This window comes from Macaca mulatta, chromosome 1 (genome assembly GCF_049350105.2).
Source record: "Macaca mulatta isolate MMU2019108-1 chromosome 1, T2T-MMU8v2.0, whole genome shotgun sequence".
NCBI classification, from domain to species: domain Eukaryota; kingdom Metazoa; phylum Chordata; class Mammalia; order Primates; family Cercopithecidae; genus Macaca; species Macaca mulatta.
Window position 1 is genome coordinate 1,581,928 of NC_133406.1, and position 71,663 is coordinate 1,653,590.

Below are 71,663 nucleotides of genomic sequence, written 5' to 3' on the forward strand. Positions count from 1 at the left end.
AAATAAGGAGAAAGGGGCTCTTTCTCTTTTTGTGATGGAAGAGTCCCTGTTACTATCAGTTCAGGAAAACATTGCTATCATTACGCCTCGTCCCCAAGACTCTCTTGAGTGTAATCCCAATGATGGCCTCTGCAGCTGAACAGGGCCTGGACCAGGCTATCCCAGTTGTGGGATGGAAGGCTGCATTCTGGGTTGAAGAAAGACACCCTTTGGACTAATAAGCAATAAAATCTATGATCCATAAAAAATTCTGTTTGCCCATCTCATAAGCTGCTTTCTAGGAATTCCACACACTGCTGTGAATTTGATTTTAGATCTTGTGTGGTGGAATAGGTAACAATGCGTTCCGTCAAGCGTCAGCAGAGATCTCAGCAGCAAAAGTCAGGGATAAGAGATAGATAATATAGATCTATTAATCATAAGGATTATATATCCTCTAGGGAACGATATATATCTAAGGGTGTATCACAGCTCGCGGGTTCACAGACTAGCCTGCCAGCAGCCGTGGCCTAAGTGCTGCTGTTAAAATACAATGTGGTGGCTGCCAACGCAGAGGGACATGACGGTTCTCAGAAGAAACTACAGGAATTCAGTGAGAACACGATACAATCAGCAGGTAACTCCTTGAGCGATGGGTTCTTATATTTTTGGTAATTAAAACACCTAAAGGTATCCTTGCTCTTAAGGCCTGAGTTTCAGAAAGATGACTTCGTGTGAGGGTGAGTGAGGGGTTGAAGCTGCCTGCAGAGAGGAGGCAGGTAGCAAGTTCCAAGAGGGGTCCTGGTGAGCGCTTCTGCCCAGGATGGCAGTGGTGAGGATTCAGACGGTGCGTGCCTGCAACAATGCAACATTGTATGGGTGGGATCACAGCACTGTAAGGGTGTTGAATTATTTAACTTTGGTGTTGAACTAGAGTGAATGAGGAGTAGAACATGATTAAAAGAACCTCAGTACTTGGCGTCACCGTGACTGAAGGGAAGTCAGCCAGAATTAAGGTGAAGGAGCTGCTTTGAGTCTGGGAGGATGGCTGCCAGGTGAAATTTGGGATGCCTCAGTTCACAATGTCAAAAAGGGGGTTAGAGGTCAGTGAGGAACTGGCAGATGTAGAAACAGCCTGGAGGGATTCCGTTTGAATGCGATGGCGACATTTGTGGGAATGATTGTGTCCATCCAGGGAAGCAAGGCTGTGCCATGGGGGGCACCTGTACTTGGAAGATGAAAGAAGGTCAAGGAGCGCAGAGGCCAGACACCTACGAAAGCTCCATGTGGAAAGGCCTGAATAGAAGGGCATCAGATCCAGGGCATGAGGGGCAGGGCTGGGGAGTATCCAGCTTTGCCGTTGAGAAACTGTGTGTGTGTGTGTGCGCGTGTGCACGCGCATGCAGGTGTGTGCACGTGTGTACGTAGGTGTGCACATGTACAGTGGACTATAATTACAAGAAAACCTCTCCTCTGTAATCCCAGCCGCTTTCTCTCCTGTGACCTTCCTCTCTCTCATCTCCCCTTCCCAGCATCTTCTTTTGTCTCAGTCGTTTAGGCGACTGCCCTTGCTGCTCCCATGTCACCAGCTGCTCTTTTTTTAAAGCAAAGTTCTGGAGAGAATAGTAGTTAAGAGCAGGAATTTGGCTTTCAGTCCTGGCTTTACCATTTGCTGCTGTGTAACTAAGGTAGACCAGCTATCCTCCCAAGTCACTCAGTGAATTAGGGGTGAAAACATGGACCTTGCTGAGATATTAAAGCAACATCAAGTTATTATTACAGTACCTGGCTCGTCGTGAGTGGCAAATAACTTGTCTTTCTTATAAATTGCCGCCTACATTTACCCCTCTATCTTTCTTGCTTCCTTCATTCTCTCATTTCTTTCTTCACTATCCCTACAACTTCTCCCTTTTCTCCCAGGTTAGGCTCTGAAAAGAAACTCTGGAATCAGAAATCTCAGAAGGAGAAATGTCCTAATTCCTTTACTTCTTAATAATTAGGCTTGAACATGTGCCAGCTTGACTTTGCTCAGCCACAGCTCACTGTTTTGGCTGGCATGTTGAGCTCATTGGAGATAAGATCACATTCTGTGAAGTTTATGTCGTAAGTATTGTTGATAGAATCTGGGAGGAAGTACAATAATTGAGTGTTTCCAAGAATATTGGGAACTTTCTAACAAACCGTGTGTAGTTTTGAAACTAGAGAAGCAGGAGGGAAATTTTGAACTTATTCCTCCACTGAAACCCTGGAGTTTGAGTTGTTTTCCAGTAACAGTAGAGTTCTTCAGAATATCAACTGGGGCAGCGGGGAACACCTGTTGCAACATCTAAGCTGAGCAGATCTCTGTTAGTTTTACAGTCTATGCATAAGTTACCACATCAAGAATAAAAATCCTTCATAAATTATCTGCTTGCAGGATTTATTAATAAATTATTAATTATTGTTTATTAATAATATTTTTCAATCCTATCATGGAGCATATCATCCCCATCAGGAACTGGAAGGTGTGCAATGCTGGAGCGAGTGTAGGAGGTGAGAAGCCAAGGGTGCAGTCGAAAGGAGCCACTAATCAGCAGCTGGCAACCCAGTTGCTTCCTAACAGCAATGGTTTCAGAAATCAAATTGGCTGTTTTCTATCACTGAGTGGTGACAGCTGCTTGGCAAAGAAATTGTGCAGGAAATTGGAATGTCACTCAAGCCATCAGATAAAACCTAGCCGTAGAGGGCAGTCTGATCTTTCCGTAGACAGTTCCAGGGACTACCTTTCTCATGCCAATCAAGAGCTTTCTCCCTGTGCTCAAAATTCCATGCTCTGGGGTCTCATTAACTACCATGACTTATTCAGGGGCTGAAGTAACATATGACTTGGCTCTTCCACTCCAGAGACTCACAGGACCTAGAACTGTGCTGCTTTTACCACCAGTGTGAGTGACAGGGCTGCCTGTGCGTGAGCGGTCTTGAAAGCAGAGATCAGCATGAATCGGGGAGCCGGATGCAAGCGTGAGCAGGTGATGGGGGGTGGTTCTATCAATACAGCCCCCAGATGCTCACAAAGCCCTTCTGCTTGCTTTATATCACCACCCACCTGCCTCCTACCACTACCTCCCAAAATGGGAAAGCCTAAGAAGGTGGACAATTCCCTGTCGATGTGGATGTAGACAGAAATCGAACATTCTGACGGTGATGGGAGCTGTGGCAGGCTTCACTCTACCTGGAACACAACTGTCATTCATGAGGTATTCTTCTCACATACTTAATGTCTCTATCGTCCCCAAGTCTTGGCAATTGAAGCGGGTATTTCTCCCCATTTCACAGATGCAGAAGTTCAGGGAGATTAAATGGCTTTAGTTGAGGCCACTGAGTAGGAAGGAGAGCAAAGACACACAGGCTGCTGCTGGGGCGCTTTGTTCTGATCCCTCCACATCCCAGCGTCTCCACAGAGGTAAGGAGAATCAAACAGGCTGTCACCTGGGGAAGGAAGAGTGGATGCAAGACGGAGGAAAGCGATCAGTTCCTCTTCTCAGGTATTATTCATTCTGATTTTCTCAATTTGTCACAGGTGCCAGAAAATACCGCAACATGAAAAGTGACAACCAGAGCTTCTCAGGGGACCCCCCTAAAGCCTTCATCCTTCTGGGTGTGTCTGACAGGCCATGGCTGGAACTCCCTCTCTTTGTGGTCCTCCTGCTGTCCTACATGCTGGCCATGTTGGGGAACGTCGCCATCATCCTGGCATCCCAGCTGGATCCTCAACTCCACAGTCCCATGTACACCTTCCTCAGCCACCTGTCCTTCCTGGACCTCTGCTACACCACCACTACGGTCCCTCAGATGCTGGTCAACATGGGCAGTTCCCAGAAGACCATCAGCTACGGAGGCTGCACTGTGCAGTATGCAGTCTTCCACTGGCTGGGATGCACGGAGTGCATCCTCCTGGCCGCCATGGCCCTGGACCGCTACGTGGCCATCTGCGAGCCCCTGCACTATGCCGTTCTCATGCACCGTGCTCTCTGTCAGCAGCTCGTGGCTCTGGCCTGGCTCAGTGGCTTCGGCAACTCCTTCGTGCAGGTGGTCCTGACTGTGCAATTGCCGTTCTGTGGGCGGCAGGTGCTAAACAACTTTTTCTGCGAGGTGCCGGCCATGATCAAGCTGTCGTGTGCTGACACAGCTGTGAATGATGCTACGCTGGCTGTGCTGGTGGCCTTCTTCGTGTTGGTGCCCCTGGCTCTCATCCTTCTCTCCTATGGCTTTATTGCCCGCGCAGTGCTCAGGATCCAATCCTCCAAGGGACGACACAAGGCCTTTGGGACGTGTTCCTCCCACCTGATGGTCGTCTCCCTCTTCTACCTACCTGCCATTTACATGTATCTTCAGCCCCCTTCCAGCTACTCCCAAGAGCAGGGCAAATTTATTTCTCTCTTCTATTCCATAATCACCCCCACTCTCAATCCCTTCATCTACACCCTGAGAAATAAAGATGTGAAGGGGGCTCTGAGGAGACTCCTGGCCAGGATCTGGAGGCTCTGTGGACGATGAGGACGTGAGATGTAGCATCTCCATCAATTAAAGAGCACTGCACAAGTCTATTGTGCACTCAGAGCATCTTTCACTTAAGGAGTTAATACCCAGAGAGCTCAAAAACTCTGTCTTCAAACATCTCACTTCCTGTCATAATACCCCAAATCCCATAGCGACAAAGTTCATTTTAAAAGTGTAATTCTAAGAGGCCATATGTTTTTAAGCATTGTTTAAATAGACTTCAATAAGTATGTGTGGAATTATTTAACTTCCAATTTCCTGATTCTTTTCTCTTTTCCTCTTCCTGTATTTCTTTTTTTCTCTCCCCATTTGTGTCTTTTCTATTACTTCTAAGTATACACAAGATGAAGCTGAAATACAATCTTATTTTACTTATAATGAATATGTGTTTTTCTCCATATACTTAAATCTCCACAAATTTTACATGACTTTTTCAAACAATTCCAGGAATTAAGTAGATTGCTATCTCTTTCCTGTGATTTTGGATTTTTTTTTTTCTCTGTAGTTTACATTTTCTTCTATAGAAAGTTTTTCCATGTAAACTAGTACAAAAACTAGTAGAACCACTATGGAAAACAGTGTGAAGATTCCTTAAAGAACTAAAAGTAGATCTACCATTTGATCCAGCAATGCCACTGCTGGGCATCTACCCAGAGGAAAATAAGTCATTATACGACAAAGTTACTTGCTCATGCATGTTTATAGCAGCACAATTTGCAATTGGAAAAATACGGAACCAGCCCAAATGCCCATCAGTCAACTAGTGAATAAAGAAAATGTGAGATAGGCTGGGCGCAGTGGCTCATGCCTATAATCCCAGCACTTTGGGAGGCCAAGGCGGGTGAATCATGAGGTCAGAAGTTCAAGACCAGCCTGGCCAAGATGGTGAAACCCCGTCTCTACTAAAAATACAAAAATTAGCTGGGCATGGTGGCACACGCCTGTAATCCCAGCTACTCAGAAGACTGAGGCAGAGAATTGCTTGAATCCGGAAGGCGGAGGTTGCAGTGAGCTGAGGTCGCGCCACTGCACTCCAGACTGGGCGACAGAGTGAGACTCCATCTCAAAAAACAAAAACAAGAAAAAGAAAATGTGAGATATATACCATGGAAAAACACTATTCAGTCATAAAAAGGAATGAAATAATGGCATTCTCAGCAACCTGGCCAGTTTTAAAGTCCTAATGCCCAAAAGTTACCTTTCATCTCTTTCAAGCTCAGCTATGTGTTTCTGATTACATTATTTATACAGGGTATCAAAGTGTTTGTAGCAGGAAGGCAGTTGGTAATAGTTCACCAACATGCAGAAACCCAATCTCCAGTTGGTGCTGCTCAGAAGTGCTAACAAGACAGTTTGCAATAGAATGTAAATCTCATACTGTTTCCCTTATAGAAACAGTCTTAAGGGTTTTTTTTTAAATGTCAGCTCATCTGAAAGGCATGTTTAATAATGTGATTGTTTTACATTCTTATACGAACTCCTATATTGACAGTTCATAGACCACACTTTGAGTAGCAAAGTGTGGCTACTTTGATGGCTAATTGTATAGAGGAAGTAGTATTTCCATCCTGAGCAATTCCATGCGGTTTAAGAGTTGTCCATGTGTTGAGAAGCAATTAGTAAATATTTCCTTAAAACTTGATGCTCTGTGAAGTATGATAGATGAACTGTTCCTCGGATGGGATAAATCCAAAATAAGCTGTTATCAACTGAAAGCAAGATGCATCTTCTACATAATACTTCTAGTTAGGAGTGCAGGCTCTGATACTCTCAAACCTTTCACTCCACGATTTTCATTCTATCCTAGCAAAGATGAAATTCCACTCATTACAGTTAGAGTGAGGTAATTTTTTAAAAATTATCTACAATAGAACCATTTGCCAAAGTGACTTTTAAAATGCACCAAGCAATTTAATTTACCCTTAGAGCTTTAGAGAAATAATTTTAAAAATTTCCAGGTACTCTTTTTTAAAATTAAGAAAAGGAAACAATTTAATTAAATAAATACAAAAAAAAGTTTTACATATTCCTGAATTTTCAACTAGCTACACAAACATGGATTATTCTTATTAGAAAACAACAGTATTACAAAAATTTTAAATAAATAAATAGCTGCCATAAAATTTCAACATAATATATAGTCAACTAGTTCTGTGTTATGGTCAGTTAATAGAAAGATAGCAGGAATGATGATATGAGCAAAAGTAAACAGAACAAAGAAGAAAAAAAGATAGGAAAAAGAAAGTTAGACAGTGAGAAGAGAAAAATAAAGACAAAGGAAGTGCTTTATTGAACGAGCTAATTACATGAGGTCACCAAGAGGAACATCCTCTAACTGAGGCGCTGGGATGAGAACAACATCCGCTGCTGTCAGTGCCCTGGTGTCTCCCTCACCCGGGCGCAAAGGAGACGCCCCAGCTCTCCACACGAAGGCCCGGCGGGCGCGCTCTCCTCTCCGACACTCCCCCGGAAGGATCACAGAGCTGTGCTCTTGGCCTGCATGGCTCGCAGCTCGCTCCACCTGAGGACCCCCGGCTGGAGGGCCCGGAGACCGCCGCGTCTGGCAGCGTTGCTTCCACCCCTACCACGAAGGCTCAAAGACGATGGTCAGCTCCGGCTTTTCTTCTTGAAGTGTTTCTAACGCGCTTTTTGTCTCATAATTGAAATACATTTCAGACAACCTGTAAAAGCAAATAGAAAGCCTGGGTTGCACACTTCAGATAACTCTCTCAGAGTCGTTAACCTTAAAAGTGTCTTCTCTCCATTTCCCTAAACTCCACACACTTCTAAAATGTTAAACAAAAAAAAAAGGGACCACAACTCCCAGCGTGCTCCGCGTCCTCGCCGCTGTCGCCGCCGCCGAGACCAAGATGGCCGCGAGACTCCGCGGCTTCCTCAAGAATGCCTGGGCCGAGGAGCCAGCGCGCGTCGTGTATTTCGTCATCCGGAGCCTCGCTGTAATTCTGCCCCCGTTCAGCCCCTACACCAAGTACTCCATCACCATCAACAAGGCCACGCCCCACAACTACCCAGTGCCCGTCCGCGATGACGGGACCAGCCGGACGTGCCCAGCCACCCCCAGACCCCCAGGGCCCCAGCCTGGAGTGGCTGAAGAAACTGTGAGCGCCCCCAATGACAGAGGAGGCCCCTCCCACAGCTCCCAGTAAAAATGTGGGGAAAAAAAAAAGCTCTAAGTGTCCGATGTGGTCCTGTTATATTTTTAACTATCTAGTTGGGAACTTTTTAAGCATACATAAAAGTATAGAAAATAGTAGAATGAACCCCATCTCCATTACCCAAGTTCGACTATTAAACAGGTCATGTCAACTTGTTTCTTCTATTGCCCACCCACTCCTCCCACCCATGGATTATTTTAAATATTGCATTTAATGCATCTGTCAATAATTCACTTTCTGACACTAAAATATAATTACAATATCACTATCACACCAAAACTGTTTAACAATAATTTCTTAGTATCACTGTATGTCCAGTCAGCATTTACACTTCCTTAACTGTCTTGTAAATTTTTTTACCTTATGTTCATTTAGTCATGAACCCAACCAATTCTACACATTGCATTTGCCCAGGATGCCTCTCACATTTTCTTCGATGTAATTCTTCCTCCTCTTTAATAAAGTTTCCCTTGCAACTTAACTAATAAATCCGCCCATTTGTCCTGCACCATTTCTAACCATCTCAGTTTGGTGGTGGTATATACTGAATGCCTGTCTTCCTTAAAATTTCCCATGATGATGCCCGAACCCCTAATGTGATGGTACTTAAAGGTGAGGCCCTTGGGAGGTAGGTAGAGTTAGATGAAGTTGTGAGGGTGAGTGTCCTTACAGGAGAGATACCAGAGAGTTTGTTCTTTCTCCCCTGTCTTCTCTCCCTTGCCTCCCCTCACTCCATGCAATCACATAGCAAGAAGGTAGCCATCTGCAAGTCAGGAAGAGGACTCTCACCAGCAACCAAATTCATCAGAGACTTGATTTTGGACTTTCCAGCCTCCAGTATTGTGAGAAAATAAATCTCCGTGTTTGAGTCACACAGTCTAGAACAGCTTGTTATCGCAGCCTGAGAAAACAGGTTGATTGCATTCATGGATTCTTCAATCTATTTTGAGCCTGTCCCTCAGCCTGGGTCCTGAATGTCGCTCAGGGCTAGGTCAGTGACACTACATGTAGCAGTGTTCCCAGCTTTGACCTGACCAATTCTTCTTTTCTTCCCCCATCTCTCTTAGCTCTGGGAATGTTGGCTTGTCCTGCAGCAAACGTGCTCCATTACATCGGCACAAGGATGCAAGGCTGATTCAAACTTGTATTTATTCAAACCTGCATTCCAACAGGTTCTCAGCCTTGAGATCATTAATATGGACAGAACTCCCTGGACTAAAGGAATTTATATTTTGGGAGCAGAAATAGATAATAAATAAACAAGAAAACGACATAGTACATAAGATGTGCTTCACTGCAGAGGAGAATGAGAAGAAAAAAGTGCTTGCTTCTATTTTCAGTAGAATAGTCAAAGACAGACTCGCAGAGAGGAAGACCTTTAAGAGAGAATTTAGGAAGGTACAGAGAATAATGCATGTGGATACTGAAGGGGAGAGAGTTCTAGGCAGGAAGAAAAGCAAGTGCAAAAATCCAGAGATGACAGTGTTCTTGCAAAACAGCAAGGAGACCGCTGTACTGGGGTAGAATAAGCAAGGGTTGGGAGAAGCGGAATCTTCGGAAGCAGGAGAGGCTGGATTATGTGGGGCATGGAATACACCATGAGTTTGTTGCTCTGATTATGAAAGTGATAAGAAGTCACCAGACGATGTTGGCAAGAGTGATATGATCTGACTTACATTTTAGCTGAATCCCTTGTCTGCTAAAATCAGAATAACAGATGCAGGGTGGCCTGTCAGAATGCCACCATAACAATCCAGACACCAGATGATGGTGGCTTGACCCAGGGAAGAAGCCATGAAGCTGGCCAGAAGTGGTCAGGGAGTGGCCAAGCTGGGAAGGCAGAGCTCACAGGATGTGCTGACACATTGGACGTGGTTATAAGAAAAAAGAGACAGTGGGCCGGGCGCGGTGGCTCAAGCCTGTAATCCCAGCACTTTGGGAGGCCGAGACGGGCGGATCACGAGGTCAGGAGATCGAGACCATCCTGGCTAACACAGTGAAACCCCGTCTCTACTAAAAATACAAAAAAAAACTTAGCCGGGTGAGGTGGCAGGCGCCTGTAGTCCCAGCTACTCGGGCGGCTGAGGCAGGAGAATGGCGTGAACCCGGGAGGCGGAGCTTGCAGTGAGCTGAGATCCGGCCACTGCACTCCAGCCTGGGTGACAGAGCGAGACTCCGTCTCAAAAAAAAAAAAAAAAAAAAGAAAAAAAAGAAAAAAGAGACAGTGACGACAGAACCAGAAATGTTTTGGCCTGAGCAACTTAGAGGAAGTGACCATTGACAGAGATGGGGAAGAATCAGGTTTCAGGTAGAAGAGAATAACATGGGTGTGGATCTGGATGTGACGTTTGAGAGGTTTATTAAACCTCCAAGAAGAAAGATCAGACAAGCACGCAGACACAGAATTTATGGACATGTAATCTGGAGGCCATAGCACATATATCATGAATCCAGAAGACCAGGTAATTTAAATGAGGGAGAAAGTATAGGGAAGAAAAATTAGCCCAGCGACTGAGCTCTGAGGATTCAACACATAAGGGTCAGGATGATGAAGAAAAGGCCAGAAAGGAGACTGAGTAGAAAGAGCTGATGAAATAGGAGAAAACCCAGGAGAACATGTTGGCCTTAAAGCCAAGCAGTGAAAATGTCTTCAGGGAAAAGTGCGATCATCACAGCTGACAGAACCGTGGGACTCGCCAGGAAGCTCCTACTAGAGAGGAGACGACTACCTCAGTGGTATCACAGAGGTGGGTCGGCAATGTCCTGACACACTGTTGAATTTCATGTAATTTCCAATCTTGCTGTTCCTGGAACACTCTTTTCCCAATTAGGAATCCTCAGAAACAAAACAACAAGATCTCCACTATGTAAAGACCCTTCCAAATCGGATGAACCATAGACGAGTTTTACAAAGTACGGTTCCTTGTGTAGAACAGAATCCTCCTTGGCCATGATCGCATTAGGACTTGTGTTTCTTTAGAGAATATGGATGAAATCCAGCTTAACTTTGGTTGTTCTAATAGTCTTAATGAAGTGGAATGTGTAGTTTTAAGCCCCATATTCTCTATTTTTAAAAATCCACACAACTGACCCAGGCCCAACCTAATCCTGAGTGGCTGCAAATGAAGCCAGAGCCATCCTGGATTTGGTAACAGTCAACATTTCCTGAGGACTCAGAGTCCCGCCACGGGCATCTCTGCAGCGCGCACTCACCCCAGGTTCTGCAGGAGGCAGCTCTGCTGTTTCAGCACTTCACAGAACATCATGACCCCCAGGTCGCCCAGGTCATTGTTGCCTAGGCTCAGCTTTCGCAGGCTCTGGCTGGAGGTCAGAAGTGTGGAAAGATCCCAGCAGCAGTGTGACGTGAGGTTGCAGTTGTCTAATCTGCAAAAAGGGGGTGATTTAAAGAAAACGTCCCCTTAACCATCCCCCCGGCTCCCCAAGATCTTAGCATCTTAGTCTGTCTTCTTTCAGGTACAAAAAAAAAAGAGCACAGGACTAACTAGCTTGAAGCAGCCTTGTATGCCAGTAATGATTCTTCTCTCTCCTTTTCAGATAGGAGCATCTCTTTCAAATCCACTGCATTGCACAGATCAAATCAGTAACAGTGGTTTGTTCACCGATTTACCGAATTCTGTGCCCTTCCCTACATTTCCATTAAATATAAGTGTCATACTGCCCCCTTATTTTGTGGTACAGAAAACTGATGGAAAGGACTCAAGTTCCTACCTTTATATCATCTGGAAGGACTCCTCCCAGTCCCATGATCCTGTAACAAGGCAAACTCTAAGAAGACACCTCACTTCTAAGATACAGATTATCTTGTGGCCACTCTGCCTAAACTTCCCTCCACCCTTGGCCACCATGTGTTCTCATTGCTGTAATAAGCGGAAGGACTTACTCCAACACCTGAAGCTTGCAGTCGGGGTGCAAGAGTCCCTCACAGAGTAGCTTGATCCCCTTGTCTCCGAGAGTGTTGCCTCGCAGGTAAAGGTGCGTGAGATTCTGATTAGTGCTGAGTACCGAGGACAAAGCTGAACAACAGGCTGATGTAAGGCCAGAATTCACCAACCTGTAGAAGGACGGGGAGAAGAGTCCTCAGTGCCCAGCTCTTCCCCAACACTGTGCAGCTGCTTCGACTCAGTGCCCTGTCCTCTCTCAGCATCTGCAGCCTTTAGCTCAGAGAGCAGAAGCCAGCATCTCGGATATGATCTGGGGAGAGCATGGCCTGCTGTCTGTGGCTGCCACAGGAGACACAAATGATGCCTCAGCAGACGTTTTGCTGGATCACTCCGACAGAAAGAGAGCCAAGGCAAACTGAGCCAGTTACCCCATACTCCTGCTTCTCACACAGCTTTCCTCCAGCCAGGAGTGCTCCTCAGTACCACTCCTTCCAGAAAGACATCCCAGTGGTTATCCTTGACTAATAATGCCCATAACACTGCAGACACCTGTTTTTTTGTTTGTTTTGTTTTTTGTTTTGTTTTGAAGAGAGACAGGAAAAAAAAAATCCTCCTCATGGGAAGTCAGTGCGGATTTAAACATCAAAGACAACAGGTGAACGTCCATTGTGACCTTCTAAGCTGTAGCTAGGGCTGTGACAGGAACACTATGGGGCCCTTAGCAATTGCAACCTCCCGCCTTCCTGCTCCCCCAAATGCCCCTTTCACTTCTTTCTCGCTGCAGCCCTCAACCACACTGGAGAAGTGGAAGGATCATTTGAGTCCATGAAGTCGAGGCTGCAGTGAGCCATGATTGTGCTGCCCCACTCTAGCCTGGGCGACAGAGTGAGACCCGTCCTAAATAAATAAATAAGGCCAGGTGCAGTGGCTTATGCCTGTAATCCCAGCACTTTGGGAGGCCCAGCACTTTGGGAGGGTGGATCACGAGGTCAGGAGTTCAAGACCAGCCTGGCCAACATGGTGAAACCCCGTCTCTACTAAAAATACAAAAATTAGTCAGGGTGGTGGTGGGCACCTGTAATCCCAGCTACTCGGGGAGGCTGAGGCAGGAGAATTGCTTGAACCCGGGAGGCAGAGGTTACAGGGAGGCAGAGGTTGCAGTGAGCCAAGACTGCCACTACACTTCAGCCTGGGTGACAGAGTGAGACTCTGTCTCAAAAACAAATAAAAGAAAAAGGCTCTTGCTCTGTCACCCAGGCCGAGTGCACAGCTCACTGCAGTCTTAAACTCCTGGGCTCAGACAATCCACCCACCTTGGCCTCCCAAAGTGCTGGGATTACAGGCGTGAACCACTGTGTCTGACCCAGAGACCAGTCTTATTTGATTATTATATCAACCTGGCAAGGAAGGAGTGCAGCTAAAACTATTACATACATTTTACAGATTAGAAATCAAAGGCTTATAAAGATTACATGTTTCTCTCAAGGCCACAGAGCAGGTGTGTGGTGAGGAGGGATCCAGACCTGGACTTTCCACATTTTAGTCTCATCGTCTCCCCCCTGCCCTTTCTGTCCACCTCTCTCTTCCTTCTGCACAGCAAAGGGCCTCTTAGAGCATAAAACCCCAGGAATGCATTAATCTCAATGGAATTAAGAGTTTTGATGTACTATTCTTGAGTCAAATTAAGCCCATTCTATCACCCAGGAAGAGCATAAGAGCTCTAAAATCACTAGTGGTGTAATTCCTAGGAGCATAGATGCTCAGAGGGTACAGTACGCAGAAAGCCTCATACTCCAGCCCTTCCACAAAGCCAGGAGTAGCCTCCTTCCTGCCAGAGTCCTTGGTAATGGCATGTTTTTAAGCTCTTTGGTGTCTAAGAGGCAGAAAAAATAGAAATACAGAAAAAGTTTATTCAGACAGTAAAGTGTGAGCGGATGACCAGCAGGAAAAAGCGATTATCCACCCACTGGTTTCTATCTTCCCAATTAAGGAAGAATCAAATTGAAAAGACACAGTAAGCAAGACTAATAGAGAAATGAAACCCAAGAGAGACAGACAAAAACAAAGCAAGTTTTGAGTGGCTTCTACTAAGTTCTCACCCCCAGGTAAGAATTCTATTAGAGGGTTGTTGTTAATGAACATGCAGAAGGGATTTGTAGGATTCCTGGCAAAGGCCAGGAACATTCCAGTAGAATGGGGGTGGTCTTCAAAGAGGAAAAGAGAAAATATTTTTAAAGTTACGTAGTTAAAGTTATGCAGGCTTTACCACTATTTCCAAAAAGGAGTAGAATGGATTATTCAACAGATGTTTGGGGGGCACTACACAGTAGTAGTAGTAATAGAAGTGGCAACAGACAGTGTAGTTTTGTTAAGAACATGTCATACCCAGATTGTGAAAATGCTGGTAACTATTAAGCAATGGTTACACTAAACACATAATAAAGTGTTTAAAGAGTCAAACAACCATGTCCCACCAACCAATCCTTGGATTAGAGGAATGTGATCGACATAACACCTTGATTTGAACCAATCCACCTAACTGAACTCTACATTTACCAAGCTAGATATCTTGCCATGTACTGTATTAAGTTAATTTGTTGGGGATTTTTATTTATTAACTACCTGCTTATGTCACAAAAATGTCTCATAATGAAAACTGAATCCCAGTGCTTAGGGAGGTCAAGGTGGGAAGACCACTTGAGGCCAGGAGTTTGAGATAAGCCTGGGCAATATAGCAAGATCTTGTCTCTACAAAACAATTTTTAAACATTTTAAACATTACCCAGGCATGGTGGCACATCTGTAGTCTTAGCTACTCAGAAGGCTGAGGCAGGAAGATTGCCTGAGCCCAGGAGTTCAAGGCTACAGTGAGCTATGATCCTACCACTGCACTCCAGCCTGAGCCACAGAGAAAATACCCTGTCTTAAAAAAAGGAAGGAAAGAAAGAAAGAGAAAGAGAAAGAGAAAGGAAAGGAAAGGAAAGGAAAGGAAAGGAAAGGAAAGGAAAGGAAAGGAAAGGAAAGGAAAGGAAAGGAAAGGAAAGGAAACTGAGGAAGAAGATTGAGCATGTGCGACCTTGAGCAATATTGAGACAGGCAGCACACACAGTATTTATTGTGTGCTTGACATGGATGATGACTTTAAATAGGGTTATCTCATTGAATGATCACAACCTCAAGATGGGAATGTTATTTTTATCCCTACTTTTAAATGGACAAGATGAGGATCACAGCAATTAAAAAATAAGTAGGAGCTTCTTAGATGGATGGTAGAAAGTGGGAAAGTGGGGGTAACCCTCCAGGCAAAATGAAAAGAGTATGCAAGGATAAGGAAGATTAAAAGAACCACCAAGGTGTTTCAAAACTAATTCATAGCTAGGCACAGTGATGTCCACCTATAGTCCCAGCTACTTGGGTGGCTAAGATGGGAGGATTGTTTGAACCCAGGAGTTCAGATGAGATTGGGCACCCTGGGTGGTATGGCAGTAGGCGAACCCAGGAGTTCAAATTCAGCCTGAGCAACATAGCAAGTCCGCATCTCTAAAACAGCAAAACAAAACTTATTCAACATGACTCAGAATGGAGTGCAAGGTGTGGTAGGAGAGAGGGCAGTATCAGGGACAGCCTTGTGTGCCAAGCTAAGATGTCACACTGACGACAGAGAAGAACTTTTGAAGGTTTTTGAACAAAGGGTCAATATTTTCAAATTTGCATTTTAAAAAGTTCCCTCTGGTGTAACGATGAGTGGTAGAGGGAACTGAAAGCAGAGCTTTAGGACTGTCCTCCATTTACTCACTTGGCAGCCTCCTGGAAAGCCCCACCATTCAATGAGGCGGGAGGAAGAGGGCAGGAGCAGGTCAGAGAACGGGGGTGGAAGGTGGGGTATGATAATTAAACCAATGTTGCAAACGCTCAGCATGTGTGACATGAGCAATATTGAGACAGGCAGCACACAATATGCAGCCAGACATGAGGACCTAAAGTTCAAGAAAAAAAAAAAAATGTGGCTATACCTAACACATAGGCTATACCTAACACACAGCCAGCCACATGTATGGCTACACCGAACACATAAAATGCATAAAAGTTTTGACTGATTAATGCTACTTATAGATATCTATCTCAAAAGCAAATACACATGCATAAAACTACATATAAAAATGTGATTTTTGCAGAGTTGTTTGTAATAGTGGAAAAGAACAGTTATCCCAAAATGCCTTATTTGATGAAATAAATCATGGTAAAGGACACTATGGGATATTATGCCCCAATCAATAGATCTACACAAATCAGCATGGAAATTTATCCATGATAAATGAAAAAAAGGATATCACAGAACAATATTTATATCATGGTTCTAGTTTCAATAGATAGGGTGTTATGGATTGAATTGTGTCCTCCAAGACTTTACATGTGGAAGTCCTAGGCCCCAGTACTTCAGATTGTGACGTTATTTGGATATTGGTTACTGAAAATGTAATTAGTTAAGATGAGGTCGTTACTAATCTAACATGACTTGTGTTCTTTCACAGGGAAACGTGGGACATGGAGAAAGACGCACACAGACACAGGGAAGACGCCACGTAGACATAAAGGCAATGGTGTGGGAGAGGCATCTACAGGTCAAGGAATGTCAAAATGTGTCAGCAAGATGACATTCCACCAGACACTGAAGAGAAGCATGAACAGATTCCCCACAGCCCTCGGAAAGACCCAGCCTGCTGGTATCTTAACCTCACACTTCTGGCCTCCAGAACTGAGGGACAATAAATTTCTGTTGTTTAAGCTTCTCTGTTTGTGATACTTTATTACAGCAGCTCTAACAGACTAGGCATTTAAAATACTATGTAACAATGTATTACAAATGCAACATGAAAATCGCATAGGTCTTCATTCACATTACTGATATAAATACCACCCAGATCAGCATATACAGGAAATCCATTTGTCCATAATTAGCAACCAATATGTGTTCACAAAGCTCTGATACTCCCTTGGATGGACGGACGGACGGATGGATGGATGGATGGATGGATGGATGGATGGACAGACGGATGGACGGACGGACGGACGGACAGACGGATGGATGGACGGACGGACGGATGGACAGATGGATGGATTATATAACAATCTATTGTATTTTTAAAAGTCTGGATGGTTGCTCATCAGACTATTGTAAATGGCTCTCTCAGAAGAGGGCTGAGAAGGAGCTTTCACTTTCCACTTTGTACTATGATATGTTTACACCAAGCATGTGTTACTTTTCTAATAAAGAGTTTGTGAATGACATCTGGGTTTAAGACCTATCGTTGTTGAAATTGAGAGGTATATGAAAATTCTCAGGGAGTGTAGAAACATTTAGTAACAAACAAACAAACAAAAAGGTAAACCAGGCAGGGTGTGTGGCTCACGCCTGTAATCCCAGCACTTTGGGATGCCAAGGCAGGCAGATCACCTGAGGTCAGGAGTTCGAGACCAGCCTAGCAAACATAGTGAAATCCCTATCTACTAAAAATACAAAAATTAGCCGGGCATGGCAGTGCACACCTATAGTCCCAGCTACTCAGGAGGCTGAGGCAGGAGAATTGTTGGAACCTAGGAGGCGGAGGTCGCAGTGAGCCAAGATTGCGCCACTGCATTTCAGCCCTGGTGACAGAGTAAGACTCCATTTCAAAAAAAAATAAAACAACAAAACTAAACCAGTGGCAAAATCCCCAGACCACAGGAAGAGAAGCCAATGCAGGATGCAGGAAGGGGGAAGCTGTAACATTAGCAGGAAAGACTGAGCAGTGACCTAAACATAAGAGGAAGAAGGCTTCCAAAGAGGAGGAGAGAAGTGAATTAAAGGCAGCAGACATCAACTAAAATAAGGACCGGGAAGGACCTGTACGACCTACAGGGACCCAGCCTGCTGATGCCTCAGTTTCAGACTCTGGCCTTCAGAACTGAGTGGCAATAAACTCTTGTTGTTCAGGCTGCTCTGTTTGTGATACTTTATTACAGCAGCTCTACCAGGTTGGGTATTGACTACAGAGAGTGTATTACAGATGCAACAGGCACATTTGTAATTGGTTTGTTTGTCATTTGGAATTTGGAACCAGGATCACTGAGAGTCACCTGAGCGCCTATGGCTGGGCCCCTTCCTTCGGTTCCATCTGCTTTGCCTGGAGGGCTCTTCCGGCTCCTTCACAGCCCATCCCATACTTCACTTAGCACCTGCTCCAATGTCACCCGCTCAGAGAGGCACCCGCCAAGCCTGAGCAGAGAAGCACCCCTCGCCGTCACTCTAGTTTTTCTTATAGCTCTTATACACACTGTATATTTTTTAGCTTGTCTATTATCTGTTATCGTTTCCCTAAAATAATGGTTGTGAAAACAGGGTTGTGGTCTGTTTTACTCACGGCTACTGTCAGTGCCCACCACAGAGCCCCCAGAGGGCCTGCAAAATAAAGGGACCCAGTCATGTCTGTTGAACAAACCTAGAGAAGCAGAAGTCAAACTGCTAAGGAAGGGTAACGCCCTAAGGCAGTTTGCTAAGGAAGGGTAACGCCCTAAGGCGAGGAAATGAAGGCCCTGCACGAAGACTTCACAGAAAGAGACATGGTCACATCTGAGGATGGGCTGATGGGACAGGCCCAAGGAAGGATCAGAGCTTTGTGAACAGATATTGGTTGTTAATTACGGATTAGTGGATTACTCCTTTGGGAAGACCTTTCCTGCTCTATTTTGTCTTGAATGCTGATCTGGCTGGTATATATATTAATAATATGAATGAATGAAGACGTATACAATTTGCTTGTTGTATTTGTAGATATTATTGACAGAATCAAGATTTGAAACTGCTTAGTCAATGGGTCAAAAGACAGGTAAGATGAGGTTTAGCAAAGCTAAATTGAAGGTCCCACCCTTAGGCTGAGAGCCAGAGGAAGAAGCCCCGTAGAGAGCCCATTAGCAACATCTCCTAAGGCGATGCACTGGGAATTAAGGCAGTGGCTGGGGGGGTCACAGACGTTTGTCTACACTGAGTTCCACTACCTTCTCTCTGAGTGTCCTTGGACAAAGTTACGAGGCTCCCTGAGTTGTATTTTCTCCTCTTTAAACTGGAGACACAGATACCCACCTTACAGCATCTTTCTGACGCCAACTGAGAAAATCCATGTAAGAACAGGAAAGAGCAGGTGATACGGGAAAGTGGTATAGGGAAAGTGGTACAGGGAAAGTGCATGATTATTAGTGGGTATTCTCTACTACTGTTTACTGCAGAATTCCAACATGAACCAAAAGGTTTATGTAACTGCCAAAAACCATAAGGAAATCAGAGGCTCCACCAGTGAAACCATAGTTCTCTGCAACAGGAGCTAAAACATCCACCACACGTCATCAGGTCTGGGCACCAAATTGCAAAGAGAGACACTAACAAACCAGCCTGTGTACCTGGGAGAGCATGGCTACACAGGTGAAGGTGCTGAGCCCTGACACTGTTGAGGATAAAGAGGCTGCAGGGTAAAAGCTCTCTCCTAGTGCAGAGGCTGCAGGGTAAAATCCCTCTCCTACTGTAGAGGCTGCAGGGTAAGAGCTCTTTCCTGGTGTAGAGGCTGCACGCACTGGACGATAACTTGCATGCATGCACACATAAAATGGGTGACTATTCATGTGAGTGCCTTGGAAACAATTTTTTTCCTCAATGGGCAATTGGGCTGCACAATCTCTAAGGTTTTTTCCAACACTAAGAAACTCTAATGCTATAATCATAAATTAGCATAAATTATCTCATTAGCAGTAGTATACATTATATACATCCAGTCCTTCAAACCATTTCTGATGTTTTTACCTCCTTACTCTACCTTCAACTCTGCCTGACCAGAGTAACCCCCATCCACATTTTCCACATAATTCACCTCTGAAAAGAAGTTACTTTTCTGCTGAGACACCCATGAAGACTTACCCCAGTTTCTGCAGGTTACATTGTGGATTCTTGGCTTTTTCACATAAAATTGCGACTCCTGCGTCTCCCAGGGCATTCTCCCCCACGTAGAGTCTGGTCAGGGAACGGCTGGTGCTCAATACTGACGCAAGATCCTGACAACACGCTGATGTGAGGCAGCAGCTGACCAGCCTTCCACAAAGACGGCAGAATGTCAGTCATGTCTCTCACCCACGCTCCACCATGAACAAGGAGGCACCCGTACCTGCCACTGCCTCTACTCCAGTTTACACATGGAAAGGGAGTGGACACAAGCTCTACGTACACTTCTGATTTCCTCTTCCATCTGGCGGAATAACAAGCTCGCACCAATACTACATCTTCCCAGCTCCCTACATTCAGCTTTATTGTGGTGAAATACGTGTAAAATGAAATTTACCATCTTAACCATTTTTAAGTGCACGATTAACGGCCTTAAGCACATTCACATTGTTGTGCAACCATCTTCACCACCGTCTCCAGAACTCCTTTCATCTTGCCGAACTGAAACTCCATAACCATTAAACAATGTCTTCCCGTTCCCCACTCTCCCATTGCCTGCAACCACCTTTCTTTCTGTCTCTATGAATCTGACTATTCTAGGCACCTCTTATCAGGACAATCACAGAGTATTTGCCCTTTCAAGCCTAGCTTATCTTACTTAGCATAATGTCCCTGAGGCTCATCCATGTTGTAGTGTGTACTAGAATTCCTTTTAAAGCTGAATGTACATATATAGCACTTTTCAACACCCTTTATCCGTTGAAGGACGTTTGGGTTATTTCTACCTTTTGGCTAGTGCTAATAGTGTTGCTATGGACATGGGTGTACAAATAACATGTTTGAGTTCCTGCCTTCTTTTTTTTTTTAACTCTTCCTCGGTTACCCAGGTGGGAATGCAGTGGCATGATCTTGACTCACTGCAACCTCCGCCTCCCAGGTTCAAACGATTCTCTTGCCTCCACCCGGAGTAGCTGGGATTACAAGCACGTGCCACCACGCCTGGCTAATTTTTGTATTTTTAGTAGAGACAAGGTTTTACTATGATGGCCAGGCTAGTCTCAAACTCCTGACCTCAAGTGATCCACCTGCCTCGGCCTCCCAAAATGCTGGGATTACAGGTGTGAGCCACTGTGCCTGGCTGAGTTACTGCTTTGAACTCTTTTGCAGATATACCCAGGAGTGGAAATGCTGGCTTCAATAGTAATTCTATATTGTTTTAGGAATTGCAGTGCTGTTTTCCACACTGGCTGCATCATTTACTTTCCCACCAGCAATACACAATGGCTTCCATTTCTCCGTATCCATGCCAATACTTGTTTTCTAGTTTTCTTGCTTTTGTTTAATAATAGCCATCCTAATGGGTGAGAATTGGCCCTTCCATTTTTAAGTGTTTTTTTCTCTCCTTCAAAATGCAAGTCTCCCAGAAGCATTCAGGGAAGGGCTGCATACAACATCGAGTGTCTGCACTGCTTTAGCACCATTTTTCTTATACAACATGAGGACCCAGGGCTTGTCATGAAATTCTAAAACTCCTCTAAAGCAATGCATTACACTGGTTTTCTTCTTTTTCTCAGCTAAGGCAGTGGGCACCCTACAGGCAGTCATCTTCTTTTTTTATTACTTATGCCCCTTGTCAGGGTTGAGTGTGTGACATTCCCCACAGCAAACACTAACTAACCGAAATGCCACAGACACCCAGAGACAAGCACACACAGCCACCTGAGCCGCCGAGGCCACTGTCACTCAAACTCCAGCCCCCCAGGCCTCACTGAAGCCAGAGTGCGAAACATGCCTTGTTGGCAGGGCTTCCTTTGGGGAACGGGCTCAACTCACCAGAGCTTCTTCAGATTGCACAACAGGTGCTTCAGTCCCACACACAGAAGTCTGATCCCGAAGTCCCCAAGGGCGTTGTCGCTCAGGTCCAGCTCCACCAGCTTCTGGTTGCTGCTGAGGACCAAGGAGATGTCGAAGCAGCACTCATGCGAGAGGCCGCAGCGCCCCAACCTTCATGCCAAGAACAGAGGCAGAAAGCGTCAGAACACATCTGACCAGAGAACTCCGGAATACAGCACAAGGTCAGCCCTCAGGCTCCCCAGTCACAGCAGAGGGAGCACCCGTCAGTGAATTCCCGGCCATAAACAGTGCCGGGTGCATTGCAGTCACCCCCCAGACAAGTGAATGGTGAGCTCCTGGCTTGTAAGTGAAACGGGTGGTGTGGGCCTGTGCACTCCACCTCCTTCCCTTGTGTTCCTAACTGTTGATGTGCCCGCAGTCGGCTCTGCCCTCGCCAGCGCTGCACTCAGCTATTTCTTGTCTTTACCAACATTGTCACCCCATTGTGCTTGATGATTTCATCCCAGCCATCCATCTATATTGAAAGGAAAAGCAGCTCTGATTCTTTTTCTCTTTCTTTTTCTTTTCTTTTTTTTTAGAGACAGGGTCTCACTTTGTTGCACAGGCTGGAGTGCAATGGTGAGATCATAGCTCACTGCCACCTAGAACTCCTGTGCTCAAGGAGATCCACCTGCCTCAGCCTCCCAAGTGGCTGCAAATACCAGCATGTGCTACCATGCTTAGCTATTTTATTTATTTATTTATTTATTTATTTATTATTTTGTAAAGACAAGGTCTGACCAGCTTGCTCAGGCTGGTTTTGAACTCCTGGGCTTATGATCTGCCCACCTCAGCCTCTCAAAGTGCTGGGGTTCCGCACCCCGCTGCAGCTCTGATTCTTTATTGGTTTCACCGTTACACACATGCACACACACACACGCACATCACTACCACCGTCACCACCACCACCAGCAACAAAAATGTATCCCTGTCGTGGGGGCGAGAACGACATTCTAGTTTCTTTCCAGGGCAATAGTTCATAGGTCCTGGAGCCTGTTAGACCACCTTCCTTTCTGTCCCTATCCTTACACCAACTTCAAGCAAATGGACAAATGGATCTCTACTTATCTGCAGAACATCTCATTGTCACCTACCCTTTCCTGTTTGTGTCTCCCTCTCCAGAATCACACAGGGGCAATGGCAGTGGGGAGAGAACTTGGGGATGAAGTTGGAGAAATAAGGTTAAGTGTCCCAAAGAGCCAGTCTCCATGGTACGACAATTTGAAATTTATCAAAAGAGCAAAGATCAAGAGAGTGTGATCTATATACACAATGGAATACTGCTCAGCCATAGAAAAGAAGGAAGTCACATCTTTGAAGCCACATGGATGAAACTGGAGGCCATTATCTTAAGTGAAATACCTCAGAAACAGAGTCAAATACCACATGTTCTCACTTACAAGTTTGAGCTAAACAAAGGGTAACATCCACAGAGCATAGAATGATAGACACTGGAGCCTCAGAAGGGTGGGAGGGTGGGACCCAGGTGAGGGCTGGAAAATTACTTATTGGGTACAATGTTCACTATTTGGGTAAGAGTTACACAAAGGCCGGGTGCGGTGTCTCATGCCTGTAATCCCAGCACTTTGGGAGGCCAAGGCGGGCAGATCACGAGGTCAGGAGTTTGAGACCAGCCTAGCCAATATAGTGAAATCTTGTCTCTACCAAAAATATAAAAATTAGCTGGGTGTGGTGGCCCACGCCTGCAATCCCAACTACTCGGGAGGCTGAGGCAGAAGAATCGCTTAAACCCGGGAGGTGGATGTTGCAGTGAGCCAAGATTGTGCCATTGCACTCCAGCCCGTGCGACAAGGCAAGACTCTGTCTCAAAAAAAAAAAAAGGGGGGGTTACAGTAAAAGCCCAGATACTACCACTGTGCAATAATATATCCATGGAACAAAGCTGCGCTTGCGCCTCCTACATCGACAAAAATAAATAAATAAAGTAAAATATAAGGAGCAGAGCAGAGAGAAAGCATTTAAGTCACGGAACAGCACAATCAAATCAGAATTTTCTTTCTTTTTTTTTTTTTTTTTGAGACAGAGTCTCGCTCTGTTGCCTAGGCTGGAGTGCAGTGGCATGATCTCGGCTCACTGCAAGCTCTGCCTCCCGGGTTTACGCCATTCTCCTGCCTCAGCCTCCCAAGTAGCTGGGACTACAGGCACCGCCACCTCGCCCGGCTAGTTTTTTGTATTTTTTAGTAGAGATGGGGTTTCACCGTGTTAGCCAGGATGGTCTTGATCTCCTGACCTCGTGATCCACCCGTCTTGGCCTCCCAAAGTGCTGGGATTACAGGCTTGAGCCACCGCGCCCGGCTCAAATCAGAATTTTCTAAATGACCATCTTACTTTTGTGTGGAGAATGGTCTGGTGAGGGAGAAAGGCAGACACAGCGAGACCAAAAAGCCAACATCCATTCAGTGTGCGTTTCTGACCACCGGCAGGGACTAAGATGCCTGTCCAGGCGTGGCAAAGAGGACGGCAAGACAAGCAAACGCAAACCCTATCCCCGGGAGCTGATGGTCCAGGAGGTCACCGCATGTCCAGGCAAGTGGTGACGGTTGCTGGACCTGGGCTGGTGGGGTGAGGACGAGGAAAAGTGGAAAACAGCTCGGGTAGGAGGAAAAATTGATAAGACTGGTGACAAGGTGAGTGTGCTGAGCCGGAGAGGGAGGTAGGAAAATGTCCTAGAGTGGCGGGCTTTAACACTGGCTGTGCGGCTCCTCAAAAATGCAGACACCTGCATGGATCCACAGAGCAGGGAACGAAACAGAGCTGGTGAGACAGCCCAGGCACAGCACCTGGGGCGTGTGGATCTGAGTCATGGTGTGGGAGGGAGCAAGCACATCATTACTATTATTATTATTATTATTATTATTTTGAAATGGAATCTCGCTCTGTCACCCAGGCAGGAGTGCAATGGTGCGATCTCCGCTCACTGCCACCTCTGCGTCCTAGGTACACGCGATTCTCCTGCCTCAGCCTCCTGAGTAGCTGGGACAACAGGCGAGAGCAAGCACCCTGCAACATTTCAACCCATACAAAGCATTCTGACCAGGCTGGGCAATGTGATGAGACCACATCTCTACAAAAAAAATACACAAATTAGCCGGCGTGGTGGCGCATGCCTGTAGTCCCAGCTACTCGGGGGAGCCGATGTGGGAGGATTGCTTGAACCTGGGAGGTCGACGCTGCAGTGAGCCGTGATCACACCACCACACTCCAGCCTGGGTCACAGAGGGAGATCCTGTCTCAAAGAAAAAAAAAAAGTATTTTCATAGTTTTTAGCTGAGGTTACCATTGTGGTAAATGGCAAATTCTCCAATTCTCATCTATGAACATGGTCCATGAGGAAATGGAATATATTGAGCATCGTGGTCTTTTCAAGAAATGACATTTTTTTGTTTGTTTGTTTGTTTTTTTTTTAGAAGGAGTCTCACTCTGTCGCCCAGGCTGGAGTGCAGTGGCGCGATCTCGGCTCACTGCAAACTCCGCCTCCGGGGTTCACGGGATTCTCCTGCCTCAGCCTCCCGAGTAGCTGGGACCACAGGCGCCCACCACCTCGCCCAGCTAGTTTTTTGTATTTTTTAGTAGAGACGGGGTTTCACCGTGTTAGCCAGGATGGTCTGGATCTCCTGACCTCGTGATCCACCCGTCTCGGCCTCCCAAAGTGCTGGGATTACAGGCTTGAGCCACCGCGCCCGGCTAAGAAATGACATTTTTTTCAGTTCCTCCTTCATTCTTCCCCACACAAAACTTCCCCAGCTGGCCTCCAATCCATTTTCCCTTCTCACTTGTTCTGGGCTGAACTGTGCCCCCCCGCCCAAAATTTACGTGTTGAAACCCTAATCCTCAAGACCTCATAATGTGGCTGTTTTGGGAAATGGGGTCTTAAAAGGGGTGACTAGGTTAACATTAGGTCATGCGTGTGAGCCCTAATCCATCAAGACTGTCCCTGTAAGAAGAGGAGACTAGGCCACTCTTCCCCCAGAGGAAGACGACGTCAGTACACAGGGAGAAGGGGGCATCTACAAGCCAAGGAGGGTGGCCTCAGAAGAAACCAGCCCTGCTGACACCTTGATCTTAGACTTTCAGCCTCAGAACTGCAAGAAAATAATTTATGTTGCTGAAGCCATTCAGTCTATGGCACTTTGTTACAGCAGAAACCACACCATAGGCCAGGAGCTGTGGCTCACACCTGTAATCCCAACACTTTGGGAGGCCGAGGCAGGTGGATCACCTGAGGTCAGGAGTTTGAGACCAGCATGGACAACATGATGAAACCCCATCTCTACTAAAAATACAAAAGATTAGCTGGGTATGGTGGCGGGTGCTTGTAATCCCAGCTACTCAGGAGGCTGAGGCAGGAGAATCACTTGAACCCAGGAGGCAGAGGTTGCAGTGAGCTGAGATCACACCACTGCACTCCAGCCTAGGCAATAAGAGCAAAACTCCACCTCAAAAAAAAAGAAAAGAAAAGAAAAGGAAGAAACCACACCAGCAATCTGGTCCTGAAGATCTTTCTCCAGTCTGTTTCTCTCTCTCTCTCTCTTTCATATGAACTTGAAGTCACACAGATCACACGCACGGGTACTCACCACAATCTCCGAATGTTACAGTCAGGATGCTGGAGCGTTTCACACAACACTCTCATCCCTGGATCCCCCAGAGAATTGTCGCTGAGGTCCAATTCAGTTAGACTCTGGCTGGTGCTGAGAACTGAAAAGAGGCCCCGGCAAAAACTGGAAGTGAGATGGCTGTTCACCAATCTAGGAATGAGAAGGAAGACAGAGAGAAAAGAAATCAGCCTTGAATAATAACTAACTGGAGCTGGGGGCACCAGTTCAGAGAAATGCCTTCCGGGGATTAAGAAATGGGTCATGAAACCAAAAATTACTCCCAGAGAAATGAAGAGGGCTGCATGAGCCTTGGTAAAACCAGTTCTGCCTCCTCTCGGATGGACAGCATGAGCCTGTGACTGTGGCTGACTGTGGCACCCTGCAGCCTGCTCCCCAGTGTCCTTCTCTCTCGCCCTTACCAGTCCACTGTCCCAACATGGCCCTGAACATTCTCTGCTGGGTGACCAGAGGGCAGTCCTCACTCCAGGCTACACAATAGCATCAGGAGTGCTCACAAAAATCCTCAGGCCAGGTTGGGCATGGTGGCTCACACCTGCAATCCCAGCACTTTGGGAGTCCGAGGTGCGTGGATCGCTTGAGGTCAGGAGTTCAAGACCAGCCTGGCCAACATGGTGAAATCCTCTCTCTACTAAAAATACAAAACTTAATTGGGTGTGGTGGCACGAGCCTGTAATCCCAGCTACTAGGGAGGCTGAGGCAGGATAATCGCTTGAACCTGTGAGGTGGAAGTTGCAGTGAGCCAAGATCGTGCCACTGCACTCCAGCCTGGGCAACAGAGCGAGACTTCATCTCGAAAAAAAAAAAAAAAAAAATCCCAAGCCCAGGCCACATCCATGGAAATAAAATCAGAATCTCTGAGGTGCAACCAGACGAATTTTTTAAACTTTTTTTTTTTAGGTGTAACCCAAGTTGGAATGCAGTGGCATGATCACAGCTCACTGTAGCCTTAAACTCCTGGGCTCAAGCAATCCTCTTGCCTCAGCCTCCCGAGTAGCTGAGGTTACAGGCATGAGTCACTGTGTCCAGCTATATGGATCTTTTTTAAATGTCCAGGTGACTCCAACATGCAGTCACGTTTTTGCTTTTGTTTTTCTGTAAAGAAGTGCTCTCACTTTGCTGCTCGGGAAGGACTTGAATTCCTGGCTTCAAGCAATCCCCCCATCTTGGCCTCCCAAAAACCTAGGATTACAGGCATGAGCCACTGCACCCACACATGCAGTCACCTTTGAATCACCTGTAGCTCTCATTCAAATGCAAAGTCTAGCTCCCTAGGTCTAAGATTGGGTCCACAATCCTGCATTTCTAACAGATGCTCAGGTTCTGGTTCTCAGAAGGGACTGGAACATACAAGCAAGCTCCTGCCCTCAGAAGAAGGCAGCTGCCATCTAGAGAGATGGATGCTGAGCCGCCTACCAGGGCTCCGGTCAGAGTCTGTCCTCAGAGGAAGGCACCTAGAGGGATGGGTGCTAAGCCTCCCACCGGGGCTTCAGTGAGAGTGTGCAAGCCTTCCTCACAGGTGTGTGATCTTCATGAGGTCTCCCTGCCCTCTCCACCTCACTCTTAATAAGTAGCTCTGCCTACTTTTCTCTCTGTCTTCTTCTCCCATTTCTACGGTCTGAACGTTTGTGTGCCCCAAAAACCATACGCTGAAATCCTCACCCTCAACGTGACATATTAGGAGATGGGGCCTTCGAGGTGTGATTAAGTTATGAGGCTGGAGCCCTCAGGAGTGGGACTGCTGTCCTTAGGAAAGGGACCCCAGAGAGCTGCCTTGGCCCTTCACCATGTGAGGACACAGTGAGAAGGCACCACTGACCAGGAAACAGGCCCTCACCAAACACCAGATCTGCCAGAGCCTGGATCATGGACTTCCCAGCCTCCAGAACTGTAAGGTGAACATTCCTTTCACTTACAAGCCAACCAGCCTGTAGTGTTTTGCTATGGCAGCCTGATGGATGAAGACAACTGTCTTTTTTCCAGTCACTCAGAACTGTTTGCTGCTGTTGAAACCGTTCCCTGTTTTCCCATGCCTGCCCTCTCTCTAAACACTGAATACCCCCAGCCTGGCTGCCCCTCGCCTTCTCTCACTCTCTCACTGCCCATCCTCCAGAAGCTGGCTGAGCGGGGATACCCGCGCCCCACTGGTCAACAGGTCCGTCCCCTTGTGCTTTGGATACTCTGCAAGTTTCCTTGTCAGAGTCCGTGACCCCGTCCTCCCGACATCTGCCTTTGTTTCTGGACAGTCCCACAGCCAGACCTCAAGTCCCTGTGACCAGGACCTGGGTCTTCGCCACCACTGGGTCCCATGGGCAGTCAGTCCTTCATGGCCAAACCATGACTAATAAGGTGGTCCTGGTCGTGGTAATGTCAAGGGATCGAGAAAGCTGAAACTCACTGCTGCCCGTGGAAGCGCAGAGCCTCCTGTTTCCCTTAACTGTGCCCCATGTCTAGTATCTTCTATCCAGGTTAAAGTCACACATCACTACAGGGTGGCCACCTTCCTACAACCACTGTGGGTGGTCCTTCTGCAGGAGGCACTGAATGATAAACCCAGAAGGGACTCAGAAGTCAGGTGACTCAACCACTTCATTGCACAGACTTGGCCACTAGCTTCCAACCACCCAGCAAGTGTGTGAACAGCCCCGAAAACGGGCTTTCGGCCACAGCCCAGTGCAGAGCAACATGGGGGCCTAGACGGAGGGTCTCGACGTTTCTGCTCTATTTCCCTTGATTTACCTTCACCGTGTTTTTTCCCAAGGACACTGTGTGTCTCTCCACTGTCACCTGCACACACTTTTTCTCAGACTGCATTCCTGACTTGGCTCACACCAGTCTTCAGTGCCAGAATTCCTTTCATTTCTTCTCTATGCACCCAGGTTCCACCATTCCTTAAAGGCAGGCTTAGATTGCACGTTTCTAAGAAACCTCCCCCCAGCCTCCCGCTCTGAGGCCCTCTATCCCCTGTGCTCCTGGGACACAGGCTCTCTGGCATTGTTCTGCCCCACAGACATTGACTGACTCTTAGGCACTAGCACTCCAAGTAGCTTACAAGCAGTTTCAGTTGACAAACATTTGTAGGCAATCCTACCTTGTGCTAAACTGGCATTTCCCAAACATTTGTTCCTTGTTTTATTGTTTTTTCCTCATCCCATATATCCACCTACCATACGTCAGTCTTTGCTCATCAAGGGGTCTAAAACAGATGGTGGTGGAATTATGTAGCTGTGGCAACTGTATTTGGAAGACAGTTGAAAAGAGATGAGAGGAGGCAAGTGCCAAGAAGAAGCTGGCGAGGAAGCAGGAGGAAGTAGCTGGAAGCCGAGTTTCCTTACCTGTGGGAACAGGCAGCATGAGAGCCTGGGAGGACACACTGTACCATATCAAGGTGTCGGCCTTCCTTTTCCTCCTCCTCTTCCTCCTTGGGCATGTTATGGAGAAACCCCAGGGAAAGTGACTCCACCCGATGACAGTTCTCAATGCAAAAGGAAGAAACCACATGATCCATTCTGGTAGAGAGATTGATCTCAATCTTGGGGAAATAGTCCATGGCCCTTTGCACGAAGTCCTCCTCCTGCATCTCGTACAAACAGTAGAACAATTCCAGCTGGCTGGGCTGGATCTGCAGCTTCTTGGCTTTGGCTTTCACTTCAATCCATTTCAACAGCTCCAGCCTGATTTGCTGAGAGATCTTGCAACTTAATTTCTTCTCCAAGTAGCAGGTCCTCTCCTGGTTTACCAGGCCAAAGAGGAAACGTACAACAAAAATCAAATACCCCTTTTCGAATTTGCCATAGTTTTCCAGAAGGACTGTCACATCTCGGCTGGGAAGCTTCAAACAACTCCCTGGAACGTTGGTCCTTCCTTCCTTTTCCTCTTCCAGCAGGTAGTACATGGCGGCAAAGAACTCCTGGAAAGTCATGTGGATGAAGCTGTAGAACTTCTCACAGTCCACTTCCTTCTGGAACAGGTTCATCCTCAGGAAAGCAGACACATCCGCCTTCTGCAGCCCATGATTCCTGAGGTCAGACTCCTCAAATAGGATTTTCTGGTTCCAGATTCCATCTGCAGCCAAAGAGCAGAGCCCCCAGAGGTGGGCGCAGAGGCGGTGCTCCTGGCTCCCTCCCCGGGGCTGCAGCAAACTGGAAAGGAAGAAGGTATACACCGCAGTGGTAGTCTTGGATGTCTGGGCAAGGCTCTTGCCACTCTCCATCTGCTGTTTCAGTCCAGTGCACACGATCCAGCAGACCAGGGGGATGAAGCACATGGTGAAGAGGACCTCATTCTCCTGAATCAGACTGAAGGCTGCCCTGGCTTGGGCCTCATCAGAGAAGTACTTGAAGAAGTATTCTTTCCTTTTGGCCTCCGAGAAACCCAGGATCTCCACATGCCGAGGATGGTCCAGCAAGTGCTGCAGTTTCTCCAGGGCCACAGGTCTCGTGGTGATGAGCAGAGAGGCCTCGGGAAGGAGCTTCTTTCTGATGAGGCTGCTCAGGAGAATGTCTCCCCGCTCGGCCTTCTGCCAGTCAGTGCAGAGCGGTCCTATGTGCTCATCAAAGGCACCTTGCAGCTCGTCAAAGCCGTCCATGAGGAAGAGGATTCTGGAGGGCTTGCTCACGATCTTGTGGATGGGTGGGTTTGGGTCAGGGCAGCAGCTCATGATCAGGTCCCCCAGGCTCCTCTGCGTCACAAGGCTTACCTCCCGACAGTGGATATAGAACAGATAGTCAAACCTGTCTTGGTAGAGTGTTCCCGACGCCCAGTCCAACATAATCTTCCTGGCCAGGATTGTCTTCCCAATCCCTGCCGCTCCCTGGAACACCACGGTGTGCACAGGCTCAGAGTGCTCATCATCGGGGTCAAACAGCAACTCCATCTTAATGGGACTCACGGGGCTCTCCCACGTCTTGGTCTTGCCGATGGCCAGAAGCTCGTGCTCCCTCTCCTGCTGGCTCCGGTGCTCCTTGATGAGGCGCAGTCGTGTGTAGCGTTTGTTGAGGCTCACACTTTCACCCAGACGGGCATTCCTGTCTTCAATGCACTGGAATCTGCTTCTCACGTACTTTCTGTACTTCTTACAGTAATCTACGGCAAAGACAGGAAGTTGGGGGAAAGGCCACACACATCTACCTGAGATGCACTCTCAACAGGGGCCTGTCGTCGGAAGCGAGTGGTAACCAGAATGGAGAAATGGAAGGTGCAGCTTCTCTCCCCTGGGTGGGAAAGCTGCCAAGAATCTCTGGTGTCAAGTTTTTCAGATATACAGTTGAGCAGAAGGCCTGTCTGTATGTGTAGCCACCAGCCCAAAGATTCTTTGAATCAATCTTATTCCTTTAAATAATCTGCATCCCATGCCTTATCAAACTTGAAATGCCTAATCACCCCTGCTGGCTCTGGGGCTGCAAGAGCCACACAAACATGAATGTGTTTCTTCAACTGACAATGAATTTCCTGAGACAGGCCTTTGCATCCTAAAGAGCAGGAGCCTATAGTGTGGCCAAGTCACCCAGCTGCTCGGCTTCGCAGAGCCTCCTGAACCAGGCCTTAAAGCTCAACGAGAAGCACCACCCCAGGTGCTTACCTTTCTTCTTTTTACAAATAGAGATTCTCGAAAGGTACTCCAGTAAACCCATCCACTCCTCTTCAATGCTGTCTTCCTGGCATATCACGGTGGGATTAGAAACACGTGCATTATCTGAACCTAAAAGGGAAAAAAAGGTGTCAAAACCCAGAACTATTATCACAGAGGATGCAATTGAAACCTGGCCTAATATTTGGCATGAGAGAAGAGACCCCAAACATCCCCCAAATCAAAACATGGCTCTGAGTTGCAGAGGACAGGTGTCCAGTCAAAAGTCTAGTTGGGAGCATTTCTGCACTCCTAGTCTCAAAACAACTTCTGCTGTCCACCTGCCAAGCACGCGTCCCCACTGTCCCCAGTCTCAGAATCTCTTCCTCAGGCCCGGAAATCAATCAGCAAACGTGTGAAGCAGGCTAAGTTTCTTTTACCCTCGTTTGCTTTTGCCTGACCCTGGCAGCCTGATTGTGAGGGCGTCTCCAAGCTCTCCTATATCCCCAGCGTGGCCGTGGACTAAGAAAGGTCATCCTTCCCTGACCCCAGTTCCCTGCAATCCATTTCACACACATCTTCTGCTGTCAAGTCGAGATGTCTGGTTCTTCAAGAGTGAGAATGGCCAGTCTGTTCCATGCCTAATCTGGTGGCTGGGCATCCTGGCTGGTGTTAGAATCACCCAGGAATTTAAATTTAGAAATACAGACTCCAGGACTCCATTCCCAGAGGTTTTTTTTTCAGTCCCTCTGAGGTGAGGCCCAGGAGCCGTTACATACTGAAAGCTCCAGGTGATTTCAACATGCATCTGTGTTGAGAATCACAAACCCAAACAGTCACTAGATAGCACATCCTAAGAAGGCATTCTATAGGAGAAATTCAGGTTAGGTAAAACCAGAGTTAGTCACTAGGGGAAATACATAAGACAGATAACTTCAGGTGGGCAGGAATCTATGAGGAACATAAATGATTTTTTTTTTTTTTTTTTTGAGACAGGGCCTCACTCTATTGCCCAGGCTGGAGTGCAATGACACAATCACGGCTCACTGCAGCCTCAACCTCCTGGGCTCAAGTGATCCTCCCACCTCAGCCTCCGGAACAGCTGGGACTATTGATACGTGCCACTACACTCAATTAATTTTTGCATTTTTTGTAGATACAGGTTCTCACTATGTTGCCCAGGCTGGTCTCAAACTCTTGGGCTCAAGCAATCCTCCCACCTTGGCCTCCTGAAGTGCTGGGATTACAGGCATGAGCTACCGTGCCCAGCCCATAAAAGACGTCTGACAGCTGTCTACTTATTCTGAAAGTAAAGAAAGGTATTGGTAACCATGTCACAAAACAAAATCCAAACAATCTAAGCCAAAACCAAAACCTTATTCTTTTTATCTTTTTTTTTAAGAGACAGAGTCTTGCTTTGTTCACTAGGCTGGAGGGCAGTGGCACAGTCACAGCTCACTCCAGCCTGGAACTCCTGAGCTCAAGTGATCCACCTACTTCAGCACCTGAGTAACTGGGACTCGGGTATGAGCCATCACAGTAGGTTAGCCAAAGTCTATTACCTGAAACCTAACCCCACCCCAGGAAACAAACAAACAAACTTCTGACCCTAGTTATAACTTCTCTGCCTCAAAATCCAGACATGGAAGCTAAGATGGTATAGTGGTTAAGAGCTGGGCTTTGATCAAAGACATGCCCTGCTTTTTACCCCAGCTCTGGGTATGGCTAGAAAGAAGCCATGGGCCAGTCAGAATCTCTTCCAGCTTCACTTCATTCACTTGCAGGAGGGATAAAACCAGAAGCTATTTCATGGGGTTCTTGAATGTGCCACAAAATCCACAAAAACTGCTTAGCAAAGTACTTCTACAGTTGTGATTATGACACTTTCATTTGGGTATGTGAGTATATAAGTACTGACACAATGATAATTGCTTTATTTATTTATTCAGAGATGAGGTCTCACACTATGTTGCTCAGGCCGGGTTTGAACTCCCGGGCTCAAGCGATCCTCCCGCCTTAGCCTCCTGAGTAGCTGGGACTACAGGTGAGAGTCACTGCGGAAGTCGGTTTCTGATCTGCACACGCCTGTCTGTTTCCCCGGTGTCATTACACCCACACTGCTGCCTGCCTTAACGTGTGTCTCCCTATCCACTGACTCATTGTTACTCCTCCTTCTCATCACTACCAGCTCCACATCATCATCCTGCAACACCCTGCCCTTCTCTGAGCGCTGCCTTTGCCTAGGACACAAGACAAAAGAAAGAACCTTATCCTCAGTGTGTACATGGGGATTAAGAGAATTTCTTTCACATTCCAATTCCCAAAGTGATGGTGAAAGGAACAGCTTCTGCCACAAACTCCACGGTTCTTCGAGGAGAGAGGCTGCCCTCTGGGCCACAGAAAGCAGAGGCCCGAGCCTGCTGACCACACAGCAGACACTGGACAAAACATGTGATCTGAGGAGCTGGATGGAGAACTGGAGGTGGGTCCAGGCACTGCCGAGATTCGGATAAAGAGGAACTAATCATGGCAGGTGCCCAGGGGGTAGGTACAATCTGCACTGGCTTTTTAAAGGAGTTAGAAAAAACAAACAGTTTGCCTCCACCTTCTCATAGCACTACCATGAGAGGGGAAAAGAGGAAGAAACCAAGACAATACAAGAAATTTTTATTTTTTGAAACGGAGTCTTGCTCTTTAGCCCAGGCTGGAGTGCAGTGGTGCAATCTCAGCTCACTGCAACCTCCACTCCCCGGGTTCAAGCGATTCTCCTACCTCAGGCCAGCCTCCTGAGTAGCTGGGATTACAGGCTCCCACCACCACGCCTGGCTAATTGTTTTTGTATTTTAGTACAGATGGGGTTTTGCCATGTTGGCCAGGCTGGTGTTGAACTCCTGACCTCAGGTGATCCACCCACCTCAGCCTCACAAAGTGCTGGAATTACAGGCATGAGCCACCATGCCTGGCCAAGAAATTATTTAAAAAAAAAAAAAATATATATATATATATATATATGTATATATATATACACACACATACACACACACACTAACTTCTGTGCATCAAAGGACACAGTTAACAGAATGAAAAGACAACCCACAGAATGGGAGAAAATATTTGTAAATCATATATCCGACATGGGGTTAATACCTAGAATATATGAAGAACTCCTACAAGACAACAACAAAAACCAAACCTGATCTGAAAATGAGAAAAGAACTTGAACAGAACTTTCTCTGAAGAAGCTCTATAAATGGCCAACAAGCATATGAAAAGGTGCTCAGCATCACTGATCATTAGGGGAATGGAAATCAAAACTACAGTGAGATACCACCTCACACTCATTAGAATGGCTACTATAAAAAAGGAAAAATAAATAAAAATAACATGTGTTCTTAGGATATGAAGAAATTGGAACCCTTGTGTGCTATTGGTGGGAAATGGCACAGATGGTATCTAAAACAATAAAGCAGTTCCTCAAAATATCAAACAGAATTACCATATGATTCAGAAATTTCACTTCTCAGTATACACCCCAAAGAATTCAAAGCAGGGTCTTGAAGAGATATTTGTGCACCGACACTCATAACAGCATTAACAATAACAAAAAGGTAGAAGTAATCCAGGTGTCCATCAACAGATAACTAAACAAAATTTGGTATATGCGTACCATGGAGTATTTATACAGTCTTTTTGAAGGAAGGGAATTCTGACACATGATACAACATAGTTGAACCCTGAGGACATTATGCTGAGTGAAATCAACTACTCATAAAGGAAAAAATGCTGTATGTTTCCACTTATATGAGGTACCCAGAGTAGTAAGATTCACAGAGATGGCAAATAGAAAGGTGGTTACCAGGGCTGGGAGAATGAGGCAAGGGGGAGTTACTGTCCAATGGGTGAGGAGTTTTAGTTTTGCAAGATGAAAACAGTTCTGGAGATTGGCTGCACAATGTGAGTGTACCTAACACTACTAAACTGTACATTTAAAAATTATTAAGGCCAGGCGCATTGGCTCACACATATAATCCCAATATTTTGCGAGGCCGAGGCGGGCGGATCACCTGAGGTCGGGAGTTTGAGACCAGCCTGAGCAACATGGAGAAACCCCATCTCTATTAAAAATACAAAATTAGCCGGGCGTGGAGGCGCAACGCCTGTAGTCCCAGCTACATGGGAGGCTGAGGCAGGAGAATCGCTTGAACCCGGGAGGTGGAAGTTGCAGTGAGCCAAGATCACGCCGCCACCACATTCCAGCCTGGGCAACAAGAGCAACTCCATCTCAAAAAAAAAAAAAAATTAAGGTGGAAAATTGTACATGATGTGCACTTTGCCACAATTCTTTTTAAAGTCTTCCTTCCACTCACCCCACTTCGGCTCATCTCTCTTTGCTTTCTCATAAAGGTCTCTCCGGTTGATCGCAGCAAAGATCCACACGGCCATGGCCCACGCCTTCTCCTCCCCATTGAAGTCAATCATTAGCGTGGCTAGATCCACATGGTCTGCCTTCTCCGTCTGACCCCTCGGGAGGGAGATGCAGCCCTTCTGAGGAGGATAGTCCTCTAAGTGCATCTTAAATTTCTTCAAGTCCACATCCTCCAGGTCCTCCAGGTACCTGGCCAGCTTGCAGCGGGTGCTTGCCATCTTCATCTGCAGCTGTTCTCAGGGTCCTTAGGCTTCAGTCCTCACCAAGATACCAGGCAGTGAACACGGCATACGGATGAGTCTTTTTTAAAGTCTCCACTTTGAGAGAGATAAATTATCAAAAACTCAGCAAACAGACAGAAAAAAATGTCACATGACTGTAACAAGTCATAATCTTTAATTTTGAAAAGTTAGCCAAGGCCGGGCACAGTGGCTCACATCTGTAATCCCAGCACTTTGGGAGGCCGAGGTAGGCAGATCACCTGAGCTGAGGAGTTCAAAACCAGCCTGGCCAACATGGCAAAACTGCGTCTCTACTAAAAATACAAAAATTAGCTGTGTGTGGTGGTGGGTGCCTGTAATCCCAGCTACTCAGGAAGTTGAGGTAGGACAACTGATTGAACCCAGGAAGTGGAGGTTACAGTGAGCCAAGATCACACCACTGCACTCCAGCCTGGGTGACACAGGGAGACTCCACCTCAAAAAAAAAAAAATCAGCCAAATGCTTACCAGAAAGTTCTCCTGTTGGCTCGATCCAGGAGTGTGTTCTGAGCCATGGAAGAAAGGCTTCCCTATGGAGGGAAAAATATGTAAACAGGTCCATAAACAGGATTGTATTACAGTTTACGGTGAACAACCAGTTCATGATGCCATCTTGACACATTAGCAAGAAAACTTTTGTCCCGTTGATTACGGGGCTACAACATTGAACAAACTCTTCACTATTCCTCCACTTCAGTTTCCTCATCTATAAAATGAGAAAGCAGAAGAGAATGTTCTCAGTTCCTCCAAACTGAAGGCTCTAGCTCTTTGCTTCTGTTTTCATGAGGGAAGAGGGATGAGAGACAATAGAAGGAGAAGGCCAGGAGGTGAGTAACTGTGTTGATAGCAGAGCAGGACATGGCTAGGGAGAGAGGAGAGAGAACATAAAACTTGCAGAGGAGGGGACGGTCTTTGACTGCACTTCTATCAACCAGTGGATTGAAGTAAGATGAAGCTGGGAGTGCATAACGGAGAATAATAAAAACATGCATCCCTGTAATCCCAGCACTTTGGGAGGCCAAGGTGGGCGGATCACCTGAGGTCAGGAGTTGGAGATCAGCCTGACCAACATGGAGAAACACTGTCTCTACTAAAAATACAAAAATTAGCTGGGCATGGTACCAGGCACCTATAATCCCAGCTACTCGGGAGGCTGAGGCAGGAGAATCGCTTCAATCCGGGAGGCTGAAGTTGCGATAAGCTAAGATCACGCCACTGCACTCCAGCCTGGGCAATAAGAGCAAAACTCCATCTCAAAAAATAAAATAAAATGGCCGGGCGCGGTGGCTCAAGCCTGTAATCCCAGCACTTTGGGAGGCCGAGACGGGCGGATCACGAGGTCAGGAGATCGAGACCATCCTGGCTAACACAATGAAACCCCGTCTCTACTAAAAATACAAAAAAATTAGCCGGGCGAGGTGGCGGGCGCCTGTAGTCCCAGCTACTTGGGAGGCTGAGGCAGGAGAATGGCGTAAACCCGGGAGGCGGAGCTTGCAGTGAGCCGAGATAGCGCCACTGCACTCCAGCCTGGGCGACAGAGCGAGACTCCGTCTCAAAAAAATAAATAAATAAATAAAATAAAATAAAATAAAATAAAATAAAATAAATAAAAACATACATCTATTTAATGTCTCCTTGCAAAATCTGCAATTATCGTTATAATTCACATTAATTTAGAGCTTTCCACAGGCGAGGCGCTCACTGGTTTTCCCCATCTAACCTGCACAGAGCTCTGTGAGGTGCATCTATCCCTAGCCCCATTTTATAGATGCATAAACTGAGTCTTAGGGGGACTAAGAAGCCTGCCGAGGGGCTTGGAGCCAGGAAGGAACAGAGCCAGGATTTTGACCAGAGATGTGAGACCATGTCTTCTATCCCTTGTTTCAGTCAGACAAAGACAAAGACAACAAAACAGATGACTAAAAGACACACTTTCCCAGCATTTTTCACAGGTATTTCACTGTAGCGCTCACCAACACAGTCTTCCCAACTAGACCTTGAGTTCCACAAAAACTAGCAATCACCTGCTGTGTCTTTAGATCTTCCATATCTCCTAGAGCCTGGCTGGACACACAAGCTGGCTTTGTTTGGAATTGTTCCCGCCTTGATCCCTTGATTACACTGTATTTGGCAAAGCACCTCAACCTAAAGCCATAAATAACACTCAAGGGAGGGAGAGAACCTGGAAAACAGTGGAGCTCTCCAAATTGGAACTTCTGTGACTGCAGTTCAAGGTCAAGACGCCCCAGACTCACTCATCTTTCCCGTCCCATCGCCATTCCTGCCTATCTACCCCTCGCCTCCTGAGCCCGGCAAACCCAGCCCTGTGCATCCTGAGGTGACTGCTCTCCAGACAGCCCTATGAGCTCTGCATACCCTCCCAGCTCCTGCCCCATCAGTCCTTCAATCCGCATCAGGATTCTGCCTTTCTTCTGTGCTCCTTCCACCCTAACACCAGCACAATAGCTGCTGCCCTTTGGTTTTTAAGGAGGTTTGTTTCCTTCTATGTATCCCATCCATCTTCTCCCCTGGGAAGGATACTGGGCAAATCTGCTGAGGTCATGGGTGTAAACTATGCTTGCTGCCCCGTCCTCTCCCCTTTCCCCCACCACATACACACACATGCACTTGCACACGTAGAGCCCAAATGATGATAAAAGAACATTCCAGAAATGTTGTTGAAGCACAAACTTGGAGGCTAGCAGAAGAAATTGCTAGTGCATTAACCAAGACAAGTTCTGCCCTCTCAACACAACCTCCCCCACTGCTTTCCTGGTCCTGTCACCTACCCTGCCCCACGGAGTTGGACTTACCCAGATGCCAGCCTCAGGAACAGCTAGAGAGGAAATGCAATGAATTTATAGCAGTCACAGCCCCAGAAGGGGCAGGAAGGATGTGGTCCCCACTTACATCATAGCAGAGGCAGAGAAACTAACGGTTACTCACATAGCTGGATTTTCCAAACGGGATCAACAGTGTTGTCAAAGCCGTGTCTCGGTTGCATAGTTGGGTTCACCTTACTCTCCTCTGAGGCACCCCACAGAAGCAGGGTGGGAGGCCAGTATAAGATGGGGATGGGGTCGAATTGGCAGCGCTAAATGGATGTTGCCTCTGACACTGCCCGCTGCAACAGCTCCACTGACAGCGAGGGAAGTGAAACTAAGGACATGCCATGTGAGCAAGTAAAGAATCCAGAGCATGACCTGACCCAGCCTTCAAACTCCAGAGCCCATGGCCTGTCCTCTCACAGCAAGGTGGCTGGAAGGCAGTACAAGTTCTCTCCATCATGTTCTACTTTTAAAGCACAAATTTTACTCCCTGACTTATTGACTCACCTGTTCCACTAACACTTATGGAATGGCTGGTATGTGCCAGGCATGCACACAAAGCCTCACCTTCAGTAGCCTGAGAAGAGACACACACAGACCTACTCTGCAGCTCCATGAGACAGCCACAGGATCACAGCCCGGCAAAGGCACAAGTTCAACAGAGCTTGGTGGGTGAGAGGCACTCGCTCAGCCTCTGGGTGAGTGACAAGGATGAGCGCCCAGTTCAGTGGAGGGATGTCAGCAAATAACTGGGTCTCTCTGTGCCTATATCTGTAAAATGGTGACAATAATCGCCTGCTACTTCTTTAGATCTTCCAAATCTCCTAGACTCAGGATGGGTGAACAAGTGGCTTTGCTTGGAATTGTTCCCTCCTTGATCCCTTCATTATGCTGCATTTGACCAAGCACTACACCAGCCCAAATAATGGCACCTATCCTAGAAGGCTGTCAGAAAACACTGAGTGAATGGCTAAACGTGAGGCCTTTAAAACAGAGCCTGGCACAGAGAAGCTAGAACAAGCAGTTGGTTCCGATGACCACCACCTTTCTACAGAATTGCAGAGAGAATGCCCTACAGGATGAGAGAGGCATCTAGTCCTGCTCAGGGGCATGAGAGCAGACCTGAGTCTCCGTGAACCAGATGAAGGTGTCATTCAGGGCCGGGGCCGGGGCAGGAGCAGCAAAAACTTCAGGTGCTGAAGCTAGAGAAAAAGCAGACCAAATATGCTCCAAAAGAAAGGAGCTCAGGCTGGGCGCAGTGGCTCACGCCCATAATCCCAGCACTTTGGGAGGCCAAGGCAGGCAGATCACAAGGTCAGGAGTTCGAGACCAGCCTGGCCAACATGGCGAAACCCCATCTCTAATAAAAATACAAAATATATATATATATATATATAGAGAGAGAGAGAGAGAGAGAGAGAAATATATATATTTCTATATATATATAGAAAATATATACATATATATATATATATATATATATATATATATATATATATATCTGGGCATGGTGGCCGGCACCTGTAATCCCAGCTACTCAGGAAGCTGAGGTAGGAGAATCACTTGAACCTGAGAGGTGGAGGCTGCAGTGAGCTGAGATCGTGCCACTGCACTCCAGCCTGGGTGACAAGAGCAAGAGTCCATTTCAAAAAAAAAAAAAGAGCTCATTGGCTGAACCCAGGATCTTTTTGTTTTTGTTTGTTTAGTCAAGTTAATTTAGGTATAATTCATATGCAATAAAAATCCATGCCTTTATAAAAACAGACCCATAGACCAATGGAACAGAAATAAACTCAAGTATATGCAGTCAACTAATTCTTTGACAAGGTCACCAAGAAGACATAATGGGGAAAGGACAATCTCTTCAATAAAGATGTTGGCTATACAAGTGTGGAAAAAAAAAAAAAAAAACAGGAAAAAAAATCAAGAAAAATATAAGATTTTAAAAGATAAAGGTTTTGGTAAAACTGGATTTCCATGTGCAAAAGAATAAAAGCTGACACATACAAATACCAACCCAAAATGGATTAAAGATCTAAACATAAGATCTAAAACTGTAAAACTCCTAGAAGTTTTACAGAGAAGAAGCCAGGTAGGGTGGCTCATGCCTGTAATCCCAGCACTCTGGGAGGCTGAAGCAGGAGGATCACAGTAGGCCAGAAGTTCACGATCAGCCTGGGCAACATAGTGAGACTTTGTCTCTACAAAATAAAAACAAATTTATCCAGGCATGGTGGTGTGCACCTGTAGCCCAGCTACTCAGGACGCCAAGACAAGAAGATCACTTGAGCCCAGGAATTTGAGGTAACAGTGAGCTGTAATGACTCTACTGCATTCCAGCCTGGGTGACAGAATGAGACCTAATCTCTAAACAAATTAAAAACTAAAAATAAAAAATAGAAAACAGAGGAGAAAAACTTGTTGATATTAGCCTTGGCATGGATATTTTTAATGTCTCACCAAAAGCAAAGGAACAAAAGTAAAGATAAATAAGTGGGAATACATCAAACTAAAAAGCTCCTGTACAGCAAAAGAAACAATCAACAGAGTGAAAAGGCAGCCAACAAATTGGAAGAAAATATTTTTAAGCCATATATCAGATAAGTAGTTAATATCCAAAATATGTAAGCAATTCACACAACTCAATAGCATAAAACAAATAATCTGATTTTTAAAACGAAGAAATGACCTGAATAGACATTTCTCCAAAGAAGAAACAAAAATGGCCAACATGTATACAAAAAAGTGCTCAACATCACTAATCATCAGGGATATGCAAACCAAACCCACAATGAGGTACCACCTCAAACCTATTAGGATGGCTATTATCAAAACAACAAGAGACAAACGTTGACTAGGGCATGAAGAACAGGGAATCCTTGCACACTGCTGCTGAGAATGCAGATTGGTGCAGCCATTGCGGAAAACAATAAGGAGGTTCCTAAAGAAATTAAAAATAGAACTGCCATATGACCCAGTAATCCTTCTTCTGAGTGTATATCCAAAGGAAATAAAATCACCACCTCACAAAGACATCTGTGCACCTATGTTCATAGCAGCATTATTCACCATGGTCCAGATAGGCACACAACCCAGGTGTCTGTTGACAGATTAATAAATAAAGAGTTTAGGGCATATATACACAATACAATATTAGTTAGTATTAAAAATTGAGACTCTGCCATTTGCCACAACATGAATGAACCCGGTGGACATTACACAAAGCATAACAAGCCAGGCACAGAAAGACAAACACTATATTATCTCACTTATATGTGGAATCTTAAAAAAAAAAAAGTTAGGCCAGGAGTGGTGCCTCACACCTGTAATCCCAGCACTTTGGGAGGCTGAGGTGGGTGAATCAGTTGAGCCCAAGAGCTAGAGACCAGCCTGGGCAACATAGTGAGGCTTCATCAGAAAGGAGGGGAGGGGAGGGGAGGGGAGGGGAGGGGAGGGGAGGGGAGGGGAGGGAAGGGGAGGGAAGGGGAGGGAAGGGGAGGGAAGGGGAGGGAAGGGAAGGGAAGGGAAGGGAAGGGAAGGGAAGGGAAGGGAAGGGAGGGAAGGGAGGGAAGGGAGGGAGGGAAGGAAGGAAGGAAGGAAGGAAGGAAGGAAGGAAGGAAGGAAGGAAGGAAGGAAGGAAGGAAGGAAGGAAAAGAAAGGAAGGAAGGAAGGAAAGAAGGAAAGAGAAAGAAAGAAAAAGAAAGAGAGAGAGAGAGAAAGAAAGGAAGGAAGGAAGAAAGGAAGGAGAGAAAGAAAGAAGGAAGAAAAGAAAGAAAGAGAAAGAGAGAGAGAGAAAGGAAAGAAAGAAAGAAAGAAAGAAAAAGAAAGAAACAAAAGAAAGAGAGAAAGAGAGAAAGAAAGAGAGAAAGAAAGAAAGAAAGAAAGAAAGAAAGAAAGAAAGAAAGAAAGAAAGAAAGAAAGAAAGAAAGAAAGAAAGAAAGAAAGAGAAGGAAAGAAAGAAAGAGGAAGGGAGGGAGGGAGGGAGGGAGGGAAGGAAGCCGGGTGCAGTGGTGTGCACCTGTCACCCCAGGTACTTGGGAGGCTGGGAGGCTGAGGTGGGAGGATTGCTTGAGTCTGGGAGGTTGAGGCTGCAGTGAGCCAAGATCACAGTACTGCACTCCAGCCTGAGCGACAGACCGAGACCCTGTCTCAAAAAAAAATAAAGTTGAATATATAGAAACAGAGAGTTACCAGGGGTAAAGGAAATAAAATGACAGTCAAAGGTACAAAATTTCGGTTATGTAGGATAAATAAGCCGAGAGATCTAACAAACAGTGTGGGAACAACAGTTAAAAATATTATAAACCTGAAATCTGTTAAGAGAGATTTAAGATGTTTTCACCACACACAATAAATATTATTATGTGAGATGGTGGCTATGTTAACTCATGTTAGTTTGCTTGACTGCAGCAATCATTTCACTATGTATATCAAACCGCCATGTTATACACCTTAAATATGCACAACAAAATAAATATTCACACCTTTTTCATGCACAGGCCTGTGAGCACTTACAAGCATATAGCTACCTACCCACCACCACAACCAAGACACAGAGCACCTGCATCAGCTGCACACGTTCCCTGTGCAGCCTCTGTCCCCACCCACTGTGCTGTCGCATAGTCAGCCTCTGTCCCCACCCGCAGCCCCACTTTCTCCACCTGCTAAAGCACTGTCTTTTCCACAGTGTCACATAAACAGTGTGCAGCCTTTGGTGAGCGAGTCCGCTCACTTCATACGATGCATGTGAGATTCAGATCAGTAGCTCATTCCTTTTTACTGCAGTAAAGTATTTCATGGGATGGATAGGCCACAATTTGGTTTTCCATTCCCTAGGCAAAGGACATTTGGGCTGTTTCCAGGTTTTGGCAATTGTCAATTAAGCCACTGTCAATCATGCAGCTGGTGAACTGGCTGCAGTTATGTAAGGACATCAGTCACTCCGGGCAGTGAGAAGTTCATGAGAAGTGGATGAGGTTTCCAGCCTTTGCTGCTTTACTCTCCATTTAATGCTGCAACCACTCCAGTGGTCCGACTCCTTGCCTGTGACCCTCACCTCAGCTTTCCTGTGAGGTTCAAATAAAACAATACCTGATCTACAATACATTATTGTAGAGAGGAAAAAAAAAAATACCTGACAGCAAAATGTAAAGCGTACAGTAGTATTCAAATTGTAGGCCAGTTTCAGTGGCTCAAACCTTTAATCCCAATGTTTTGGGAGGCTGAGGCAGGAGGATCACTTGAAGCCAGGAGGCCAAGAGCAGCCTGGACAACAGAGTGAGACCCCATCTCCACAAAAAAATTTAAAAAATTAAAAAATAGATGGATGTGGTGGTGCATGCCTGTAGTACCAGCTACTCAGGATCTGAGGTGGGAGAATCACTTGAGCCCAGGAAATTGAGACTGCAGTGAGCTAGGATTGTGCCACTGTACTCCAGCCTGGGTAACAGAGTGAGACCCTATATTAAAAAAAAAGGCAGATTAAGAATCTTGAAAAGATACTCTAATCATATATAAAAACTTGTCAATGAAAGATCACCATACTCTGTGTGTTATTATGCATTCTGAAAAAATTTTCAGATTTGGGAATATCAAAATCAACACAAATAAATAAGTCAACTCACAAAAGTAAAATGTAGTGATTTTCCATGCATCATTTATGCAAAAAAAACATAAATAATAATAATTTACTCTTGTACATTTAAGAAAAATAACTACTTCCATTACATATCCGAAGCTCACTTAAACGGACTGGAACTCACAGCACTGAATTCCAAACTAAAATTGCATGAATGATTTCAAGTTGAATACAGCAGAGGAAACAAGCAAAAATGTAAATACACAAGGAGCAATGAATAGTTGGTGTAATATACAGACTGAGCAATGAATAGCTGGTGCAAGATCCAGAATGAACAATGAATAGCTGGTGTAAGGTCCAGACTAAGCAATGAATAGCTGGTGTAGGATCCAGAGGGTAAGGGGAAAAGAAACAGAGCTGGGTCGGTCATATGGAGACTGGGAAAAGCCCCGTTTTCATGGGTAGGAGTAGGCTGAGGAAATGTCATAGGAGCTTTCTGAACCCCAAAATCCAGACACAAGACATGGAAGTATAGGTGTGGGGCAGGGCACAGTGGCTCATGCGTGTAATCCCATCACTTTGGGACGCCAAGGTGGGAGAGTTGCTTGAGCCCTGGAGTTCAAGACCAGCCTGGGAAAGACAGTGAGACCTCCATCTCTACAAAAGAGAAAATAAAAACAAAATTAGCCAGTTGTGGTGTTGTGCGTCTATAGTCTCAGCTACTTGGGAGGCTGAGACGGGAGAATCGTTTGAGCCCAGGAGTTCAAGGTTGTAGTGAGCTATGAGTGCACCACTCTACTCCAGCCTCGGTGACAGAGCAAGACCCTGCCTCAAAAAAAAAAAAGAAGAAGAAGAAGAAGAAAGTATAGGTGAGGGAACGAGACCTAAAACACTCAAAGTTGAAAGTCAAGATTCCACGGGAAAGTCCAAAACAGAGCAGTAAGCTGAGGCAGGAGGATTGTTTGTGTCCAGGCCAGGCAACATAGTGAGAAAAAACAGAACGGTAATGATACTGCAGTGCAGCGCTGACCCTGCGTATAATCCTCAGCTCAGCTCCCACTGCTCACCGCTGCCCTCTCTGTCCAGTGACGTGCTGATCCCGCCACCGTCAGCCTGGGGAGGAAGTGGTTATCCTTCTCAGTGAGCAACGAGAAGACATATTGCTTCCCTGAAGGAGAGATTCTCTCAGGCTGCAGAGGCTGGCGTTGCTTTTCATTTGCTCAAACCCACACTGCCCCACACAGTAGCATTTTAAGGGCGTAGGAAGCACACATGAGGAGTTGCTACTGCAAAGGGGATTCTGCTTGTCAGCCTGGTGTGAGAGCTCTGTCACCCACAAGGGCACAATAGTATTCTATCAGGTATCAGGCGAGTTGGGCTAAGGCTATATAGAGAGAGGGAGAGTTTTTTTAATGTATCACATGATGAACTTGCAGGACACTACGCTAAGTGAAATAAACCAGGCACAGAAAAACAAATACTGTATGGTCAGTCTTACATGTGCAATCTTTAAAAGGTCAAATACATAGAAACAGAGTAGAATGGTAGTGACCAGAAGGAGGAAATGGGAGGGATGAATAAGACTAGAGATGCAATGTGCAGCATGAGAACCATAGTTCATAGGATTGTATATTACAAATTTGCTAAGAGAGATTTTAGGTGTTCTTACTATGCTAAAAAACAAACAAACAAACAAACAAAAAACTGTGAGGCTATGAATATGTTAATTTGCTTGACTGTAGTAATCATTTCACTATGTATATGTGTACCAATACATCACATTGTGCACCTTAAATATAATAAAAAGAGAAAAAAATAAAACACACATTTGCACTAATACATGTGTAGACAAATCAGGAAGATCTATCTTTGAAACTCGACACAGGAAATAGGAAAACAGAGAGGACTTATATTTTCTAGACCTTATTTGTTTCTGTATTGATTGACTTTTTTCCAACAAGCATACATAACTTTGTGATTAAAAAAAGAGAAAAGGAGGCCGGGCGCGGTGGCTCATGCCTGTAAGCCTAGCACTTTGGGAAGCGGAGGCGGGTGGATCACCTGAGGTCAGGAGTTGGAGATCAGCCTGGCCAAGATGGTGAAACCCCATCTCTACTAAAAATACAAAAATTAGCTGGGCTCGGTGGCGGGCACCTGTAATCCCAGCTACTCAGGAGGCTGAGGCAGGAGAATCGCTTGAACCTGGGAGGCGGAGCTTGCAGTGAGCCGAGATCGTGCCCCTGCACTCCAGCCTGCGTGACAGAGCGAGACTCCGTCTCAAAAAAAAAAAATTAAATAAATAAATAAACCAAGAGAAAAGGGGTGTTTCCTAGAGCAGATATCAAGTTGGTATGATTTTGGTGGCTTTGAAATAAGATGCTACTGACAGTGGGTCTCTCCGGCCTCTTCAACCCCTCTCATCACACCAGTTCTCCATGTAGCAGTGCTCCCTTTTTAAAACGTCCTCCTTCCCCAATAGGTGCCAATTCTTCCTAAGGTCAGGGCATAAATTGCCTAAGGCTAGGCATGTGCTCTGCCCTGTGAGGCAGCATAGTATTTTAACAGGAGTACAGCAGATCCCATAGGTGATCAGACCAGCATCCATTAGGGACAGAAGCTACTAGGATCTAGCAGAGGAAAACACACCTCATGGTCCCGATGTGGCCCAGAGAAAGTGTATGCCTCTCAGAGAAAGAAACCTCGCTTCGAAAACAACAAGGAATTGGCACCCAGGTGCCAGGTGAGCAGGCCAGGACATACTCACAAAACGCTGCATGGCTCAGACCCAAGGAAGAAACAGAAGTTTGGGGGATGACTGAGAATCTGAGGAGGCCTGACACTAGGGTGAGGATGTGGTGCCAGATGCAGTGGAGAAGGAGGCTAGTACCCAAGCTGCTATGGCTTGAATAATGGTGTCCCTCCAAAATTCATGTTAGAAATTAATCCCCAGCTGGGCGCCTGTAATCACATGACTTTGGGAGGCCGAGGCAGGAGGATCTCTTGAGCCCAGGAGTTCAAGACCAGCCTGGGCAATGTGGTGAAACCCTGTCTCTACAAAAAATACAACAATTAGCCAGGTGTGGTGGTGGGCACCTGTGGCCCCCAGTTACTTCAGAGGCTGGGGTGGGAGGATCTTCTGAACCCGGGAAGTCAAGATTTGCAGTGAACCAAGATTGTGTCACTGCACTCTAGGCTGGGTAATAGAGCCAAATCCTGTCTCCAAATAAATAAATAAATATACATACATAAATAAAAATTTAAAAATAACTTAATCCCCCAAAACAACAGTATTAAGGGGTATGGTGTTTGTGGGGTAATTGAGTCATGAGGGCTTTGCCCTCATGAATGGGATTCACACCCTTGTAAAAGGGCTCCAGGTTCAAGGTGGTGCTTTCTCTTGCCTATCTGCCATGGGCCATGTGAGGACATGGCACTAAGGCACCATCCTGGAAGCAGAGAGCACTTCTCACCGGGCACCAAGGCCAGTGCCTTGATCCTGGACCTCATGGCCTCCAGAGCTCTAAGAAATAAATTTCTGTTCTTTAGAAATCACCCAGTCTCAGCCTGTTTTGTAGTACAAATAGACTAAGACACAAGCCCAAGTGGGGTGACCTCAGGGGGGCTCAGCAAAGGCAGAGACCAGCCCAGAAGCCAGACACCCTCCCCTAGCAGAGAGAACAGAAGAGATCGGAGGTGGGGAGTGCCAAAGGATCTGAGGTTACCAAGAAAGAGACTGCATTTCAAATTGAAAGTGACTGGCTGATATTAAAAATGGCAATTTCACTTTCTCTCACCAGCAAAAATGTGATTAGCAGGAAGGGAAAAGTTATGAACAAATACAAATTGGGTTTCAGAAAGTACAGTCATAATGTTACCGAGACTTTGTGAGTTCTTGTGAGGAGAAGCGACCTTCTGTTGCCACTACTGCTCTTCCCTCTTTCCAGGGATGACTGCTCCTCTGGCGCCTGGAGGGCTGGTGCTGAGTCAGCTTCCCCAACTGAGATGGGTTTTCCTAATGTGTCTATGACCCAAGAGTTCCAGTGGCCCCCAATTCTTGGACCTCTACACCTTCTGAGACAGACTATAAAGTGGATGGCCATCAAGAAAAAAGCTGTCAGTTCTTACTTTATGAGAGCCAAGTCCTTAATATAAGCATGCTATGTCATATGCTTGGAATTGGCTTCTTAATCCCATTTATCTTCTCCTTTTCCTGTGTTCATAATCTGATCTCTAGAACTCACCAAGAGTGTTAGAGTCAGAGCCCCTTGTCATGGTTCTTTGCCTCATCTACCTTTAAGGAATGCCCCCCAATGCTCTCCAATACTTCTGAAAGACACATTCCAAGTTAAAGCAAATTGAGAAGACTTTATTGCAAACTCACAAAGAGAAGAAAAATAGGTAAGAATTCTTCATTACAAAAGTAATAGTATGATTTTGTTTTTTGTTTGTTTGTTTGTTTACTTGACACGGAATCCACTCTATTGCCCATGCTGGAGTGCAGTGGCGTTATCTCGGCTCACTGTAATCTCCGCCTCCCGGGTTCAAGCAATTCTCTTGCCTCAGCCTCCCAAGTAGCTGGGACTACAGGCGCCCACCACCACACCCGGCTAATTTTTGTATTTTTAGTAGAGATGGGGTTTCACCATATTGGTCAGGCTGGTCTCGAACTCCTGACTTCAGGTGATCCACCCACCTTGGCCTCACAAAGTGCTGGGATTACAGGCATGAGCTACCACGTCCAGCCAATAGTATGATTTTTGTGAGCCGTACATGGCTTGACTAAAAACCAGTGACTGAGTCACTTTCATTTTATTGCTGAAATATAAACAGTTTCACATATGAGGGAATAAATTCAATCCCACCTATATATTTTTTTCTTTTTCACAATTTTGGAAAGCCTGTCTCCTTTTGAATACATTTTTAGTTGATTCATCTTTATTGTGAGGTGTAGACACAAAATCTCAGTCTCACAGTATACTTACATCTCTAAGTTTGTTGCCAAGATGTAAAATCAGGGCTTTTACATAAAGTAGTCAGATTTTAGGTTTCTGTTTAAAACTTAGAATTCTAGAACTAAGTCAACCACCATCCCTTCAACAAACGTGGCACCAGGAGCTTCTACAGGCTGCCCCACTGAGCACAGACTCAAGTTTTCCACAGTCCCCACCACTCCCTACTACCTACTACTTTCCTGCCACACCTCTCATTTATATTGCCCACCGGAAACTCTAGGAATTGGAATTCACAGCTCCTGACTTTCAGCCTTATCTTTAAACAAATAATCAAAAAATAAACAATTCAAGTTCCTTCATCAGAGATAAGGGACATTTGAGAGCAGTCAGTTATCTGCAGGGAAAAAAAAACGGTTATTTTAGTGCCCCTTGTCCATAACAGTTGGCTATGCCCAAGAGCCAAAAGGTAGAGACAACCCAAACTTCCCTCAGCAGATGAACGGAAAAACAAAAAGCACTATAAATACACCACGGAATACTCTAGTTTAAAGGGAACGGAAATTCTGACACACACTGCAACATGGACAAACTTTGAAGACACTTGCTAGGTGCAACAGGACAGTCACCAAAGGACAAAAGGACAAACACTGTACGATTCTATTTATATGAGGTTTCTACAGTAACCAAATTCACAGAAACAAAAAATAGAACCAGGGACAAAAAAAAAAAAAAAAAACGGAGGGTGGGGGACGGGATGGGGGAGAAAGGAAAGGGGAATTAGTGTTTCATGAGTACAGAGTTTCACTTTTGCAAGATGAAAGGATTCTGGAGATTGGTTGTGCAAGAATATGAGTATTAAAAGTAAGAAACTGTATTTCACTTTATCAGATATACCAATATAAATAATAAATGGACTGAATTCTTGAAATATATGTATAAGCATAGAGAAAAGACTGGAAAACACATACCATTTTTGCCTCCAAGGTCACTCCTAAAAGAGATGACTGAGTCGGGAGAAGTTTCTGCTCCACACAATTCTGCATCATCTATTTGTTGCAAATAACATCAGCAATTTGTTAAAAAGTTACAGAAAAAGCTAAAAAGAGTTCCTGATAAAGAGAGCTGGGGGATAGCTCTAGCCCCCGTGTCATTTCTAAAATCAACTAAAAACAAGAAAGAGAAACAAAAAAGGAATCTCCACTTCTATGACGCCACCACTCAGCAGAGGACTGACCCCCAGGTGCTTGGCACCTGGGACCGGGAAGAGGAGGGACAGGATGAGGGAGACCCTCTGTAGAACTTGGGGGAGGCAAAGAGCATCAAGGTTTTTCTAGGGCTGAAGCACAAACTAGTGGAATCGTCAACCCTGAGCCCCGCTCTCTTTGGAGCCACAAGGTCAAGTCCATGGGCAAAGGTCAAATCCATGGGCAAACCTCGAAACCTCTTTGGACACTGTGAATGACAGCAGGAAGTGGGGAGGAAACACGGACGAGTATCTGCCAGAGGAAGTGGTTGTATGTTCCCAGTGTGGGAGAAACTGCAGGTCGAGACCAGCCTCAGCCATGCTGACACCAGTCGCTGAGAAGTGCAAGTTAAATCACCCCAAATCTGTGACATGTAGGTTTTGGTGTGAGTCAAAGAGACTTCCCGTTAGTCTGGAGAGGACCACACCCCACAAAGAGGAGCACAGAGCACAGGATGAACGCAGGAAGGCAGGACTCACGCTGCCTGGCCTGCCAGCACGTCCCCCGGCCTAGGCCTCGCACTGCCCGAAACTCGCTGTCAGTCTGATGACCGATGACGCGGATATATCCTTTCTCAGAACAAGGACTTCAAGTGAGTGAAATAAAACACAGAGATGACAAAGGGAATGGTCAAACATTTTTAAAGTTTGTAATATTTATGCAGCAATTAATCATATCTAGCAGTGCGCCTAATAACTGGCATAATTTGAAAGTTGTGGTGACAGCAACTGACATTTCAGCAAATCTGTAACAATATGAAAGTATCTAATTACTAATGTGAAAAATGTATAGGACCTACCGATAATAATGGGCTGTGTCACTCACATTCATTAGAGAAAATAAAGAGAAAATTCTTCCCATCCAAACTCACAGATCTCCCCTGAACGATATCCACAGACTCCTTGGGGATATTTGCTAGCCTTCTCCCAACTACTCTCCAAAAAAGCGCTACTCCAGGAAAAATTCCATTATTTCAAGAACAGTGACCAATTTTTTTAAAAGAACCATCATGAAAACTATAAAAGATAATGTCAGAGGAGAAAACAAAAAGAGGAAAGGCATATGGCAGACAGAAAGATAATGGAGAACACTGAGCGATGATGGTATACCACAAAGCAGGCACAATAATGGCTCCCAGAGATGCCCATAGCTTAAATCCTATAAACCATAACTACATCATATGACACAGCGCTCTCATGGCGTGCCGCGGCGCTCTCATGACGTACCGCGGCGCTCCCATGACGTGACGGCGGCGCTCGCAGACGTGCGGCGGCGCGCTAATGACGTGCTGCGGCGCTCTCGTGACGTAGCGCTGCGCTCTGGTTTGAATACACCCCAACAAAGTCATGTGCTGGAAGCCTCGTCACCAAGGCAATGGTGTTGGAAGGTAAGGGCCTCATAAGAGGTGATTAGTTCACGAGGACACTGTGCTTCTTAATGAGTTAATGTCATTATTCCAGGGAATGGGTTCGTTATTACAAGAATAGTTTTGTTATAAAAGCAGTGGCTCATGCTGCTAATCCCACCACTTTGGAAGGCTGAGGCAGGAGGATCCCTTGAGGCCAGGAGTTCAAGACCAGCCTGGGCAATGCAGCGAGACTCCCTCTCTACAAAAGATTTAAAAATTAGCTGGATCACTTAAGGCCAGGAGTTCGAGACCAGCCTGGAGCACACCTGTCATCCCAGCTATGTGGGAGACTGAAGTGGGAGGATCACTTGAGCCTGGGAATTCCAGGCTACAGTGATCTGTGATTGTGCCACAGCACTCCAGCCTGGATGACAGAGAGAGACCCTGTCTCTTAAAATAACAACCAAAACAAAAACAAGCAAGTTCAGCCTCTCTTGCTCTTACTCTTGCCCTCTGTGCCCCTTCTGCCTTCTGTCATGGGATGACACAGCATGAAGCCACTCACCAGATGCCAGCACTGTGCTCACTGTGCACTCAGTCTCCCGGGCCTCCAGAACGATGAGCCAAATACATTTCTGTTCATTATAAATAACCCTGGCTGTGCCATTGTGTGATAGCCACATAAAACAGATGAAGACACATAGCTAAGGAGAATTAAGGCAGCAGATGGAATAAAGTTTGTTAATCAGTTGACTTGAAGGTAGCGAGAGTATCTCAGACCATCCAGGTAAGCCTAATCTATGGACCCGAACATAAGGGTCTTTACAAGGGAAAGAGGAGGGTAAAAGGAGGGTCAGAGGGATGTGACGTGTGAAGGACTCAGATGAAAAGGGCCACGAGCTAAGGAATAACGTAAGCCTCTGGAAGCTGGAAAAGCAGGAGAACAGCATCTCCCCTGAAACACAGAGAGGAACGCAGCCCTGCCAGTGCCATGATTTTAGCCCAGTGAGGCCCATATTTTACTTCAGACCTGCAGAACTGTAAGATCATAATTTTTGTGGTTTTTCAGACAATAAATTTGTAGAAATTTCTTATGGCAGACATAGAAAACTAATACAATTGGGGAAAATTAGTTCTCTGTGAGATGGAAGAATTTACAGAATGCCTTGTCCATCACATGTAAGGGTCTGAAAAAGAAACATAAGAGTTGGACAACAAGGGCAACATGATGCAAAGGAGATGAAATGATGGACTGACAAACTCAGATAAAAAGAAAGGGAGAGAGTCTCCAGAAATGAAGATAACAATAAAAGCAGCACAAAAGAAAAACAGACTCCGCTCCATTGTCATTCAGTGTGGTGGAGAACATGATTGAGAAACGGAGCAAATGAGACAGCAAAGGAAAAAATGTTTAAGAGCATTTTAAATCCAAATGAAAGATGTCTAAGTCAAAGACAAGAATAGGCCGGGCGCAGTGGCTGACGCCCATAATCCTAACACTTTAGGAGGCCAGTGCGGGCAGATCACTTCAGGCCAGGAGTTCAAGACCAGCCTGGCCAACATGGCAAAACCCCATCTCTACTGAAAATATAAAAATTAGCCAGGCATGGTGGAATGTGCCTGTGGTCCCAGCTACTTAGGAGGCTTGAGGCAGGAGAAGCGCCTAAACACAGGAGGCGGAGGTTGCAGTGAGCCGAGATCATGCCATTGCACTCCAGCCTGGGTGACAGAACGAGACTCAGTCTCAAAAATCAAACAAACAAAAAAGACAAGAATAAACGCAAGAGAATAAATGTCAAGGACTTGAAAAAAACTCTCCACCAGACACAGTGGCTCACACCTGTAATCCCAACATTTCGAGAAGCCAAGGCAGATGGATCACTTGAGCCCAGGAGTTCAAGACTAGCCTGGGCAACATAGTGAGACCAGATCTCTACAAAAAATTACAACATTTAGCCAAGTGTGGTGGCACATACCTATAGTCCCAGCTACTCGGGAGCTTGAGGCAGGAGGATCCTTTGAGTCCAGGAGATCAAGGCTGCAGTGAGCAACCTCCACTGCACCCTGGGCAACAAGAGTGAGACCCTGTCTCAAAAAACAAGCAAACAAAGCAGAAGACAAAAATCCTTCCTTAAAGTATGCTTCAATCTACCAAATAAAATGGCACAATGTCATAAAAAAGAATGAAATCATGTCTTTTGCAGCAACATGGATGGAACTGATGGGCATTATCCTGACTGAAATAACTTAGAAAGTCAAATACTGTGTGTTCCCACATATAAGTGGAAGCTAAACCATGTGTACACAAGGACACACAGAGTGGAGGAATAGATATTGAGACACAAAAGGTGGAAGGGTGGGGAGGTGGAGGTTGAAGAATTACCTGTTGAGTACGAGGTTCACTGTTGGGTGACAGGTGCACTAAGAGTCCTGACTTCCCAACAACACGACACATGCTTTTCAGAAACCTGCACTTGTACCCACTAAATACATATTTTTAAGAATTTAAATAAAATTAAAAATAAATTAAAAGTCACAATGTGTTTCAAGAAGTGATTCAGGATGTGCAGCACTTGGGAATATATTTCAAAGACTGAGAAATTATTCTGTGGACAAAAATCGGCAAATCAAGGCTTCTATAAATGAGAACAATGAAGCCACCCACGGATTTCTACTTAACGTCATTGGATTGAAATATTTTTTTGTTTGTTTTTTGAGACAGTCTCACTCTGTTGCCCAGGCTGCAGTACAATGGCATGATCTCAGTTCACTGCAACCTCCACCTCCCCAGTTCAAGTAATTCTCCTGCCGCAGCCTCCCAAGTAGCTGGGACTATGGGTGTGCACCACCATGCCTGGCTATTTTCTGTATTTTTAGTAGAGATGGGGTTTCCCCATGGTGGCCAGACTAGTTTTGAACTCCTGGGCTCAAGTGATCCACCTGCCTTGGTCTCCCAAATTGCTGGGATTACAGGTGTGAGCCACTGCACCAGGCCTGCTTGAAATCTTAAAGCAAAGTTTGACTTAAATATGCAGTCAACATTCATTCAAGCCAAAGGTTGTGATAAAGCTATTTTTAAAACAGATAAGAACTTTTAAAATACCATTCTCATGACTACTTTTTGGAAAAAAAAAAAAACCCCTGTTAGAGTATAACCTTAAGCCAACTATGTAATCAAAGGAGAAGATATTGAAAAATGATGTTGGTGGGCCCTGATTTTTTTTTTCACATTTTACAATTAACTTTTATCAAACTAATGGATGCACATGACTTTTAAAAACTGCTAAGCAGTCAGCCTTTCTGTGGGCAATGTGCTAGTTAAACTCCATTTTCCACTATCCCTACTTGGGGTGCTTATGTATCTAATTAAACTGCTCATATCCAAGCCGCCTTTGCAGACAGGAGTGACCATCTGTCACAAAACTGGCCAGAGAGACACTGGCAGAAGCCATTGAGTCACTTTTTTAAGGAACCTCTGACAGAGTTCCATTTCCAGAATGGCAGTGTGAGGAGCTCAGTGTACCCATTCCAAGAAAAAAAAAATTCCTAACTCATGCTAATTGTAAAAATATCAACCATTTAATTTACCTGAAAATTGTCGAAAAGGCAGGGAACAAATGAAGAAATCATTATTCCATAAAATCTACAAAATTCCTCTGTAAGAACTGAGAGTCTTACCCTTGAACCTGACCCTGCCCACTCTTCTCAGCATGACAGAGGCTCGACTCTGGGTGAGTGGGGCCAAGAAGTTGGGGCCCCTCTACCTTCACCTCTCAATCTCATCAGAAGCTGCCAGTATTCCTCATCCCCTCCAACTCTGAGTTACAGAGGGTAAATTCCCAGCTTTGCCCTAAGCATGGCAAGCTGAGAATATTTGCACCCCAAGGACCTTTTGCCCCAGCCCCTGGGTGGAGCTTCCATGCCAGGAACTTCCACATGGATGCTAATATCAGCATTATTCATAAAAGCAGAAAAGTGGGAACAATCCAAACATCCAAAGGGATAAATAAAATGTGGCATATTCATTGTGTGGCTATCCATACAGTGGCATATTACTTGGCAATGAAAAGTAAACAATTACTGATATATTCAATTACATGGTTGAACTTTAAACATATATGACATGAAAGAGGGTACTTGCAAAAGACCACATACTGTATGGTCCCATTTATATTAAATGTCCATGAAAGACAAATCTATAGAGACAGAAAGGATGTTAATGCTTGCCTAGGGCTGGGGATTTGGGAGGAAATGAAGAGTGACTCATATCAATAAAACTATTAATTTTAAAAGGTCCTATAAAAGAGGAAGACTTCCTTGGAATGTACCTTTTAGACTTTGTCTTTCCTCATCTACTGCAGAACATGGGGATACAAAAGCCATATTGAACCTGTGAGGACAAAAGCCACACACTATCAATGACTGCGCGATAACAGTAAGAGTCTGGAACTGCGGTGACCTCATGAACTGATGCTCTTTCTCTTGACAGACAGCACACAACAATAGCCTTGGTAAGTCACTGTAATGTGTGCTTTCTTGTCATATGCAGCCAAGTGAAAATCCTAAATGAACACCTGCCCTCTCCATCCCATCCCACGTTCAGAAGCAGTGCTTTTAGCACTTTTGGCAGTGGTGGGAGGGGTTACCGCTTATCTCTTTACACTTAAATTGGCTTATACTGCTATTTCTTGATTTTTCCATTTTAGACATTGTTTACTGACTGATAAGACCATTGCAGATGCAGTTATTTTACACCTACCCTTCAACTCCCTTCCACCCATTTCCCCAACATAATTACGATTTTACATTAAACCATTCAATGTTTACAAATTTATCATTGTTAATGTTCTTCACTGCAAAGCCAAATATTGAACAAAGATTTTTTTCTTCCACTGTCTTGTTTTTTCATGAGTTAATAAATCCTTTTTTTTTCATAATTGTCTGCATCTTCTTGTTATGTCTGGGTACACCATGACAGTCTATCAAGCCATCAATTCTAGGAGGGTCTCCTTTTACTCCCTCCAGACCACCCTCGGGGCACTCAATCTCTCGACACATTCTGTACTGGTTCCTCTAGAGGTCACTCTTCTGAAGCTTCTCCTTGCCCCTCGCCTTAGTTGGAGCCAAGATTTCCTGGACTCTGCTGTACCTTTCTCTTTCTTCATTTGCTCTCTTGTCTTGCCGAAGCACATCTTCCACGAGCTTCCTGAGAAAGCCATCATCAGGCAAATGTTCTGAGCGTTTCGGGCTGGAGAGTGTTGATGCTTCGTTCTCATACTTGATAACAGTTTATCTAGGTTGAAAAATTTAGGTTGACAATACTTTTTTTTCTTTTTTCTTTTTTTTTTTTTTTGTAGAGATGAGGTATCCCTATATTGCCCAGGCTGGTCTCAAATGCCTGGGCTCAAGAGATCCTCCTGCCTCAGCCTCCCAAAGTGCCAGGATTACAGGCATGAGCCACCACGCCTGACAACAATACTTTTTCCTTAAAATTTTGAAAGCGTTGCTCCTTTCTCCTCTGGCATCTAATGTCACTTTTGAGAAACACAATGCCATTCCGATTCTTGTTGCTTTTTTTGGTGATTTTTTTTCTTTGTTAGTTTTCTTCTCTTCTTTGGATGCTTACACGGTCATTCCTTCCTTGGTTCTAGAATTTCAGAGCCATGTGTGTCTTTTATGTACTGACACTTAAGGAGGCATTTCAACCTGAGATCAAATGTCACCAGTTCTAAGAAAGTCTTTTGCATGATTTCTTTGTTAATTTCCTCTCCTCTGTTTTCTCCTCCCTGTCTTTCTTTAAATCTTAATAATTGACTTTTAAAAATCTCCCTGCCTTGGCCAGGCGTGGTGGCTCACACCTGTAATCCCAGCACTTTGGGAGACCGAGGCAGGCAGATCATGAGGTCAGGAGATTGAGACCATCCTGCCCAACACCCCGTCTCTACTAAAAATACAAAAACTTAGCCGGGTGCGGTGGCAGGCACCTGTAGTCCTCAGGAGGCTGAGGCAGGAGAATGGCGTGAACCCGGGAGGTGGAGGTTGCAGTGAGCTGAGATCGCACCACTGCACTCCAGCCTGGGCGACAGAGCGAGACTCTGTCTCAAAAAATGAAATGAAATAAATGAAAAAATGAAATGAAATATGAAATGAAATAAAATATGAAATGAAATGAAATAAATGAAATGAAATGAAATAAATGAAATGAAATGAAATGAAATGAATCTCCCTGCCTTGATCTACCCAGGCTGTTTTGTCTGTTCATCATTTGGATCTATCTTTGGATAAATCCACTATTACTTGAATCTATCTTCTGATATATTCTATTTACTTTAATTTCCAGCTCTACTATTTTCTTATTAATTTTGGTTCACAATTTCAACTTCCAAGAGTTCTAGCTTTCAGACCACTCTTACTTGATAGAATCCTGCTGTTGCTTATCTATCTCTTTAAGTTTACTGTTAGCTTTTTTCTTTTGGTTTCATTTGTCCATTGCATTATGTTTTCTCACCTTTATTTTCTTGTCTCTTGCACATTTTCCTTAAATATCTCTAGATCCTTACCTATTAATTTAACAGTGAGGCACTAAAATAACAACGCTCTGAGAATAGATGAAGCTTACAACCTGAAGTGGGGACCTTCTCTTCCAGAGCTGGGTATGAAACTACCCATTTTATTGGGGATGCTCCAAATGTCAGGATAAGGAGATATTTTCTCTGGATATACCCAGTTTCTCTGGAGAGGAGTCTACTAACCTTCTTTAGCAATTGGCCTCTGGCTGCTGATGTCCTGTGGTCAGGCAGGTCGACTTTTGTTTTGTTTTGTTTTGAGTCTCGCTGTCACCCAGGTTGGAGTGCAGTGGTGTAATCACAGCTCACTGGAGCCTTGACCTCCCAGACTTAGGTGATCCTCCCACCTCAGCCTCCAGAGTAGCTGGGACTACAAGTGTGCGCCACCACACCTGGCTAATTTTTTGTGTGTTTTGTTTTTTCGTTGTTGTTTGTTTCTTTGTTTTGTAGAGACGGGGTTTTGCCATGTTGCCCAATATGGCCTTGAACTCCTGGACTCAAGAGATTCACCCATTTTTGCCTCCCAAAGTGCTAGGCTTACAGATGTGAGCCACCAGGCAAAGCCAGGCAGGTTGACTTCTAATCCCTTTTGTACCTACACTGGCTTCTTAATTTCATCTCTCTCTGCACACACTATAGGTAGTATCTTAAACTCATCTCCCTCTGCACACACTATGGGTAGTATCTTAATCTCATCTCCCTCTGCACACACTATAGGCAGAATCTTAATCTCATCTCCCTCTGCACACACTACAGGTAGTATCTTAATCTCATCTCCCTCTGAACACACTATAGGTAGAGTAATTTCTTCTGCTCCATAAAATTTGTTATCATAGAGAGTGAACATTTTAGTACATACAGTGCACCCTTGAACAACATGGATTTGAATTGTGCAGGTGCACTTATATGTGGATTTTCTTCTGCTTCTGCCATTCCTGAGACAGCAAGACCAACCTCTCCTCCTCTTCCTCAGCTTACTCAATGTGAAGATGATGAGAATAAAGACCTTTATGATTCAACCTACTTCCAATGTATTTTATCTTCCTTAGGATTTTCTTAATAACATGTTCTAGTCTCTAACTTACTTTATTGTAAGAATATAGTATATAATATGTATGACATTCAAAATATGTGTTAATCAGCTGCTTGTGTTATTGGTAAGTCTTCCTGTCAACTGTAGGCTATGAGTAAAGTTTTGGGGGAGTCAGAATTTATATGTAGATTTTCACCTCTGTGTGTGCGTTTAGGGGTGTCAATGCCCTTAACCTCTACACTGTTAAGAATAAACTGTATACCGATAGTAGAAGTAAGCAATGGAGGATTATATTTATAATATCAGATTGGTAAATGCCTATTAAGATATGAAATGCAGAATCCATAAGATACTGGTACCTATGTAAAATTAGGCATTTTTTAAGGCAATAAAAAGTCCAATTGGAAGCATGGTATTAGCAGCAACAGGCCAGTTTTATATATCTAAAAGGTTTTTACGGATCAGCTCAATGGCCAGTTTTATATCTCTAAAAGGTTTTTACAGATCAACTCAATGGCCAGTTATATATGTTCAAAAGGTTTTTTACAGATCAGCTCAATAAAGATTAATATTCTGTTAGCAAAATGGGCAAATGACTAAAACACGCAGTTCGCCGACTGCAGTGGTTTATGCCTGGAATTCCAGCTCTTAGGGAGGTAGAGGCAGAGGAATAGCTTAAGCCCAGGAATTCGAGACCTGCCTGGGCAATATAGTGAGACCACTTTCTCCACTAAAAAGAAAAAAAAAAAGTGTAAACCTACAGTTCACAAAAAAGAAAAATACACAAAGGACTTACAAAATGTCTTTAAAATATGCTTAATATACTGATAATTAAATACATAGAAATTAAAACAATAAATCAGCCAGGCATAGTGGGGACTGCCTGTCATCTCAGCTACTCATGAGGTTAAAGCAGGAGGATCACTTGAACCCGGCAGTTCAAGCCCAGCCCGGGCAACACAACGAGGCCCCATCTTCAAATATAATAATCATCTATTACCGTTTCATAAAATAAAGATTAAGAGATTTGGGGCCGGACCTGGTGTCTCACGCCTATAATCCCAGCACTTTGGGAGGCCAAGGCGGGCGGATCATGAGGTCAGGAGATCAAGACCATCCTGGCTAACACAGTGAAACCCGTCTCTACAAAACCCCATCTATACAAAAACAAAAAAATTAGCTGGGCATGGTGGCGGCACCTGTAGTACCAGCTATTCAGGAGACTGAGGCAGGAGAATGGCGTGAACCCGGGAGACGGAGCTTGCAGTGACCCGAGATCACACCACTGCACTCCAGCCTGGGAGACAGAGCGAGACTCCATCTCAAAAAAAAAAAAAAGATTTGGTAAAACACAATGTTGGCAAAATGAGGAAATTTTGCAGCATTGCACATTTAGAATGTAATGTATGCTGCCATGACTATTTTCTCCATTTGACCAAGAGCCATCAGTATTGTTAATAAATGTATCCACTGAACTAGTATTTCTATGTGTTAAGAATTTATCCTACAGATATATTTGTAATAAATACAGAAAATGTGTATGTATACAAAGATGTTCATTGAAATACTGTTTGTGATATCTCATAACTGGGGCAATCTGCTATCTGGTGTGATTCCCAGGCAAGGGCCAGCCTGGGAACTGCCTTTTAACCTGTTTGTGACAAGATGAGAACTTGTGCCAGCATCTGTGTCAACTACATTACCAAGCACGTTAAAAGACTCTTTTTTTTTTTTTTTTTTTTTTTTTTGAGACAGGGTCTCACTCTGTCACCCAGGCTGGAGTGCAGTGGCGTTAATCAGAGCTCGCTGCAACCTCGACCCCCCGGGCTCAAGCAATTCTCCCACCTCAGCCTCCCGAGTAGCTGGGACTACAGGCACACGCCACCACACCCAGCTAATTTTTTTGTGTTTTTTGTAGAGATAGGGTTTCACTATGTTGTCCTGGTCTCAAACTCCTGGGCTCTAGCCCAGGATTCCCCTGGGTCCTCCAAAGTGCTGGGATTACAGGCATGAGCCACTACGCCTGGCTCAAGACTGTCTCAAAGTCCACAGCAATATGTTGATTTACATCTTGATTAGCCTCCTTATGCGCTGGTACTTTCAGTCACATGGGTTTTTAGGAGAGTGTATAAATCAATTTTGATAGAACCAAAAAATACTTGGTTTTGAAAAAGGATGAGAAAAAGTTATTTAGTTTTACGTTTATAAAAAAAAATTGAGCACGTGTCTGTGTGTCCAAAATTCAGTTTTTAGATGCTTTTTATTTGTGCAAATACAAGGAAAGGGGTATTTAGTAACATAACCATCTTTCTGGAAAGATTTATAAGAATTTGAGTAACAGTGTTTGCCTCTGGAGAGAGGAACTGAGAAATTGGGAAACGAGAAATTTGAATTTTTTTAAAAAAAATTGTTTTTCATTGTGTTCCATTTATAGCATTTTAATTTTTAGGCCCTGTGCATGTACAAATAAAAATAAGATGTTTAATAATTAAAAACAATAAATAGGAACACTTAAAAGAAAGAATTATTGGCTGAGTGTGGTGGCTCACGCCTGTGATCCCAGCGCTTTGGGAGGCCGAGGCGGGCAGATCACAGGTCAGGAGTTCGAGACCAGCCTGGCCAACATGGCAAAACCCTGTCTCTACTAAAAGTACAAAAAATTATCTGGGCATGGTAGCCGGTACCTGTAATCCCAACTGCTCAGGAGGCTGAGGTAGGAGAATGACTTGAACCCAGGAGGCGGAGGTTGCAGTGAGCCAAAATCGTGCCATTGCATTCCAGCCTGGGCAACAAGAGCGAAATCCTGTCTCAAAAAAAATAAATAAAAATAAAAAATTTTTATATCCATAGCATGGAATGTTCCACACCTGTTAAAAACAATAAAATAACTTATACTTTAATAGGTTTTTTTAAAAACTGAGGTGGGGATATTTGGGTCTACTTAGATGGAGCAGGTAGTTCCATTCCAAATCCTTCCAGGTCCTCGCTTACAACACATGAAACAAACATAGGAAGACCCTGACAGATTTAAAGGAAAAATGGATGCCAGGGACATCATGGCTATAGGAACTATAAGGTGGTGAGGTCCCTGGATCCGCTTCTCATCTCCCATGTATCCTGGACAAGGCACTGCAGAAGCCCCCAACCCAGAATGGCCAACACAACACAGACAAAAAAAAAGTTTCTTGCCCTAATCAAAGGACCAAGGAAAGGGTGCCCTAAAAACCAAAAACAGAAAACCCAAACACCAACAGAAAACAGGCCCCAACCATAGATCAGTTCACCTAATGCCCAACCTCTGAGGACAGATGTTGTCAAAAAGGTTTCAGTGGAGCATGCTTCCCCCATGCATTTGCATCATGCTCAGGGTCCCCTGCCATCCATAAGCAAGTCATCTCAAATACAATGATACAGGTAGGTTGAAAGTTAAAGGATTTTATTTTTACAAAAAGATATGGGGCTGGACATGGTGGCTTACACCTGTAATCCCAGCACTGTGAGAAACCAACCAGAGAGGATCGCTTGAGCCTAGGATTTTAAGGTTACAGTGAGCCATGATTGTGCCACTGCACTCCAGCCTGGGTAACAGTGTGAGACCCTGTCTCAAAAAAAAAAAAAAGCAAGCATCTGCTCCTTTAAGATGCAGTAGACAGACCAGGCCGTGGTAGCTCATGCCTATAATCCCAGCACTTTGAGAGGCTGAGGCAGGAGAATAACTTGAAGCCAAGAGTTCAAGACCAGCGTGGGCTACACAGTGGGACCTCTGTTTCTCCAAAAAAAATGTAATGGATAAGAAGTCTCAGACTAGATGAATGCTCACTCAGTCTCAAAGTCATTCACCAAGACACCCTTGTGGGTGAGGACACCTTTGTGTCCTCAGGAGGCCTCTCGCACTCAGATACTTAAACTCACCTTCACACAGGTTCTTTCTACCATACAGCTATAAACACAGGTCCATGTCCAGGCCATGCTGCCTACAGTGTAGCATGTGTACAATTCTTATTCATAGTCCTATAACTATGTTGTTCAAGGTACAATATTATTGCAAGACATTTCCAAGTGTGATAGAATGTTAAAAAGAAAAGAAAAAAAAAAGTCCAGACTTTAATGTTACAGTGAACTGTGACAAAGATTCCCTCCTTTACCAAACTTCAGTCGGACTCCTCAGAATCTTCTCCTCAACCAGGACTTGACATTGGCCCCCATCCTCTCATCAACCTGCCTAGCCCAGTTTTAGCAAGAATCCTGCTAAGTCATTCCCCACATTGACATCTGACTATCCTCACATCTGATTGGGTTGCTTATCCCTCACAGTCCCCCAGGTGATATCTGATCACCCTGGCCTGTCTTCAGCAAGAATCTTGTTAGACCAATTTAGCAAGAATATCCCTACCTTTGTTAAAGAAAAATTATTCAATGGTACTTGTTAAAGGACGAGAGGGCTGACTTTGTTCTGGACCCTTGTGATAGGTGTAGGTAACACGGCAGTGGGATCTAGCAGTGGGAGAGAGGTTGGGTCAAACTCCAAATACAACAAGGAAGGGGGGGTATTTATAACCAAAGAGAAGGGTGGGGGTCAGTAGATAAAAAATTACAAAGAGAAAATATCAGGAGTAAGGGGGGTTCTGGTTGAACTGGCCTAAGAGTAGTCTTGCTGAAGGCGGACTGGGGTAATTGAACATTGCCTGGGGGATAATGAAAAATAAGGAACCCGATCCGCCATTGAGGATAATCCGATACCAAGGATGAGGATATTCTTGTTAAACTGACTTAGCAGGATTCTTGTTAAAGCTGGATTTTATAAGGAAATGCACAGATGGGTCTAGGAAAAGGTTCAGGAGCCTGATTAAAGTCAAACTGAGAATCTTTTTCACCTTTCATATCTCCTCTTAGTAATCTCTGTCGACTGACTCCCGCCCTGCTCCCTAGCCATAAATCCCAACGTGCCCTTGTTGCATTCAGGGTTGAGTCCGTTCTCTCTCCCGTATTACAATACCCCTGCTGGAATCATGTTAAATAAAGTCTTTGTTACTATTTCAAAAAGCAATGGAATATGTTTTGAGAAGGGTCTCACTCTGCCACCCAGGCTGGGATGCAGTGGTGATTCATTATGGTTCACTGCAGCCTCGACCTCCCTAATTTCAAGAGATCTTCCAACCTTAACCTCCCAGGCTGCTGGGACTACAGGTGCACACCAAAACCCACCAGGCTAATTTTTGTACTTTTTGTAGAGACAGGGTTTTGCCATGTTGCCCCAGACTGGTCTTGAACTCCTTGGCTCAAGTGATATACCAACCTTGGCCCCCCAAAGTGCTAGGATCACAGGTGTGAACCACCATGCCCGGACAGAATATTTTTTCCTTTAACGATGACTGTGGCTGTGTGTGGTGGCTAATGTAATTGTAATTCTAGTGCTTGTGGGAGGCTGAGAAGGGAGAATTGTTTGAGGCCAGGAGTTTGAAATTAGGCTGGCCACACCACACATAGCAAGACCGTATCTCTACAAAAATATGTTTAAAAAATTAGCCAAGCATGGTTGTGTACACCTGTAGTCCCAGCTACTCAGGAGGCTGAGGCAGGAGGATCTCTTGAGCCCAAGAGTTCGAGGCTGCGGTAAGCTATGATTGTGCCACTGCCCTCCAGGCTGGGTAGCAGAATGAGGCCCTCAATTCAAATAATAATAATAATAATAAAACAATGGCTGTCACTCAAGCTCCTAATGGTATAACATCAAAAGTCCCAGAGTGAAATCATTTTGCAAAAAAAAAAAAACCCCAACTTCCAAGTTTTTCATTAGTCAAATATTTTCATCACTGTCTTTTTTGTGCTCGCAGAAATAAGCCTATCTCATTGCTTAGTGTACTGGAATCTTGAGTTTTCTGTGAAAGGAAGTGTATTCTCTGTAAACATTTAAAACACACCAGAGTTTCATAACTCTGCTTTGTCATTTCTTTCTTTTTTTTTTTTTTTTTTTTTTTTTTAATATACCGAGCTTCTCAAAAAAAAAGAAAGGAAAGGGAAGTAGCCTGAAACTGTTGTTGCAATGTTTTTCCTAACCACACTCTGAGCACGACTCTTTTCAGGAGCCCGACTCCAGCTGCTGCTACAGCACATCTTGAGCTGGGGCATCCCCGCACCTTAGACCTGACCTCTCTCCCCTCTGGGACTGTATATGTAGCCCAGCAGTCTGGCCTTGGCTCACCTGCTTAACAGAGAGGGGAGTCCCTCATTTTCCTCCAATGGAGGCTCCTGTTACTCTCTTCTGCCCTCTCCTGGTCATGGGTGTTAGTGACAATCATCCCTCCACCCTCCCCAAGGTTAAGAAGAGGAAGGAGGAAGAGCGGAGGACCGCGGAGGAGCACCGGGCGGATGGAGAAATGTAATTGCTGTAAAAAAGAGTGCATGATTGGCGACACAGAAGTTTCCAGGACAGAAGCGAAGGGTGGGATATTGGGGAAAGATGGGGCTTGCTTGCATGAAGCCTAATATAAAGAGGTGCTGGTATAAATGGAATGTCCGAGTCTCTGCCAAATTCATATGTTGAAATCTTAACCCCCCAGATGAGGGTATTAAGAGATGAGGAATTGGAGAGGTGATTAGGTCATGTGAGTGGACTCCCCTGAAGGGAGAATTAGTGTCCTTCTAAAACGGGCCACGGAGCCATCCCTTGTCCCTTCCACCATGTGAAATTATAACTAAGGAACATACATGGCCATCAGTAGCACAGAAAACATATCCTCACCAGACACCAGACCTGCTGGTGTCTTGATCTTGGAGTTCCCAGCTTTCGGAGCTGTGAGAAATAGATTTCTGTTGGGCCAGGTGTAGTACCTCACTCCTGTAATCCCAACTCTTTGGGAGGCCAAGGCAGGAGGATTACTTGAGGCCAGGAGTTTGAGACCAGCCTGACAAAATAGCGAGACCTCATCTCTACAAAAAATTAAGTTAGCCAGGTATGGTGGCATGTGCTTGGAGTCCCAGCTCCTTGGGAGGCTGAGGCTGGAGGACTACTTGAGCCCAGGAGTTTGAGGTTGTGGGGAGCTATGATCGTATTACAGTCCAAACTGAGTGTCAGAATGAGACCCTGTCTCAAAAAACAACAACAAAAAAATCCTGTTGTTTATAAGCCACCAGTCCATGGCGGTTTGTTACTCACCAAAATACAGGAGATGGGGAAGAAAGGGTCGAGGAGGACACAGGTGGGAGTGAGTCTCACATACAGTTGTTACTCTGAACTTAGGTAAGAATTCTCGTTTTCTCGTTTGGTTGTAGAATCAGTCAATCTTGAAATCGAGATTCTATAGGTCAGCAGGAACAACTCCCTTTCCTGATTGTGACCAGGAAGGGAAGAAGTGAAGGCTTTGCTGCCACACTCCTGCTCATCAGTTTCCCTGACATTAAGGCCCAGCAATCCTGCCTGGGAGGCTGGGAGAGCGAGCCCCTGTTTTGTTGGGAAGTTGGACCAGAGACTCGTGGGCCCATCCAGTTCTGAACATCTAGAAATCCAGGGACATGGACAGAGAGTTCTTCCCCACCCTTTCACAGGGTTGTGAGATGGCCTCCCAGTGTGCTCTCAGGTTTTTCTGTCTCTAGAGCTCAAGGGCCCTGACAAAACTCTGCTTGGACAGAGCAACTGTGACAGTTAATCTTATGTGTCTACTTGACTGGGAAGAGATGTCAAAAGAAGTGGTAAAACATTATTAGGTGTGTCTGTAAGGGTGAATCTGGAAAAGGTCAGCATTTGTATCAGCCTAGGTAAGGAAGATCCGCCCTCACCCACACGGGCAGGCATCTTTCCACCCGCTGAGGAGCCGAATGGAAAAGTGGAGGGAAGGCAAATTCTCTCAGAGCTGGGACATTCACCTTCTCCTGTCCTCGGACATCAGTGCTTCTGCTTCTGAAACCACCTTTGCAAAATTATGACTGAAACAGTGAAAGAAATCTAACTTAACTGACTCCTTCTTGCTTCTAACCTCCAAACTGTCCTTGTTCATTCCTGGGCATAAGCTGAACTAACTAACTTTGGGAGAAACTTAGTTTATAATTTACCTGGTTTTTTTGTTTGTTTTTTTTGGGGGGGGTTTTGTTTGTTTGTTTGTTTTGTTTGTTTTTTATTTTAAGACAGAGTCTCGCTCTGTCGTCCAGGCTGGAGTGCAGTGGTGCAATCTCGGCTCACTGCAACCTCCGCCTCCTGGGTTCACGCCATTCTCTTGCCTCAGCCTCCCGAGTAGCTGGGACTACAGGTGCCTACCACCACATCTGTTTAATTTTTTGTATTTTTAGTAGAGATGGGTTTTCACCATGTTAGCCAGGATGGTCTCAATTTCCTGACCTCGTGATCCATCCACCTTGGCCTCCCAAAGTGCTGGGATTACAGGGTGAGCCACCTCGTCCGGCCTATAGTTTAAAACAAAGACCATAGTTTAAAACAAAGTCTTCTCCCAAAGCAGACCTCCTTCTTGCCTGGGGACTAGGTTGTCTTTGTAGGATTAACATTAGCCACAAGATTAGAAATTATAGTTTAAGAGTCATGCAGCTGGAGGTTACAAGATTCTGACCCTCACTAAACTGCTCCTAAGATCAGTGGCTTGAGATATTTGGCAGACCCTGCACTTAATGGATCAGCTGGCATCATGCAGATTAACTGGCTCACCTGATCTTGTGGGCCCCACCCAGGAACTGACTCAGTGCAAGAGGACAGCATCAATTCCCTACGATTTAATCTCTGACCAGTCAGCACTCCTGGCTCACTGGCTTCCCCCCACTCACCAAGCTGTCCCTAAAAACTCTGCTGCCCAAATGTTCAGGGATACTGATTTGAGTAACAACGAAACTCCGTTGTCCTGCACAGCTGGCTCTGTGTGAATTACACTTTCTCCATTGCAATTCCTCTATCTTGCTAAATCGGTCTGTCTAGGCACTGGGCAAGGTGAGCCCATTGGGCAGTTATACTTCTCCAGCGTTCAAGCTCAGACTCAATTCCTTGACTGGCTTTCCTGGCTCTCTAGCCTACAGAGAGCAGGTGGTGGAGTTTCTCAGTTTCCAGAATCATGTGAGCCGATTCCCATAATTAATCTCATATACTATATGTATCCTGTGGATTCTGTTTCTCTGAAGAACCCCCCAAAATATAGCACACAATCCTAATTTTTCCTACCACTCACTCCCCAGCAACATTTTAATTTGGCCAAGTTCACTGTTGCTTATAGCAGAACACAAAAGCACCAAACTGAGCAAAACAGGGAAGCAGGAATCTCTCTCCTTGAGACCCAGAGCGCCACACTGTGGAGCAATTAACTGTACGGGGGCCTCCCCTCCCTTCACCCTCACAAGTCAGGCTCACTTATAAACCCACCAGCCACGTTAGGCCATCTTCACCTGTCTAGAGCTGGAGATACTAGAAATCATCTCATCTCCTATCCTTCCTTTCGGAAAGGATACACTGAGACCCAGAGAGGCCAGCTTGCTCCGGGTTAAAACACTTTCACTTCTAGGGCAGGGGCTCTCAAATGATTTGGTTCAAGGTCGCATTACACTCTTGAAAATGAGGACTCCAGGGGGCTTTCGTGTGAGGATTATATCTATTGATATTTACTGTATCAAAAGCCAAAACAGAAAAACTATTGAAAGTCTGAGAAGAGTAGCACTGACTTACAGTTTGCACATCTTACTCACATCTGACTCAGCAGAAAGCAGCTGGAGTCTCTAATACTTCTGCATCTTTAGTCCGTTGCAATATCACAGAGCATTAGCCTGTTGAAAATTCCAGTCTAAGCCGGGCACAGTGGCTCATGCCTGTAGTCCCAGCACTTTGGAGGGCTGCGGTGGGAAGATCGCTTGAGCTCAGGAGTTCGAAACCAGCCTCAGCAACATAAAGAGACCCCGTTTCTACAAAAACTTAAAAATTAGTTGGGTGTGGGGATGCAGGGCTGTGATTCCAGCAACTCAGGAGATTGAGATGGGAGGGTTGCTTGAGGCCAGGAAGTTGAGGCTGCAGAGAGCCATGATCATGCCATGGAACTTCAGTCTGGGGAATGAAGTGAGACCCTATCAAAAAAAAAAGAGAAGAAGGGAGGAAGGGAAAAAGAAAATTCTAGTCTACACTTGTGAGAGTGAAAACAGTGTCATAGTATGATTATGAAAATAGTTTTGACCTTGCAGATCCCCTGAAAGATCTCAGGAATTCCATGGGGATCCCCCGACCACACACTGAGAAGTATAGGTATAGAATAAGCAAGAGCATGTCTGGAGTCCTTGTCTCCTAAATCTCCGTCTGCTACCTTTATTTCTTATTTTATTTCTTACTTATTTTTATTTACTTATTTATTTATCTTGAGATGGAGTCTTGCTCTGTCACCAGGCTGGAGTGCAGTGGCACCATCTTGGCTCACTGCAACCTCCACCTCCCGGGTTCAAGCAATTCTCATGCCTCAGCCTCCCAAGTAGCTGGGATTACAGGTGTGTGCCACCACGCCTGGCTAATTTTTGTATTTTTAGTAGAGACGGGGTTTCACCATGTTAGCTAAGCTGGTCTCGAACTCCTGACCTCAAAAGATCCACCCCGCTCAGCCTCCCAAAGTGCTGGGATTACAGGTGTGGGCCACCACACCTGGCCTATTTTTTATTTTTATATACTAATTGTGGAGAATCCCTGGGTTTTTTTTTTTTTTCACCTTTATTTTTAAAAATGTTTTTGAGATGGGTCTTGCTACATTGCACAGGCTAGACTCAAATGCCTGGGCTCAAGCTATCCTGCTGCCTCAGCCTCCTGAGTAGCTTCAATTACAGGTACATGCCACCACACTTGGCTCCATCTGCTGCCTTTCTAGCTTATGGCAGTATTATACATTACACTGTCTCTTACCTGTATTGAAATCATGTATCCCATACATGTATACAATTACAATTTGTCAGTTAAAAATTATATTAATTTTGAAAAGCAATACGTAAAAGGTAACCCCCCAAAAATCAAATTTTTTTAGGACTTTAAAATAAAATCTGGAGAATAGCTAACATATTCTGTCAGGACTGTCAGACTAAGAAGAGAAGTGCATGAGTCACTTCAACACAATGGTTACTTTTCTTTTCAGAGAAATTGAACTAGAATTATAAAAGACTTATTCAAATGTTGTCATGGGCAGCAAAAAAAAAACAAAACTAACAACAGTGATTTCCAGTCAAAGCCACGAGTGGACACATGAAACCACTTTTGCAAAATTATGACTGAGACAGTGAATGAGGTTTAACTTAACTCACTTTATCTTACCTCTAATCTCCAAGGGGTCCTTGTTCATTCCTGGATGTAGGCCGAACTAATTTTGGGGAAAACTTAGCGTATAGTTTATAGTTTAAACAAAGATGGTAACAGCCCTTTTCCAAACAGCCCTTTTCCTTCTTGCCTGGGGAATAGATTGCCATTGTAGGACTAACATTAGCCAGGCGATCAGAAATTACGGTTTAGGAGTCATGCAGCTGGAGGCTACAGAATCCTGACATTCCCTAAACTACTCCTAAAATCAATGCTTGAGATATTTTGCAGGCCCTGCACTTGATGGCACCACCCAGATCAAAAAACTGGCTCATCTGATCTTGTGGGCCCCACTCAGGAACTGACCGAATTCAAGAAAACAGCTCTGACTCCCTAAGATTTTATCTCTGACCAGTCAGCACTCCTGGCTCACTGGCTTCCCCCCACCGACCAAGTTATCCTTAAAAACTCTGCTCCCTGAATGCTCAGGGAGACTCATTTGAGTAATAATAAAACTCC

General features: G+C 45.1%; 2 protein-coding genes and 1 pseudogene across 5 annotated transcripts; 2 read left to right on the plus strand and 1 right to left on the minus strand.

The window, feature by feature from the left end:
* Positions 1–2,538: 2,538 nt before the first annotated feature.
* OR2B11 (olfactory receptor family 2 subfamily B member 11) lies at positions 2,539–4,573 on the plus strand. Its single transcript, XM_077997869.1, has one exon. The coding sequence runs from the start codon at positions 3,559–3,561 to the stop codon at positions 4,513–4,515; it is 957 nt and encodes a 318-aa protein (XP_077853995.1). The 5' UTR covers positions 2,539–3,558; the 3' UTR covers positions 4,516–4,573.
* Positions 4,574–6,482: 1,909 nt separating this feature from the next.
* Positions 6,483–39,497, minus strand: NLRP3 (NLR family pyrin domain containing 3). 3 transcript variants are annotated; one of them, XM_015127781.3, is made up of 11 exons: positions 39,294–39,497; positions 36,816–36,877; positions 36,029–36,404; positions 31,674–31,793; positions 29,428–31,177; positions 26,054–26,224; positions 21,396–21,566; positions 19,542–19,712; positions 11,596–11,766; positions 10,908–11,078; positions 6,483–7,199 (listed from the first exon to the last, which is right to left on the minus strand). In XM_015127781.3, exons 3-11 carry the CDS (start codon positions 36,309–36,311, stop codon positions 7,100–7,102), a joined length of 3,108 nt encoding a protein of 1,035 aa, XP_014983267.3. In that variant the 5' UTR covers positions 36,312–36,404; positions 36,816–36,877; positions 39,294–39,497; the 3' UTR covers positions 6,483–7,099.
* Positions 7,374–8,175, plus strand: LOC114678494 (NADH dehydrogenase [ubiquinone] 1 alpha subcomplex subunit 3 pseudogene; annotated as a pseudogene). The gene has a single exon (XR_013415797.1). The product of XR_013415797.1 is annotated as an NADH dehydrogenase [ubiquinone] 1 alpha subcomplex subunit 3 pseudogene (transcript).
* Positions 39,498–71,663: the final 32,166 nt, after the last annotated feature.

Bases quoted from the DNA above. Each gene is read 5' to 3' on its own strand.
- OR2B11 (XM_077997869.1), top strand. From the start codon at position 3,559: ATGAAAAGTGACAACCAGAGCTTCTCAGGGGACCCCCCTAAAGCCTTC.
- NLRP3 (XM_015127781.3), bottom strand. From the start codon at position 36,311: ATGAAGATGGCAAGCACCCGCTGCAAGCTGGCCAGGTACCTGGAGGAC. The intron at 31,178-31,673 runs GTAAGCACCTGG...TCTTTGCCGTAG, and splicing joins TATTTGTAAAAAGAAGAAAG to ATTACTGTAAGAAGTACAGA. The intron at 11,079-11,595 runs GTAAGTCCTTCC...CCCTTTTTGCAG, and splicing joins TGCAAGCTTCAGGTGTTGGA to ATTAGACAACTGCAACCTCA.